Here is a 72,089-nt window from a genome sequence, read left to right on the forward strand (position 1 = left end):
CCTAGTCACAAAGGAGGCTCATCACCAATCCCAAGTCTGACCAGTCAGCTTACAGTCCTTTTACCATGGGACATTGGTGAAGGGAGTTGAGGGAAGAAGGAGGTCTATTTGTTTGACTTACAAGATCCTCCCCAATCCAGGCAAGCAGCCACAAAGAAATGTCTGATAGCAGAGCAGAGGTTTTAATGGAGGATCACAGAAGGAAATTCACAAACAAAAGATTATTGACATATCCCTGTCTCTGGTTTCCATGAGACTAAACCTTAAAGGGAAGAGGACATTGGGCATCATAGATATATAGATTTACAATCAGAAGTGACAGAAGTCAGGTGTAGCTATCATGTAGACAGATGAAAAAAAATTAAATAAGTGAAGTGATTGGTCCAGAATCAAACAGCCAGCAAATATCTAAAGCAGTATTTGAATGCAGATCTTCCAAAATTCAACTATAAAAGTACTTCTTGCCTAAAGTTGTTGTTTCAAGGCTTAAATTAGAAAGTAAAAGATCATTGTAAACATAAAATGTTATAAAAAATATAAGTTGATTTTTAATCATTTAACACTTTCCAATCAGTGATATTTATTCTGGGTACATTGGAAAGTCTCATTTTCCACTAAGCCCACACTTTTGGGGGAAAAGAAAATAGAACTCTGAGTTTTCTAGGTTACTCATAGAAGTATATGAAATACAAGACAGTCTTTACTTCTCCTCTCTATTCTTTCATGCAGTTATTTTTATTTCTCACTGCCAGACAAAAAGAATTCTCAGCTACCATCTTCTTCCTAATTTTTCTTTCCAAATGGGCAGCATTCCAGTTGGATCATTGACTTATAACCATTCAACCAAGGCTAGTGTTGCCATGATAACATGACCAGTCCTGTTTTTGAACCCTAGAATTGTTTTTCTTTCTGGTTGTAGAATTTGAAAATAACAACAAGAAAAACAAAAGTTTTTATCCAATTGATACTTTATAACTACAAAATATTTTATAGACATTATTTCACTGCATCCTCACAATAAGCCATTGAGCTGGGTAACATAAGTATTATTAAGCTCAACCTGCAAATAAGAAAATTGAGTCTCAGAGAAGGAAGTGAATTGTCTCAGATCACACAGCTAAGTGTGTGGGAGAGTTGAATCCAGTTTTGTCTCTAAATGCTCTGAATATCTCTTTTAACAAATGGCTTATTCCTATATATAGTAATTAATTCATTTCTAAAGGATATTTTCCTCTTATATAAAATAATGAATATAAAACAACAATAATAGCCACAATAATAATAGTTAAAATTCATATAGCATTTTACAATAGGCCAGGAATTGTGTTAAACAATTTTTTAGGGAATTGAAGCTAAGTGACTTTGCTCAGAGTCACACAGCTAATGTCTGAGGCCAGATTTGAATTCGGGTCCTCTTAACTTCAAGGCTGGTGCTCTCTCCACTGCATTACCTAGCTATCCCTGTGCTAACCATTTCATAATTATTATTTCATTTGATCTTCACAAACAAATCATGGAAGACTGGTAGTATTATCATTCCCATTTTACAGGTAATAAAATTGAGGTAGACAGTGATTACCTTGCTCAGAGTCACATAGGTAGCAAGTGTAAGAAGCTAAATTTGAACTCAAGTGATCTTAACTACTATTACAGTGCTTTATCCACAACATGGGTTCATCACTGCCCAAGACCCTCCTTTATAGGAAATGAGTTGGGGGCACAAAAGTGAGGCAAATAATGAAATAATTCTATAAAACTTCTTCTTAAAGAACAAATCTTTTAATAAGGTATTTGGCTCTGCAATTTTCTAGCTGTGTTATGGGCAAGTAGCAACTTGTCTGATCCTTTATTTTCTCAATTGTATTAAGCATAATAATACTTGCACAATTTACCTCACAGGGATGTTATAAATTAAATGCTTGTTAACTATTAAGTATTATAAAATATTGAAACACCATTTTCTTTATTATTATCCATTACCTGTTCTTATTCAATGTTTGTTTGAAAAAGCACTCTAAATCATCCTTAGGGAGTCTTTGGCACTAAAACTCTTCCAGGTTTTTGAATCCTCCCCAGAACAAGATGACTTCAGCTGTCAAAGCATAGATCTCTAGAGTGTCTGCTGGTCATTGTGATTTTATGTCATCATTGACCTAATTAATCTCTAATTTTCAAGGGAAAGTATCTGCCTATATCTATGTCATTGAGAACAGTAAGACTGCAGCAGGTGGAAAACTTGAAACCAGAGAAGATACCCTATGTCCTGAAGAATGCTGCTACAATAAGATCAACTTTTTAACTAGTAAGTGAAGAGAATATAAAAGAAAGGGTGAGAAGGGAAAAATGTTGATTTAGTATCCTAAAGTGAAGGAAAGAAGGGCACTGAAATAGATTTCCAGAAACTCTTTCCCCCTTTAATCTTTTTAAATTCCATATAAATTTTCTCTAATTTTTTCTATGGTAGGTCTAGTTTACCTTTAATATTATGTCTGGATCTCTTTATATTTGACATAGAATTGAATCAACAACTTTTTGTCAGTTATTGTGACACTCTGTATTTGTTTGTCATCTGTGTGAATGGATTGGCCCTTGTAAAGAAAAAAAGAACCTATAATATTGATTACTATCACGAAAATGACTAGTATCATCATAGAATCATGGAGTTTTAGAGGTGAAAGGGACCTTGGAGATCATCATATCCAAACCTTTTATTATATAGTAGAAGAAATAATTGCAGTTTACAGAGGTGAAAGAACTTTCTGAAGGTCACCTAGTGGTTTAATCATGGCAGACTGAAGGTTTGCTGATTATCAACCCAATGGTTTGGGTTTTTGCTTTTGTTGTTGTTATTTGGGAGGTTTCATTATTAGAAAAATTTCTTTAACTATTTCTCTCTGTCTTCAACTTAATAAAAAAGATACATAAATGTAATAGGAATTTATCTGCATGATAATTCAAATATAGTCGATGACAAGGTCAAATGATAGATGCAAATGCCATTTGTTTAGCATTTGCTGTGAGCACACTGTGTCCCTGCATGAATTCTGATTTTGAGAGCCTTACAATATTTTTTCAATTTTTTGTAATTTAACAAAAATATTTTATTTTCAAATTGTGGCACAAATGAACATTTTCGTAACATAGTACAATAAATGAGATGGTTGCATAGGAAACTGCAAATCTACTATGTAAAACTTGCTATTTCCATTGAATATACAACAAATTTATCCTGAAAATTTCTTTTTTTCCCCTCCATCTCCCAACTAAAGGATACCATTAGAAACAAATAGGTACATGTAAAATAATCTTATGCATATTTATATTTATCATTTCTTTCTCTGGATACAGATAGTTTCTACTTTCACATGTCCTTCATTTGTATATTTCTAAAATCAAAATGTCTTAGTCATTTAACAAGCAAAAACCAAAGAAAATACATCTTCTATCTTCCAAATTCATTCAGCTGATGTTTTTACTATGAGAATTCAATATTCTCAATTCCCTACAAGGAAATCTATTAAAACCCACAAAATTAATATGCATTTAATAAAAGGAACTGTACTTCACCTGAAAATTAGAGGTGTTTTTTTTTTTTTTTTTTTTTTTTTTTTTTTTTTGTGGTGATTGCTATTCTGAATTCTGGAAGTTCTCCTTTGCAGACAAACTGCTGGGTTTCTTACGTTCACATTATTTGTTTTTAAATTTTTTATTGAGATCTTTGTTTCTATATTATCTTAATTACTTAAATCTATCTTCTCTCATCCAGCAAGCAATCTATTGTAACAATGAATAAAAAAGAAAAACAGTCCACCAAAACTAACACATTAACTCTGTGAAACAGTTTATGATATATTCCACATTCAGTAATGTATACATAAAAAAGGGCTTTAACCTTCTATTGTGTCATGGACCCCTTTGTCATTCTGATGATGCATATGAACCCCTTCCCAAAATCATGTTTTAAATAATTAGGGAAATTTAAAATTTCAGTTATAAGTTAGTCAAAAATATATTTTTCCCATCTAAATTTAAGGATGCTTTGAAATTTATCCATTGTTAGTCCATAAAACTGCAGCTAAGAAACTCTGTTCAAAAGCACCCTAGAAGCTGCCTCTTTGCCACAACTATGAGAATGAATGTGCAGACACTATCAAGTTAAATCGGGGCTGGAGGAACAGCTGCTTAAAACACCCCCATTATCTTGCTATTTGGGATGGTGGCCAGAGATTTGGTCTGGTAGCCATTGTGTTTTGTTACTGAAAATGACATATAGACATGTTCAGAGACCACAAATTGAAAAAAGTAACTCTTAGACAAAATTGTGAAGTATGTTGTCTTCACTATCTTTTCCACTATGTATCCTATACCTTCCAAATTTTCCTCTTTCAGAGTTTTCTCCAAGTACTCCCTTCAAAATTTCCTGGGACTCCATTTTCCTGGGACATCCTATTTAGCCTAGTTTCCCCCATTTTATTATCAATTCATGCTATCTTTTTTTCCCTTGTCCTTAAAGCTAGTTACTTCCACATTATTCTCCTTCTTATCAAACTTTATTGTCATTTATTGCATCCATTAAGGTTACGTTCTTTGTGCCTTATAAGGTGATGATTGATTACTCTAAGTAAAAGAGTACTTGTTAAAGTGCCAGTTACCGAATTTAAGTGACTTATCCATGATCACATAGGTAGGAAACACATCAGAATCAATAAGGAAAAAGATGATTAAACATTTTAAGTGAATTCCTAAGGTCCCATGACTATTTAAAAGGCAGAAGTGGGAATAAAAGTATTACAATACATTGTTTTGGTTAATATTCTCAAATCCAACATTTTATTTTTAAATTGGTAACCCATCATAAGGAAAAAGCTTTAATGTTGTGGAAGTCCCTATTAATCAAGCAATTTTCAAATCCCTGGAGTGGAATAAGGGAATCATTAACATTCCATCAGTACTATTGTCTAGAGGAAGATCATCTTCAAGAGGAAAATTCTGTCCCATAAGTGTTATCATCAAGCAAAACAGAGATCAGTATAGGTATCTCAAAATCCATTTTGTATTTGGAAGGAAGAATAGGAACTAGGATGGACATATTAAAGAAGATTAATCCTATTTTAGTCATGGGAAACTGGGGAACCATACCACATATAGTATGAGAAGTTTAATAAGGAAATTATTCCATGATGTATAGAGAAAAAGGGAAGACAGTCACAAAATCATAATATCACAAAAAGGAATTCAAAGATCAGAACGGGAATCTCCCTATATAATATCTCCATTAGAACTTTACTTGTAATTCTTTATTATTAAGAATTGACTACTGCTGCAAACAGCCTACTCCATTTTTAAATAACTATTTCTTCTTTTTGCATTGAGCTAAAATATTTCTCCTGATGTCTCTACAACTTTCATGCACTTTTCCTAATTTTGGCTTCTGATATCAAAAGAGAGTAAAAGAGAAAGAGTAACCTTCAATCAATATTCAGACACAATCAGTTTCTTTTTTGGGTATGGATAGGATTTTTCATCATAAGTCTTTCAGATAAGTCATGGATAATTGTAGTGATGAGAACAGTATAGTCATTTACAGCTGGTCATCCCAGAACATTACTATTACTTTGTAGACGCATACTTCACTTTGCTTGAATTCATGGAGGATTTTCCAGGTTTTTTTCCTAATCACATCTTACTTATCAAGATAATAATTTCTTTAAAAATAGAATTGAGGATGGAAACTAATGTATTTTGACAAGAAGCAATAAAATGAATCAAAGAGAAAGAAAAATTAGAAGAGAAAGAAAACTCACTCACTGTGAAAATTACTGACCTGAAAAAATGATATAGGAGATATAATTTAAAAATCATTGGATTATCTGAAATCTATGATAAAAAACAAACAAACGAAAACAAACAAACAAAAAAGAGCCTAGAAATTATCTTTCAATAAATTATCAAGAAAAATTGCCTTGATATTTGAGAAGCACAGGGCAAAATAGTAATCACCTCTGGAAAGAGATCTCAAAATTAAAACTCCCAGGAATATTTTAGCCAAATTCCAGAATCCACACGTCAAGGATAAAATATTGCAAATAGTCAAAAGGAAACAATCCAAGTATTTTGGAGCCACAGTCAGGATAACACTAGATTTAATAGCTTCTACCTTAAAGGATTGAAGGGCTCAGACTATGGCATACTGGAGGGTAAAGGAGCTAGGATTACAAGAGTCACTTGCCTACTAAAATGGAGTATTAGCCTTCAAGACAAAAACAAAACAAAACAAACAAAACAAAACAAACAAAACAAAACAGTGAAATAGAGGAATTTTAAATGTTCCTCTGATGAAAAGACTTTCAAACAAGGACTGAAGAGTAGTATAAAGGAGTCAAACAGGAAAAAAGTTATTAAAGGGAGTTAATAGTGTTAAATGATTTACATTCCTACATGGGAAGGTGATATTTGTAACTCATAAAATCTTTCTCATTATTAGGTCAATTAGAAGGAGTATATAGACAGGGGGCACATATTTGAGTTGAATATAAAGAGATGATAATTAAAAAATAAAATTATGGGGATGACAAAGGAATGTACCGGGAGAAAAGGAAAGAGAAAAGTAGTATGGGATAAATCATCTCACATAAAAGAAGCAAGAAAAAGCTTCTTCAGTGTAGGAGAAGAGGGGCAAAATGAGAAGGGATGAATCTTGTTCCATCAAAATTGGTTGAAAGAGAGAATTATGTATATTTTCAATTGGATATAGACATCTATTTTACCCTACAGGAAAGTAGGAGAGGAAAGGAATAAGAGAAGAGTAGTAATAGAAGTTCAGAGGAAGGAATAGTCAAAAGCACAACACTTTTGCGGAGGGACAGGATAAAAGAAGATTGAAAATTGAATAAATGGAGAAAACATGATGGAGGAAAGTACAAATAACAATTATTACTATGAAAAAAAATTGAAATGAATTTCTTTGATAAAAGTCTCGTTTCTCAAACATATAACAATTTAGTCAAATTCACAAAAAAGAACAACTATTTCCCAATTGATAAATGATTAAAGGATATGATTCAGGTTAAATATTCAAATCTATCTATAGCTATATAAAAATACTCTGTATCACTATTTGAGAATTGCCAATTAAAACAGTTAGAAGGTACTACTTCATACCTATTAGATTGTGTGATAGGACAGAAAAGGAAAATGAAAAATGTTAAAGGGGATGTGGGAAAAATAAGAGGTTACTGCACTGTTGATAGTATTGTGACTTGATTCAGCCATACTGTATAGAAAATTGCAACTGTACCTAAAGGGCTATAACATTATGTATATCTTATGACCAAGAAATATCATTACTAAGTATGTATGGTCAACTAGATAAGAACAAAAACAAAAAAGAAAAAGGGGCTTATATGCACAAAAATATTGATCTTTCCTACTGGCAAAAAAATTGGAAATTAGGGAGAATACATCAACTGGGTAATGGCTGAACAAATTGTGGTATGTGTATGATGGAATATTATTGTGGGATAAGAAATGATGAGTAGAAAAAAGACTCTCAGAAAAAAAAAGATCTTGAAAGATTTAAAGAAGCTGATGAAAAGTGGCATGCACTTTTTGTAAAATTATAACAATATTATTACATGATCACCTATGAATGATAAAATTATTCTCAGCAATGATCCAAAATGACTCTGAAGGACTTCTGAGGAAAAATTACTATTCATCCCCAGAGAAAGAACTGATAGGTCTAACTGATAGTTAGCAAACATATAATATTGCTGAAGCAATTGGGGTTAAGTGACTTGTCCAGGGTAACACAGCCAGAAAGTGTTAAGTGTCTGAGATCAGATTTGAATTCAGGTCCTCCTGACTTCAGGGCTGTTGCTCTAGCTACTGTGCCACCTAGCTGCCCAACAGCAATACTGTAAAGAGACTCAACTATGAAATGTTTAATGAAATAAAAATGCATTTAAAAATATTTTCTTTTATAGAAGACTGATGGCTATCACAGTGAGGTTATGTGGTAAATTTCCTAATTCTATGACATTTATGAAGAAGTTTTGCTATTATATTTGGGTCTTGGTTGTCAGCTCAGGCTTTGAACTCTGCTTAGGTGCAGGCTAAGGTAACCCTTAGGGTTGTTCAGTCTTCTCCATGAAGACCACGATGGGAATAAATGTACTTTGTTTGAATAATAAGAAGCAGAGTTTCAGGATTTCTCAGCAGTAACATAAATTTTAAAACCTTGCAACAATCCATTTCCATTCATTGATCTCTGCTATTTTCCTTCCAGATAACTGAAAACCATTTCTTTCAATCCAAGTCAATGAACAAGACGAATCACTCTCGAGTATCTGAATTCATCTTGTTGGGACTCTCTGAATCCCCAGAGCTCCAACCTCTCTTTTTTGTTGTGTTTTCAGTGCTCTATCTTGCTATTGTGATGGGGAATTTCCTTATCATCCTCACTGTGAAGTCAGATCCACGTCTTCACTCCCCCATGTACTTTTTACTTGCAAACCTCTCTTTTATAGATGTCTGTGTGGCCTCTTTTGCCACCCCTAAAATGATTGCAGACTTCCTTGTGGAGCAGAAGACTATCTCCTTTGAGGCTTGTCTGGCTCAGATTTTCTTTGTTCACCTTTTCACTGGGAGTGAAATGGTACTTCTTGTGTCCATGGCCTATGATCGCTATGTTGCCATATGTAAACCTCTCCACTATATGACCATCATGAGTCGGCGTGTCTGTATCATTCTAGTCATCATTTCCTGGTGTGTTGGCTTCATACACACAACTAGCCAGTTGGCATTTACAGTCAACTTGCCCTTCTGTGGTCCTAACAAAGTGGACAGCTTTTTCTGTGACCTCCCTCTGGTGACCAAACTTGCTTGTATAGACACATATGTTGTCAGCTTACTTATTGTTGCAGACAGTGGCTTTCTCTCCATGAGCTCCTTTCTCCTCCTGGTTATTTCTTATACAGTCATACTCATCACAGTACGCAATCGCTCATCAGCTAGTATGGCAAAGGCACGTTCTACACTGACTGCCCATATTACTGTGGTCACACTATTCTTTGGGCCATGCATTTTCATCTATGTGTGGCCTTTCAGCAGCTACTCAGTGGACAAAGTTCTTGCAGTATTTTATACCATCTTCACTCCCATATTAAATCCAGTTATTTATACCCTGAGGAACAAAGAAGTGAAGGCAGCCATGTCCAAATTAAAGAGCCGATACCTAAAGCCTGGTCAAGTATCTGCTATAATAAGAAATGTCTTGTCCTTGTAACCCAAGTAGTTTCCCACTAATCTATGCCCTTTCTAAGCTATTTTCTATATACTGTGATTAAAGACAACTTTATTTTTAATGCCAAAATGTTTCCTTGTGTCAAAAGTCAAGAATAGAGAAATCATTGCGAGACTTATTCAAACAGGTTTACATGGTGATGACAAACCAAAAAAGTATAATGTAATAGTTGACATTTTCTTCCCTTTCCCTTGAATCTTGTCAATTTTTATGATGGATACTAAATAAAATGAAAAGTTATAAAATTTAAGTAAGGGCAAAATAAGTCTCTTTAGAAGGTATCTACATTACAATAAGTATATGTAGCTAATAGGTAGATTCACAGTGTAGTGGGGGAAGAAGGGTATAAAGGATTTGTGTTCAAGAGGCTATTTGATGTAGTGGAAAACTCTGGCTTTTACAACACTATAAAGTCAAGGTTTGAGTTATGGGTCTCCTATTTAGTAGCTTTTTCAGATTGGACAAGTTTTCTTTTTTCCCCATGTCTCTTGGTATGAATTTCCTCATATGCAAAGGGAGGACATTAAACTAGGCAATCTCTACTTTTCATCTCTTAATCCTGTAGAAAAATTTCTATTTTATTTCAGCTATTTACTAGCTGTTTAACTTAACTTCTGTTATCTTGGCTTCAACAACTATAGAAAAAGAGTTAATAATACATTCTGTTGGGTGGCCTGAATGTGTATGGCCCTACTTGAAATTTCCCTGAAATGCTACACTGAATAAATATGTGCATGATAAAAGAGACCAAAAATAGAGAGTACATAATTTATACTTTTCCAAACTACCTACTTATGTCTATCTCTGATTATATCAGAGTTCTATATCAGGAAGGAAAAACAAATTTGTGAGCTATTGTCTGGAGAATAAAATATAAAGTGTTTCACTTCAGAGCTGGGTGTATGGACCATATAATCATATGATCCTTGCACAGAGCAATCACTTAACAAATGCTTGTTGAACTGAAATTAATTAAAATCTTCCATACAACAATTAAAAATAATGAATAGAGTACAGATGCTATGCCCCAAGAAAGGTTAAATATTGGTCCAAAATCTTCTTGTTAAATTATAAATCAGAGTCTTTCTTAGGGCAATTATGATTTTAAAAAAAGATGGTGGAAGAGGTAATGATTTCCTAAATGGTGATAGAGAAATTAAATCAGAAGGAAGGAAGAAGTATAGAAAGGAGGCAGTGGGTCAGGAGATGACAAATGTCATTTTCTTCAGTTTAACTCTGAGCTAGCCCTGACTTTGGGAGTTTTCAACAACTGAAGTACAGAGCTGAAATTAGTTTTGGTAATTCATTATACTAATAATTATTTCCACTTTATTTAGATAACCAATTGTCAAATTTCCAGAGCAACTTTTTTGTTAAAATGACATACACATACACACACACACACACACACACACACACACACACACACACACACACACAAAATGCTGAGTTACCTTGGAATACCTTGGTCACCCAGGAATTGTTTAGATGTTTCCAGTAATTAAAAAAAAAAAAAAAAAGAAAGAAAGAAACTCTGTATGTGTGTGTGTATGTGTGTGTTATTTGCATATGAATGTGCACATACCCCTACGTGTGCATGTATTCATGGGGAGAATTTTATTGGTATGCCAGAGAGAGAATGAGCATAATGAATTTATCTTCAAGAGATATGGGATTTTAGGAGATTTGAAATTAATGAACTGCATATCTATTTTAGAAATTTCTCAATTCTTAGATTTTACTACTGAAATAAAGCCTGGCATTGAGATTAATCTATTTTATACCTCATATACACTAAAGAATGAAAAAAACTTGCTGATGATGGTTTTCATCAAGGAATGCCACTTGCATACCTATTAAAATGGTGCCCATGGAATCCCCATAAAAACACTCTTCCCAAAGAGAATATGAATCAAGTTAACTTTATTTACTCAACCCATTTTTGCTATTCATTCTTCATTTCAAAGAGGACTATGATATTATAAGGGGATACTCAAGTGAATTGGATTAATTGAAGAAAAGTTCCACAAAACTTCATCTTCTCTTCTAGAATCATTGAAGGTCAGTAGTAAGGCATAAGTCAAGGTAATTGGTGATGACCTGAGTTTCAGGTGATGAATTTTGTATCTTTGATGTCTGACCAAGCTCTAAACAGTTCATAGCAGCTGCTTCAGACCCTTCCATGACCTTTGGAACAAATTGTTCTTTTGCATCTATTCTACCAGACAAAAGTTTTCACATATTTGGGATAGACATCCTCTTTACTCACCAATAGTTTTGAGGCCTGTTTGTTACTCTCATCCTGGTTTATCTTGTCTGCAGAGGTGGTTTTATCAAGGCACGACCACTTCCTACTGCTTTTTGGACCTGCAGAGAAAGTTGAGTACCAGGTGGCCACCAAAGGTAAATGAACATCTCTGATAAGGACATCTTAGAATGCCCTCAAAAAAGAAATGCTTGTCTTCCTTGAACCCCTCATGCAGCAGTAGAAAAAAGGAAATTTAGAGAAAAGAATGACATTCCAACAAAATATTCTGTTTCAGTATCTCTTTAGGAATATGCCTGTGTGGTTCTTTATAGGAAAGAATTCATCAAAGAAAAAATGAGAAAGAACACATTGTTATATAATCTAGCCTACATTTTACCATTTTTTCCACAAGTACAGTTTTAGAGACCTTAGCAAATTATTTTAGATAGCTAAATTATTGTTGTAGCCAACCAAATTAGTAACACTAGAAGAAAAGGAATTAAACATGATGCTTGATAAAGATAGAGAAGGTTCTTGGGTTTATTTCACCCAAATGCACTTCATTTTGAAGGCATTCACTAACTATCTTGGTGACTGAAAAAAGATCAAGCTCTGGTCCCAGCATCCTCTCCCTATTATTTCTTGAAATCAAAGAATGTTGAAATGGAGACCTAACATGTCTAATAAGGAGTTAGAATGGCATACTGCAACACTTTTCAACCTGTGGCCTTTCATTTCAGGGTGAAAGTAGCAGCATCTTATTGCAGGAAATCTCTATTTGCACAACAAACTCCACAGTTTTATCTTTATTTGGACATTACAGAATGTGATCCAAATGACATATAAACTGATTAAAGAACTCCTATCATACACATGCTTATTACTATTCAAATGTATGCAGGTGCTGTTGATTTATAAAATAAAATTCATTTAAATGTTAAATCAAAATAAATAGCATAAATATACAAAGGTATTTAAATAGATAAATAAGGCACATATATAAATAATTGTTATTAATACATACTGATAATAAATTAACAAAAATTAAATGATATACATTATTCAGTTTATGAAAGATTTTTTTGTTATCCTATGCTTTCTCCATCAGTGGATATAAATAGTACAACTATTAAACAGTCTTTAATAAGGTTTTTATGGTAAAAATGTGGTTTTTATACTAATAAAAGGTTGGGAACAGTTATGTTGCAGTACATTTGTAGTCAGGTGTCTTGAATTATAATTCTGGCCATGATATATGTGACTGTGGGAAGGCACAGAGTCTCTAGGTCTCAGTGACCTTATTTGTACACTGACATATTAATTGATCTCTAAGGTAATTTCATTTCTCAAATACTACCTTTTAAGTTTAGTAAATTGTTTGTATATACAGCCATCTTGCATAAATGGGCCTAGAACTGTGTATAAAACTGTCTCAGAAAAGTAACTTAGCTTCTTTAAAGCTTTCTAGTAAAAAATACATCAATTGACTTATTTTGGGTCACCTAGACTAGCTCAGTGATAGAACCTAGATTCGAGAATGACTGCTAACATTGATATAACAGTATAAGGGATACAAAGCACTCTCCAAACTACACCAGGATGTGGAAAGTGCAATATCATTACCCCCATTTTATTCAATAGAGGACAGAGGTTTGGAGAGATTAGTTGGCTTATTCTCATTGCTTATGATTTTTGTATCCTCAATTTGAACTCAGCCTTATGACTCCAAACTTCGTGTTCTAATATCACATCAACTTCCTTAACTTTATTTTTTATTGTTCCTTGTGTTATTTTTGCTTTCTTAATTGTACTTTGATTATTTATATTTTTTAGTATTTTATTTTTAAAATAGTTTTTTTATTTTCAAAATATATGGAAAGATAGTCTTCAACATCCCCCTTGCAAAATCCTGCATTCCAAATCTTTTTTCCTTCTCTTCCCAAACTCCCTCCCCTAGACAGCAAGCAATCCAATAAATTTTAAACATGTGAAACTCTTCTACAAATATCTCTACCTCTATCATGCTGCAAAAGAAAAAAACAGATCAAAAAGGAAAAAAAAGATGGAGAAACAAAAGGAAACTACAAAAAAAGGTGAAAATACTGTGCTGTGATCCACATTCATTCCCCACAGTCCTCACTCAGGATGCATATGGCTATTCATAAGTCTGCTGGAATTAGCCTGATTCACCTCATGAATTATCATTATCATAAAATTATCCAGGTTCTTGAAGCTATAGTACACAAGGGACTTCCATGGTGTCAAACATGTCAGTTATTAGTAAATTATAATTGAATTAAATTTTGTTGGACATAAGGGATTAGGATTTATGTGAATTACTGGTCTCAGAATTAAATTCAAACATATTAAGCATTTACTGTGTGCTCCATTTTGTTACCTTAGATGGGATACTAGTCATGTCTTCATATAGCCTATAGTCTAATGGGGGGAGGGGAGATAACACACACTAACAACTCTATTATATAATATTTCATAACAAATATGTCATCTAGGATTGGAATGAAATACTATATGAGTTCAGGATGGTGGAGGAAATTTCAGCTGACTTCAAGGCTATGTGGAAATTAAGGAAAGTGTAAACGAAAACCTGAAAGTAGTAAACAAAAGAGTAAACATAAACAGGATATAGCTCTGAGTCACATAGTATGTGTCAAAGATGGAACTTGAAACCAGTTCTTCCTGGCTTTGAAGCCAATTATAGCCATTATACCATGTCACATTGCATTGACTCTCTTTCTTATATCATTCTTTAAATGGCAGAAAGGAAACAACAGAGCTGGCCTAAAAGTCATAAAACTTGAGGTCTATATATATCACTGAGATATACTAGCTAGATGATCATGTACAAGCCATATTGCAAAGGTCCAGGCTAGTTACTCTGAAGGGCTCAGAATAAGTTCTTGTCAGGATAAGCAAAAGTCCTTGCCCCATGTTGTGGGTGCCAAAATGTGAAGTTCTTGAAAATGTAAAGGTCCAGAATTGTGAAGGTCCTGTCATCTCTAAGTTATCCTTCCAGGCCGCCATCTCAACTCACTCTCCCAGCCAGACTCTTCTTCCTCCAGAGTAGACTACTTCTCGGGGCCCAAGGTTGTCTCTTTTATCCTCCCAGAGAATAGGCGTGTGAGAACTCAGGGGCTTGTGGGAAAATTACTTCAACCAATGAACTTGCTCCTTTCAAAGGTTGTGTAAACGCCTTTTCATTTGCAAACTCCTCCTCAGAAGTTTAAAGGGGCAAACTCCTCTTAAAGGTCAGAACCAAAGGTGTGAACTAGAGAATTGTTAAGTACCTAATTTAATACTTAGTAAGAACCTAACACCATATAGAGAACTTTCTAAGAATATTGAGTAGATGGCCTTTGTCATCTCTGCTAATCCCACAATCCAAGTTTAATATTGGTTCAAGAAATTACTTCATTGGGAATTCCCACTATTAGTAAAATTACAAGCCCAGTGCTATTTTATTTTATTTTTTTTTTTAATTTTTTTTATTATATATATATATATATATGTTTTATAATATTATCCCTTGTATTCATTTTTCCAAATTACCCCCCCTCCCTTATTCCCTCCCCCCGACGACAGGCAATACCATACATTTTACATGTGTTACAATATAGTCTAAGTACAATACATGTGTGTGAATATCATTTTCTTGTTGCACAATAAACATTAGAATCCGAAGGTACATGCAACCTGGGCAGACAGATATTAGTGCTAACAATTTACATTCCCCTCCCAGTGTTTCTTCTCTGGGTGTATCTACCTCTGTCCATCATTGATCAACTGGAAGTGAGTTGGATCTTCTTTATGTTGAAGATTTCCACTTCCATCAGAATACATCCTCATACAGTATCGTTGTTGAAGTATACAGTGATCTTCTGGTTCTGCTCATTTCACTCAGCATCAGTTGATTTAAGTCTCTCCAACCCTCTCTGTATTCCTCCTGCTGGTCATTTCTTACAGAGCAATAATATTCCATAACCTTCATATACCACAATTTACCCAACCATTCTCCAACTGATGGACATCCATTCATCTTCCAGTTTGTAGCTACAACAAAAAGAGCTGCCACAAACATTTTGGCACATATATGTCTCTTTCCGCTCTTTAGTATTTCTTTGGGATATAATCCCAGTAGTAGCGCTGCTGGGTCAAAGGGTATGCACAGTTTGATAACTTTTTGGGCATAATTCCAGATTGCTCTCCAGAATGGCTGGATTCTTTCACAACTCCACCAGCAATGTATTAGTGTCCCAATTTCCCCACATCCCCTCCAACATTTGTCATTATTTGTTCCTGTCATCTTAGCCAATCTGACAGGTGTGTAGTGGTATCTCAGAGTGGTCTTAATTTGCATTTCTCTGATCAGTAGTGATTTGGAACACTCTTTCATGTGAGTGGATATAGTTTCAATTTCTTCCTCTGAGAATTGTCTGTTCATATCCTTTGACCATTTATCAATTGGAGAATGGTTTGGTTTCTTATAAATTATGGTCAGTTCTCTATATATTTTGGAAATGAGACCTTTGTCAGAACCTTTGTTTTTAAAAATATTTTCCCAATTTGTTACTTCCCTTCTAATCTTGTTTGCATTAGTATTATTTGTACAGAAACTTTTTAGTTTGATGTAATCAAAATCTTCTATTTTGTGATCAATAATGATCTCTAGTTCTCCTCTGGTCATAAATTCCTTCCTCCTCCACAAGTCTGAGAGGTAGATTATCCTCTGTTCCTCTAATCTATTTATTATCTCCCTCTTTATGCCTAAATCATGGACCCATTTTGATCTTATCTTGGTATATGGTGTTAAGTGTGGATCCATATCTAATTTCTGCCATACTAATTTCCAGTTTTCCCAACAGTTTTTTCCGAATAATGAATTTTTATCCCTAATGTTGGAATCTTTGGGTTTGTCAAAGATTAGATTGCTATAGATGTACCCTTTTTTGTCCTTTGTATCTAATCTGTTCCACTGATCTACCGGTCTATTTCTTAGCCAATACCAAATGGTTTTGGTGACTGCTGCTATATAATATAGCTTTAGATCAGGTACACTTAGACCACCTTCCTCTGAGTTTTTTTTCATTAGTTCCCTTGCAATTCTTGACCTTTTATTCTTCCATATGAATTTTGTTGTTATTTTTTCTAGGTCATTAAAATAGTTTCTTGGGAGTCTGATTGGTATAGCACTAAATAAATAGATTAGTTTGGGGAGTATTGTCATCTTTATTATATTCGCTCGGCCTATCCAAGAGCACTGAATGTCTTTCCAATTATTTAAATCTGATTTTATTTTTGTGGCAAGTGTTTTGTAATTTTTCTCATATAATTCCTGACTTTTCTTTGGTAGATGGATTCCCAAATATTTTATACTATCAACATTTGTTTGGAATGGAATTTCTCTTTGTATCTCTTGCTGTTGCATTTTGTTAGTGATATATAAAACTGCCGAGGATTTATGTGGATTTATTTTGTATCCTGCCACTTTGCTGAAATTTTGAATTATTTCTAGTAGCTTTTTAGCAGAGTCTTTGGGGTTCTCTAAGTATACCATCATGTCATCTGCAAAAAGTGATAGTTTAATTTCCTCATTTCCTACTCTAATTCCTTGAATCTCTTTCTCGGCTCTTATTGCCGAGGCTAGCGTTTCTAGTACTATATTGAATAGTAATGGTGATAGTGGGCAACCTTGTTTCACTCCTGATCTTACTGGGAAAGGTTGCAGTTTATTTCTATTGCATATTATGCTTACTGACGGTCTTAAATATATACTCCTGATTATTCTAAGGAATAATCCATTTATTCCTATACTCTCAAGAGTTTTTAGTAGGAAGGGATGTTGGATTTTGTCAAATGCTTTTTCTGCATCTATTGAGATGATCATATGGTTCTTATTAATTTGATTATTAATATGGTCAATTATATTAATAGTTTTCCTAATATTAAACCAGCCCTGCATTCCTGGAATAAATCCTACTTGATCATAGTGTATTATCTTGGAGATGATTTTCTGAAGTCTTTTTGCTAATATCTTATTTAAGATTTTAGCATCAATATTCATTAAGGAGATTGGTCTATAATTTTCTTTCTCAGTTTTCGATCTACCAGGTTTAGGTATCAGTACCATGTCTGTGTCATAAAAGGAATTTGGTAGGACTCCTTCATCCCCTATTTTTTCAAATAATTTATATAACATTGGGGCTAATTGTTCTTTAAATGTTTGGTAGAATTCACATGTGAATCCATCTGGCCCTGGGGATTTTTTCCTGGGGAGTTGATTAATAGCTTGTTCTATTTCTTTTTCTGAAATGGGACTATTTAAGCAATTTATCTCCTCCTCTGTTAATCTAGGGAGCCTATATTTTTGGAGGAAGTCATCCATTTCACTTAAGTTATCAAATTTATTGGCATAAAGTTGGGCAAAGTAACTCCTTATTATTTCTCTAATTTCCTCTTCATTGGTGGAAAGATCCCCCTTTTCATTTGTAAGACTATCAATTTGATTTTCCTCTTTCTTTTTTTTTGATCAAATTTACCAAAGGTTTATCTATTTTATTGGCTTTTTCATAAAACCAACTCTTGGTTTTATTTATTAATTCAATAGTTTTTTTACTTTCAATTTTATTGATTTCTCCTTTTAATTTTTGTATTTCGAGTTTAATTTTTGGTTGGGGGTTTATAATTTGGTCTTTTTCTAGCCTTTTAAGTTGTAAGCCCAATTCGTTAATCTTCTCTTTCTCAATTTTCTTCAAATAAGCCTCTAAAGATATAAAATTTCCCCTTATTACCGCTTTAGCTGCATCCCAAAGATTTTGATATGATGTCTCATCATTATCATTATCTTGGGTGAAATTGTTAATTGTTTCTATAATTTGCTCTTTCACCCAGTCATTCTTTAAGATGAGATTATTCAGTTTCCAATTACTTTTTGGTCTATTTACCCCTAACTTTTTACTGAATGTAGCTTTTATTGCATTGTGATCTGAGAAGAAGGCATTTATTATTTCTGCCTTCCTACATTTAATTTTGAGATCTTTATGTCCTAGTATATGGTCAATTTTTGTATAGGATCCATGAACTGCTGAGAAGAAAGTATATTCCTTCCTATTGCCATTCAGTTTTCTCCAAAGGTCTATCATACCTAGTTTTTCTAATGTTCTATTTACTTTTTTAATTTCTTTCTTGTTTGTTTTGTGGTTTGATTTGTCTAAATCTGAGAGTGCAAGGTTGAGATCTCCCACTATTATAGTTTTACTGTCTATTTCTTCTTGCAGTTCTCTTAACTTTTCCTTTAGAAAGTTAGATGCTATACCACTTGGTGCATATATGTTTAGTATTGATATGGCTTCATTATTTATGCTACCTTTCAGCAGGATATAGTTTCCTTCCTTATCTTTTTTAACGAGATCTACTTCTGCTTTTGCTTGATCTGAGATAAGGATAGCTACCCCTGCTTTTTTGGCTTTACCTGAAGCATAATAGGCTCTGTTCCAACCTTTTACCTTTACTCTGTATGTATCTCCCTGCTTTAAGTGTGTTTCCTGTAGGCAACATATTGTAGGGTTCTGCTTTTTGATCCAATCTACTATCCGTCTCCGTTTGATGGGATCGTTCATCCCATTTACATTTACAGTTAAAATTACTAATTCTGTATTTCCTGCCATCGTATTATCCCCAGATTATGCTTTTTTCCCTTGACCCCCCTGATCCCCCTCCCCGATATTTAATTTACAGACCCCCCTTGTGACGCGCAACCCTCCCTCTTTTTTTTTTTTTTTTTTTTTAGGATCCCTCCCCCCTCCCTCCAAGTCCCTTCACTTATTCCCCTTTTCCTTTTCCCTTTTCCTCTCCCCCCTTTTAATGAGGTGAGAGAAAATTCTCTGAAAAACAAATATGTTAATTATTTACTCTTTGAGCCTCTTCTGATGAGAGTAAGATTCACACAATGATTCTCCCCCTCACTAAGTTCCCTCAGATATGGTGTATTTTCTATGTCTCTTCCTGGGATGTAGTTTCCCTCTTTTTATCACTCCTTCCCCTTTTTCTGAACCGACCTCCTTCCCTTTACTACACCCCCCTTTTTTTCTTTTATATCAGTAAAATCAAATTATCCTTGAGTATTTTTTATATACCCACAACAGAGTTACAGTTCTCAAGGGTTCTGTGTACCTTTTTCTGTTTCTCTTCAGTCTTGTGGATGTAGATCAAATTTTTTGTTTAAGTCTGGTTTTTTTCTTAGAAACATATAGAATTCCTCTGTTTCATTGAATGACCATCTTCTTCCGTGGAAAAAGATGCTAAACTTAGCTGGGTAGTTCATTCTTGGTTGCAGTCCTTGATCTTTTGCCTTACGGAATATCAGGTTCCAGGCCCTTCTATCTTTTAATGTGGAGGCAGCCAGATCTTGGGTGACCCTTATTGTGGCACCTTGGTATTTAAATTGTTTTTTTCTAGCTGCTTGCAGGATTTTCTCCTTTGTGTGGTAATTCTGCAGCTTAGCCACAATATTCCGTGGTGTTCTTTTTTTAGGGTCTATTTCAGAAGGAGTTCGATGAATTCTTTCCACATCTACTTTCCCTTCTGTTTCTATTATCTCTGGACAGTTCTCTTTGATAATTTCCTGTAAAATAGAATCTAGGCTCTTTTTTTGGTCATAGTTTTCTGGAAGTCCAATAATCCGCAGATTATCTCTCCTAGATCTATTTTCCAGGTCTATAGATTTTCCCAGTAAGTATTTGACGTTGTTCTCCAGCTTCTCATTTTTTTTGTTTTGTTTGACTGATTCTTGGGTTCTCTGTGAATCATTCATTTCTATTTGTTCCATCCTGACTTTTAAGGAGTTATTTTCTTCTTTCACAGTTTTTAGTTCTTTTTGTAAATGCCCAATTTCGTTTTTAAATGAATTATTTTGCTCTATTGAGTTTTTTTCCATTTCCCTAATTTTTTTTTTTGAGAATTATTTTCTTTTTCCAATTCAGAAATTCTATTTTCTTGAGACTTTTTTATCTTTTCCAATTCAGAAATCCTACTTTCCTGTGTTTTTTTAACCTTTTCTAATTCACTAATTTTGTTTCCCTGCATCTCCTGTGAATTCTTTATTTTTTCCAACTCCAATTTCAGGACGTTGTTACTCTCTATCATAACTTCTCTTTCCTTTCCCCATTTTTCTTCGATCTCCCTCAATTTCTTAAGAGCTTCTTCTAGGAGAGAGTTATGTGATGGGGGGCAGGAATTGTTCCCCTTTAGGTTGTTATCTTCTGAATCTTTGCTGTTAACTTCCTCGGGGTTGGGTACCCGCTCTTTCTCTGTATAGAAGGAATCTATAGTTTTTCTAGCTTTTTTGCTCATACTTAAAAAATATTTTGGGGTCTGTCCCTGGGGTAGGAAATTATTTACTTCTTTACCAGCTTCCTCCCAGACCGGATGGATGCAGCGGCCCCTGCGCCCGCGCTAAGAGAGAGCTCTGGGAGAGAGTTCCCCACCCCCTCCCTGGAAGCGCCTCAGAGGTGATTAGCACTGCTGTGCTTTGAGGGCGTAGAATAGTGAAGACAGCAAGAAGCTCAGCCTATGTGTCCGGGTGGGGAGTGGATGTCTGCAGCAGGTGAAGTGAGAAGCCCCTGCGCTCAAACTGGAAGTGTCTGCCAGAAACCGCGGTCCCTAGTTCAAAGGTTCCGCTTCTCTGGGACTTCCTGGAGCTGAGTTCCACTCCCTCCAGCTAAGCTAGGCCGTGTGTGTTGCCTTGGGCCGTATCCACCCACTTGTCAGTCTCTTAACTATTCTCAGGAGGTAGCTGAGGCCACACCCCCTGGTGCCGAGTCTGCCGAGTCACCCCCAGGGTGGGGGGTGGGGGGGAAATCTAATCTGAGTTTTAAAATATTTTGGCTTTCTCTTCTGAACTGCTAAATAATTAGCAGAGAAGAGCGGACAGCCTGTGCCAGATTCCTTTACCTCAGTGGCTTCTCTGATCCCAGAGCCCCTCCCAGCGCAATGGGCGCAGTGTGCCCCTACCCCACTGTCTGTGCTGGTCTTTCTTATTCCTCCCCTGAGAACTGACCTTTCCTGTTGAAACTCCAGATTCTCTTCAGCTGGTAAGTCGTGCTTCCAGTCCTTGTGGTATCTATCAGTCCTGAGCTAATTTTGAGACTTAATTTATCTAATTGGTTGTGAGGGAGTGAGGACGTTCACTGAGTAGTGTGTTTCTTCTCCGCCATCTTGGCTCCGCCCCGCCCAGTGCTATTTTAATATAAACAATAACTAGATTAGTTTAACAATGAAAATTCAATCATAGATTTTGCTAAAAAAGAAAATGTACTTAGAATTATGCTAATAGAGTTGTGCTCAGGATTTATTTTGTGAAACTGCTTAATAGCAGATGCCATTTTATAAAAGGTTTGTTCACTTCTTCCTTAGAGTCCACAAGTCACCTTTTTTAGAAATAATACATTAATTATTTTAAAGTTTACTTTAATATTATTTTATTTTTACAAATACATATGTTGTTTTTAAATAACAGCTTTTTATTTTCAAAATACATGCAGTTTTCAATATTCACCCTTTCAAAATCTTGTATTCCGATTCCTCCCTTCCTTTCTCCTATCCTTTAATCTAGAGAGCAAGTAATGAAATATAAATTAAACTATGCAATTGTTCTATACATATTTCTACATTTATTGCACTGTACAAGAAAAATCAAGTAAAAAAGAAAAAAAACTGGGGGAAAATGCAAGCAAACAACAAAAAATGAAAAATCTATGTTGTGATTGACATTTAGTCCTCACAGTATTCTTTCTGAATGGAAATGGCTCTCTTCATCACAAGTTTATTGGAATTGGCCTGAATCATTTCATTCTTGAGAAGAGCCAAGTTCATCACAGTTGATCATTACAAAATTTTGTTGTTACTGTGTACAATGTTCTCTTGGTTCTGATCACTTCACTTAGCATCATTTCACCAGGTCTCTCCAAAATTAGCTTTCTCATTATTTCTTATAGAACAATAATATTCCATAACATTCATGTATCATAGTTTATTCAACCATTACCCAACTGATGGGTATCCATTCAGTTGGCAGTGCCTTACACTACAAAAAGGGTTGCCACAAACATTTTGCATACATGGATCCTTTTGCCTCTTTTATAATCTTTTTGGGATTTAGACCCAGATATCACTGTCATTATTAATAGCTCATGTTTAAATAAAGCTTCTAGTTTTGCAAATCACTTTCTTAATGCAATCTTGAAAGAAGAAGTTAAGTGGCATGGAGCATAGAGTATGGATCTGGAGACAGGAAGATGTGAATATAAATCTGTCTGAGACACTAACCACTCATGTCAGTCTGGCCAAGTTATTTAATCTTTAATTAAGCTTCCATAATGGCTAACAAATGTGGCTAACAAAAGTATATGCCTCTCAGTAATGTTGTGAGAATGAAATAAGATATGTTATTTGTTAAGTACTTTCATTGCAAACTAGTTGCTTTGTGTGAATGGAAGCTATTATTATTGAGCCCACATATATTAAAAAAGCACTGCAATTATGAAAGGAGATAATATATGAAATGTACTTTGAAAAACTTAATGCACTTTAAAGAAACTTCTTGATATTATCATAATTGTTATCTCAAAAAGCAAAGAGACATTCACAAAGTTATGACTTTGCCAAAGTAACAGTAAGTGGCAGAGACTCATCCATGCCTTTTTATCCTAAATCTAGTTATCTTTCTCCTATATATTCACCTGAAGGATAAAGAAATTAGGAGATGTTAGTTCACTGAAATCATTCTTATTAATGATTTTTTTTCCAGTTAGCTTTTTAAAGGGTTAAAACTTCAAAAAAATGGAAATAAGTTTTAATGACACTATGCTTTTTCCTGTTTTCTTCAACATAATTTAACCTTTTCTTAAAACTATAGCTCACATTTATATAGTCCTCTGAGATTTTGTAAAGTACTTTCTTTTTTATATTAATAGGATTTATTTTATATGTGAAGATAGATTTCAACATTCACCTTTGCAAAACCCTCTTCTCCTCCATTTTCTCTTCCTCAAGACAGCAAGCAATACAAAATAGACATGTATAATTCTTCTAAACATATTTCCGTACTGGTCATGTTGTATAAAAACAATCAGATCAAGAGGGAAAAATTGAGAAAGAAAAAACAAAGAAACAAACAACAACAATGACTAAGATTAAAATACTATATTTTCATCCATATTCAGTCTCCATAGTTCTCTCTCTGGATGAGGATTGATCTTTCCATCACAAGTCTATTGGAATTAGCCTGAATCACCTCGTTGAAAAGAGCCAAGTACATCACAATTGATCATCACATAATCTTTTTGTTACTGAGTCCTAATCATTTCACTTCCAATCATTTCATTTAACTCTTTCCAGGTAAAGCACATTCTTTAAACAGAAGAAGAGAGAACTTTGGCTCTGGAAGTGACAGATGTGAGCCAAGTCAAAGATAATTGTAACAAGTAGTGAGTAACCTTTGAAATTCTCTAATACTCTCACTTTAGGATAATTAACCTGAAGCCCAGAGAAATGAAACAATTTCCCTGTGACTACATGGATAGTGAGAAACAGAGCTGATTCAAATTCAAGTCCTACCATTTCAGAATGAGTGTTGTTGGATGTTTTTGGTTATTTTTCCCCATACAAATATTTGTCACTGCCTAACTATCTAATGACTTTGAATATAACCTTAATTCCCTTATCTGGGAAATTAAAATTGTCAAACTGCATAACCTCTGAAGTCTCTTCAGACTTTAAATTTATAATTCCAAATAGATAATACCTACACTGTCATGCCCATTTCAGAGATCAAGAAACTTAGTCTGGAAATCATTATGCAAGGTTTTGATTCTAGATTTGAACCCAAAACTCCAGCCTTCAACTCCATTGCACTTTCTATCCTTCATATATTATTTCTAATTTTTATATTATTTTTATTGTGGAAATTTTGCCTATAATTCTGTTCTGCTTATGCCAATGTTAAAAGTTGACTGTATGCTTTGTGCAAAGCTACTTGATGACAATCTAAGGCAGTCTCTAAGAGACAGAATGGGGTTGAATGAGGATTTACCACAGAACTTCTGTGAGGCAGATTATAAACTCCTAATTTCTTATGTACTTTATTTCCATTCTTTTCCTCACTTAGATGAGTTCCAGAGAAATAATGCTTTCATTGCCCCAGCCTTTCCTTTGGGTAAGGAAGAGAGTGGACTCCTGGTTGTAATCTCTATCCAACTATACCAAAGCCTTAACCTGTCCACAGACATAGTAGCAGAGAGGAAAGCATTATATATCCTTTCTTAATAAGAATCAAGACTACTTCTACTGCCATAACCATTGTTCTTTTCCTCCATTTTCTCAGTTTCTTGCCTCCTCTTCTCCCTCAGCTGTTAGACAATATATTCAGATCTTGATGAGGAAAACATTTGGCTAAAAAGCAATTAAAAAAAAAAGTCCCTTTTTGATTTAAACTGCCAAGCGCTCAATGCCCAAATCACCTGAAACTAAATTCTGCATAATGGTAAGTAGAAATACAGGAGTCTCTTGACTTTGTCATCTTGACTGGCAAGAATTCTGCTACAACTATTAATACTGCCTATTCCCCATGACCATAATTTTTGAGGAGTCAAACTCTGAAACTTAAAGATAGATACTTTTTAACCTGAGAGATGAAATTACTAGTTGAAAGACACATAAATGAAACCCATGCTCCTCCCTAATGAATTCTTAGTCCACAGTACAATTCATATTACCATTTCTTCCAGTGTTGAATTAAGTGTTGAACTAAAAGTTAAATTCACTTCTTTTTAAAGTAGAACAATTTTAGTTTATAGAATCTACATTTTTCTAGGGAAAGGTTGTTTTGCTAAACATACTTCATAAATTTAGAGAACCAGATAGAAAAAAAATTACTGTTTTAAGAGTCAGTGAAAACATTTTCATGTAACTCCTCAGTAACTTATTTCATGTGAGATATTGGACAAATCATTTACCTTCTCTCAACTTCAGTTTCCTCATCAGTAAATAAAAATAAAATAAAATAAAAAACATTGAACTGCACAGTCTCTAAATTTCTTATAGCTCTATATCTGTGATTTTATGCTCACTTCTCAAGGATATTTGAAGAGGGAATATTTGTAAAGAAGTTGAAAAAATAATATTTAGGGTCACTGGATTATAATAGCATTGGCTCAGTGGTAGATAGCACCTTACAGTCCAACTGTTTTGGCTCCCCACAATTTACAAATGAGGAAACTTAATCCCAAATGGATGAAATGTTTCAATCTCTTCTAACCAAAGATATTATAGATACTTTCATGGCTACAAACTACAAATAGTATTAGAATGATGGAAGCTTAATCCCAGAGATACAGTGTTTCAGTCCCTTGTAATCAAAGATATGCTTTCATGACTACAAACTACAAAAAGCATTAGAATAGAAAGGCAAGTTATGGTATTTTTAATAACTTTATTTTACAGAGGAGGAAATTAAGGTTGAAAGGGTTATTTGACTTTTTTCATGATGATCTCAGTAGTAAAAGAGTTATGACTTCCTTGCTATAGTTACCTCCTCCAACATCAAGTTACATGCCTTTTGTGATTTATTAAATACTCTTCAAAATTGCTGCAGTAAACAAATAAGAAGCTATCAATGAAACATACAAATTTATTGCCTGGTGATTCATTAACTTTGTTGTTATAGGCTCTTCTAATTTATCTAGTAGTAGGATAATTGACACATAATCATTATAAGACTGGTTTTCTAAAGCTTTTAAAATTAGGTAATAAATGCCAAAGTTTGTGATAATTTTGTAGACTAGTATAGCCTTTACTTCATACCACAATATGATGAGCCACAATAATGGTATTGGAATTTTTTTAGTCCAAATTAAAAATGTCATGATTAAATAATTGAACAATAACATCTGTATTTTCTAGTTTTAAATAAATTTAAATCATTTTCTCTAAGCTGAAATATTCTATACTATTTGCTATTATTAAATGTGAATGTACAAGGGCAACTAGATATAGTGGATAGAGCACTGGCCCTAAAAAAAGGAGGGCCTGAGTTCAAATCTGGCTTCAGACTCTTAATATTTTCTAGACAAGTGACTCTGGGCAAGTCATTTAACCCCAATTGCCTCAGCAGAAAAAAAAAAAGTATGCCCATTATCATAGTTCATATAAAATAATATTTAAGAATTCAGTTAAATTTGTGATTTCATTAGTATTTGGAACTTGCAAGTGAGGAAACTCTACTAATGCAAGTCAGTATTTTCTATGTCTAGAGATGAGAGATCACATAAGAGATCATATCAAAGTCTTTCCTTGGTATTCTCTCCCATCATACTCTTTTCTCTTGATTGTCCTTTATCACAATCTGATAAAGATCTAATGAACTTAATATTCAAATTGGAGAACTTTTTTGTTTCTGAGTATTTAACTTGTAAACCCTTTGATCTTTCTGTAAATCCTTTCATGACACTGGGTACTAAAACTGAAGTCTAGTCTCCCATATTCAAAAATCGAGAGGGCAGAATAACAATAGAAACAAATAAGCAATACCAATAACAATAACTGTTAATATTTTATACAGTGCTTATTTTTAAAAGATGTTTTCCATATTTTTCTCATTTAGACCTTACAACAACTCTATGAAGTTGATATGGATATCATACAGTCAATTGAATTTTAGAGGGGTTATATCTACACATAGTCATATATAGATATTAAGAGTTGAGTTGGGATTTGAATTTTAAGTTCAAAAATCAGTCTATCCATCATAGCACACTGCTTCACCCACTTTTCTGCCCTGTCATATTCCAGTCTGAGCAGGAAAATGGATATATTAGGATAGGAACTATGTCATGACCATTCTTGCTCTTTCTAAGCACTTCTTTTTACTCTTTATATACAGTATTATGCAAATTAAGACAACCTAAAATAATTTTATGTGAGAAAAATTTTACAGAAAGGAAGTTTCTTTCTATCCTGGGGTTTGAGATAAATCAAATATTTGCTGCACTTTCATTGCAAATATGGTAGCTATATAAGGATCAGAAACCTAAATCTCTGGGCTTTGACAATTTTGATGCCTGATATATATGTGTATCAGAATAACTAAATCTCTAGAAAGGTAGGCCATTAATCTATCCTCATACCAAAAACTAACAGATGGGCTTTGAGAGGGTTATTAAGGCCAGTCAGTTGTACATTGACCTAACTGGACCTATAAAACACAGCATGTACTACAGTAAATACAATAGTTCTGCAATAAGAGAACCTGTTTGAAATACTGTCTTGAAAACTTAATTATCTGACTCATTGCAAAGGTGTCAGCTGAATAATGGGAATAAAAATACTTATACTTCTTTATACTTCTTACTTCCCAGGAATGTTTTATGAAAAATAAAACCTTAAATTCCTGTAGAAATCATATATATACATATATATATAGTATATAAACTCTTATAGAAATGGTTTTGATTAAAGAAATAATCTCAAAATAAGATATTTAAGTATTTTCTTAACTATGAAAGTATATACTCATGGAATAACTGAATTGCCCCCCTAAGATTCAATAACTCCAATCCATAAATTTATATTTCATCCTGTCTTTGGTCTTCATAATGTAGCAGAGAGTAAATGCTGTTTATAAAATTTTTCTGAGTAGTAATTGCTTTGGTTCTGGTACCATGTGTATAGATGTAATCTAAAAGACTGATTCTTTTCTCCAAAAACCCTAACAATGTCCTAAGTATCAAATTCAATAATTTTTTTCTTCCTGTTTCTCATCCTCATGACTTTTGATACTGCCCTCCCTTGTATCAAGAGAACATGCTTTCCTTCTCGTCTCATTTTATTCTCATCCTGTATGGCAAACATTATTAATATATCTATTTTAAACATTAGGATATTGCTATAGACAGAGGGGAAATAAGTCCAGGTTCAAACCCTTAAAAATGTCATGAATCTAGAATTGAACGTAGATATTTTTTTCTGAATCCAAGCTATGCTTTACTCTGGTTCATAAAAATGATAAGTATATAAGCCTGGTTTTGAACTCAGTTCTTCCTGAGTTCCAGCTCTTTATCTACAGTGTCACCAATGTACCTGTAAGCAGCATGTTGTAGGCATTTCTTCTTTGTCTCCTTCATGGCATTTTCTTCTTACTAATCCTTTAATATGGATGTTTCCTAACTCTCTGATTTTTTCTGTTATAGCTGTCTGATGTTTTCCCTTTAACATAGTCTTTTTTGAAAACCTGATTCTCTTTCAAGGTTTCAATAATCATATTTATACCAACAACACCTTTCTAGCTCTCCACCCTGAACTTCTAGGCTAGGGAGCCAGGTTAAAGAGCACCAGGTTAAAGAGAGCAACTGCTGTCTGCAGTGGGCTTATAAAGGGCCTGTGAGGTCACACACACAGCCAACCAGCGAGAGAGTTGTCACCCATTAGGAAGCTATCTCAATGTGGACAGGATCCCACCCACAGGGCAGTCCTATATCCACAGAAATTACTTCCAAGCCACTCAATCTCCTGTTGTACTGTGGTGCCACCCATTTAAAGGGCCCTTACAATTCCCTTCTCTTTTTTTGCAGGAACCACATCCTTACACACACACACACACACACACACACACACACACACACACACACACACACACATACCAGTGGATGTCCCACTGTTAACCCAGGCTCAACAAGTGTAAAATCTAGTTGCCAATCCTTGTTTCCGAACATATTCCTCAGTATGATTTTGTTATTTCTGTCAGTAGCATATATTGATGGGGATTTTTTTCAACTATAAAAGGAGTAAAAACTGTTGTTTTGCCTTCAAATATCCATCTCAAAGGGGTACCACTAACTTCATCTGCTATTGATTCTCCTATGCCAGACATGTAGGTGTCTGCCTTAATCTTTGGCTAGTGACTGGGCCAGTTGGTACCTCTAATGACTGTGTGATCTGCACCTGTGTCTACCAGTCCTTCTAATGGTATGCCATTTATATAGATGGTGAGCATAGGTCAGTCAGCTGTCACAGCTGCTGTCCAGTATATTCCTGGGTTTTGCTGCTTGGAATCAGAATGTGGGTGACTATCACCAGGTTGCTTATTAGAGGTCTGTATCAATAAACCTGATGCCACTACTTCTCCCAGTTGATAAGTCAAACATTGTCTATCTGTGTTAGTGACTAGAATATTATCTACAAATTCCCCAGTTTCCCACATCAGTGTATGGATGGACACTGTTTTGTAAGTACTCTCAGGAGGTGAAATGGTCAAGCCTACTGTGCCTGGAAGCCCAGTAGGGACACTTCTGAATCAAAGAATATTCATTATAGTTATGGAAATATGTATAGAATAATTGCACATGTTTAACATATATTACATTACTTTTCATCCAGGGGAAGGAGTGGGGGAAAGGCAGGGAAAAAAATGAAATACAAGGTTTTACAAGGGTGAATATTGAAAATTATTTATGTATATGTTATGAAAATAAAAAGCTTTAATTAAAAAAAACAACTCTCAGATTAGTTAAGATGACAGGAAAATATAATGATGAATGTAGGAGAGATTGTGGGAAAACTAGGACACTAATATATTATTGGTGGAGTTATGAACTCCTTCAACAATTCTGGAGAGCAATTTGGAACTATGCAGAAAGACTATCAAACTGTGCATACTCTTTGATTCAGAAATGTCCCTACTGGGCCTATATACCCAAAATATCATAAGGAGGGAAAGGGACCCACATATGCAAACATTTTTGTTGTAGATAAGATAAGATGCCCATCAGCTGAAGAATACTTGAATGAGTTTTGGTATATGAATGTTATGGAATATTATTGTTCTATAAGAAATAGTCAGTAGGATCATTTCAGAGAGTCCTGTAGAGACTTACATGAACTGATGTTAAGTGAAGTAAGTGTACTCTGGAGATCATTGTACATAGCAACATTAAGATTATACAATGATTGGGGCAGCTAGGTAGTGCAGTAGAGAGACCACCAGCCCTGAAGTCAGGAAAACCTGAGTTCAAATTTGATAGAAGATACTTAACACTGCCTATTATGTGACCCTGAGTAAGTCACTTAATCCCAATTGCCTCAGCAAAACAAAAATTAAAAAAATTAAAAAAAAATAAAAAAGATTATACAATGATCAATTTTGATGGATGCAGGTCTTTTCAGCAGTGAGGTGATTCAGGCCAGTTCCAATGGTCTTGTGATGAAGAGAGCCATGAACCCAGAGAAAGGAGGTCTGAATGTGGATCACAACATAGTATTTTAACTATTTCGGTTGTTGCTTTGCTTGCATTTTGTTTTCCTTATCATTATTTTCCCTTTTTGATCTGATTTTTCTTGTGTAGCATGATAATTATGGAAATATGTATAGAAGAATTGCACATATTTAACATATATTTGATTACTTTCCCCCTGAGAGGTGGTTGGGAGAGAGAGGGCAAAATTTGGAACACAAGGTTTTGCAAAAATGAATATTGAAAATTAAATTTTATGAAAATAAAAAGCTTTAATAAAATAAATTATATGCTATCATTAAAATAAAAAATATAGATATTGTTTTCCCATCTAAGGAGTTAAACAGTTTAATTTTTAAATAATATATATTTTGAACCTGTTTACCTTTCTATGTTTCTCTTGAGTTCTGTGTTTGTAAATTAAAATTTCTTTTTAGTTCTTTGTTTTTTTTTTTTCAATAAAAATGAAAGTATTTTACTTCATCATTTCTCATTAATTTTTGGTTTTCATCTGTCTTGTCACCATAGTAGCTTTCTATGGTCAAGGTTCTTTTCTGTTTCTAGCTCATACACATTTTCTTTCATTTTGGTATTTTTTTTCTTTTTTTAATTTTAAGGTAGTGGGAAGGAAGAAAGGAAAGAAAGGAGGGAGGAAGGAAGGAAGGAAAGGAGGAAGGAAGGCAGGCAGGAAGGAAGGAAGGAAGGAAGAAAGGAAGGAAGGAAAGGAGAAAGGAGGGGAAGAATAAAGGGAGGAAGCAGGAAAGAAAGAAGGAAGGAAGAAAAGATAGAAGGAAGGAAGGAATAGATAGACTGGTCCTCAGTGGGCCATCTTCTGCACAAAGTTCTTGTTTGTCTTTTTTTTTTTTTTTTTTTTTTCCCCTGGAAGACAATCATGACATCAGGGAGGAGATCACCTATAACCTATCAGATATTTGACTGTTTCTTTCATTTTTCAATCATTGGCTCTGTTTAATTATTTCTTGAATTTTAATAGATAGGTGTCTTGCATTACTCAATTCCCCACATTCTATCCTTCCCTACTCTAATTTGGTTTTTAAAATCAGGCCCTTTCTTTTATTCTATGTTCAAATGACACTGGCTTCCTTACTATTTCACACAGGACATTCTGGACATTTTTATTGGCTGGCTTCCATGTCTCCACTTCTCTCCTTCCTCATTTAAACCTCCTTGGCTTCCCTTCATTCTTTCACTATCAGCTAAAAAACCTCTACTGAAGACTTTCCTATTTCTTTATAGCTGTAATGCATTTTCTCTGAGATTATCTTTAATTTATACTCCATATTCTTTTTTTAATGGTTTGCATATTGTCTCAGCCATTAGACTGTGAACTCCTTGAAAGTAGGACCTTTTTTTGCTGTTGTTGTTGTGTTTGCTTTTTTGCTTTCTTTTAATTCCCAGTGCTTAACATAATGACTGGCATATGGTAGGCATTTAATAACAGTTTGTGAACTTGACTATGACTTCCTAGATCTAAATTTATAATATTTATTCCTTGTGGATGTATCATCTCTTGAAATCACAAAGCAAAATTTTTAAAAGTTACTGGAAAAATAAAAAAAATGTTTTAATAACTCCCACAGAAAGATGACTTTATTCCACAAAGATTTTCCCATTGGTCACTGACAACTGCTTAGCTCTCTGAGCTTCAATTTTAGCTAAACAGAATATAAATAGAGTGTTGTTGCTGGAAACTATGATTAATTTCAAAGTATGATGGTTTTGGAAGTCCTTTCTCTCTTTCTTGACTCTATTACTTTTGGATCTACTTCAGAACTGGTATGTAGAAATAGATAAGCTTTACCTACATCAAAAATACAAGTAGGCATTATGACACTAAATGTAAAAAGGGATAGAGGGAGAAGTTTTAGCTTAAAATTATATGAAAAGTCAATTATGAAATATATCTCAAACACCTAAGATGTATGTTTATATTATTTATCACTCCAATGAAGTCCAGTCTTGTTTTATAGACTTGGAATCTAAATTAGACTTAGGCTTTTGATTCCTCTACTCAAAAATAGGCAAAATAAAAATAGTTGAACTTTAATGCAAGCAGAACAGAAAAGAAACTAACAAATAGGAATAAACCTTAAGAGAATATTTTGGTGTCCAGGCAGAGTTTATTCATTTGACATACTTAGCATTCTCTTAAAATTTCAGCATTCATTCTAGATTTTGGGGGGGAACATGTAAGGAAAGATGCCTTTTCTGCTGTCACTTAGCAGACAATTATGATTGCCATTTGTTATTAGGACAGCAGAACAAAGAACTAGATTCTTGTTGTTCTTTAATAAATCATAGCCATCAGAACCCAGGAAATATTATTAATTTCTGATATTAACTTCAAGGAGAATATAAATACATTTTGATGATGAAATGGGGTTTATCTCTAGCTTCTGAACATTAGAAAGAATAAATGTTTTGAATAAAGATTTTTTTTAATTTTCTCAGCAGTAGAAACACCCATAAATGATTTCACTTTGACTTAACTTTTTCAAGAACATTAGAAGCAAACTTGTTTCGATGCTTTGAATTTATCAGTGAAGATATATTTATCAGTGAAGATATATAAAGCTTGTTTCATCCATTCTGCACTTCATCAATTGCTTCTTACTTTAAATCAGAGAGATAGTTTAGAAAAAAGTAATCTCATAAAGACTTAGATTAAATTACTGGCTATTCCACATACTGAGTGACTTCAGGCAAATCAGTAAGCCACTCTGAATCCAAATTTTCCCATTTGTAACAGGGATAAAAATGTTCTTTGCCTCATAAGGTGGTTTATGGAAAAAAAAAAAGATTCTGAAAACCGTTAAGTGCTAAAGAAAAAAGTGAGATATTGGCAATGTAAATCAGGAAGAGAATTTTAGAACATAATTAATAAACTAGGCTTTAATGATCCACCATTTTGGAGACAGAGAAAAGAACTCATTCAAAGTCTTAATATTATGCTTTCTGAGTACTATAAAGGTGGAAATGACATGAGAACGAGCCTCATAATAAAAAGCTTATTTAGTTGAAAGTGAATTTCCTGCCCGTTTAATAAAGGAAGTAAAAGTTATGTCCATATAATAGTAAACATCTAATTTTAAAAATAAATTTGTCTAACATCCATAATGTGCATATATGAAAACATCATATATACATATGCATATTGATACTCACATATCTGTACATGTAGACAAATAGATCTGTTTCTCTCTTTACGTAAACCTATATATATGATTCCATCTATTTATGCATATATATGGAACAGATACAACTACATGATTAATTTTGACATGATTTCTACCTCCTCATTTGCTTCATGTCTTTTCTTACTTCCCCATATACATGTACATTCTTCAACTGCCTGAAACTTTTAATTTCTGTCTTTCTCTCCAAGTCTTTACCTATTATACACTTTCTGTTCCTTCAGGACCCACTTCATATTTTATTATTACATTAAATATTCCTAAAATCCACATGATGTAATAATATAAAGCACACTGTTCTTTCAGACTTTAAAACCTATAATTATTCCACCCTATCTCATATGCTTCTCCAAATGCTATCAAAAATGCTCTTTATTTCCTTAAATTTTCTAAAAATTGTTCTCTGTGTCTCTCATTTGCCCTTATGGAATTATGCAATGTCATACTAATTTATGTACATCACATTTTTTTCTATTAGATTATAAGTTCCCTTTAGGCAAATACTATATTATGTTTCATCTTCATATCATCAGTTTATAATAGTTCTTTGTACATATTGAGGACCTAATGTTTCCTAATTGAATTTGATCAAACTGAATTGATCTTAGTGAAATATGACATGTCCTTTGTTCCCAGTTATTTTTTCCTAGCTTGCTTGTTTGCAGAATATGATAAGAAGGGGTCAATTTTTTTAGGGCTTATCTTGATAATTATCTTGACTTGATAGTTATATTGATAGCCAGACTAATTTCTTTTTGTTCTTCCTCTGAGTTGATTGCTTTCATGTAAAATTATCATGCTTAACCTATTCATCTTGCAGCACTGCCTCGTACCTCCAAATTTTCCTTCTCCATAATGGTATTTTCCATAGGATATTAGCTAGATGTCATTGCTGAGCCAAATCATTATGCAAGGTTAAGAGGGGGAAAAAAGACCTTCTCTATGACTGTCACTTCAGATTCCAGACACCTCTACTAGTAATTTTTTTCTTCCTAAGGTATATTAATGATATGTTCATGAAGTTTTTTTTTTGTTTTATTTTTTGTTTTGTTTTGTTTTGTTTTTAATTTTTATTCTGGCATACTGGGACTATCCAAAAACTTTTTCTTATCTATTAAACAACTAGAGTTTTTGGTCTGGTGCCATGATATCAAAGGTCAAGCAACTACTATTTAGCAACTACTATTTAATTATCATGTTGGAGCAAAGGGCTAGAAATAGGAAAGATATTTCAGAATGAAAAGTGTCAAGAAAAGATTTATTGTTTAATAATAAAAGACAGTATATAATAGTGGGAATATGAACAAATTAGGAGACAAAAGTTTAACTTCAAAATCTCAGCTCAGCCATTTATTACTAGGGTGAACTTGGATAAACCACTTGCACACTACATTAACCTCAGTTTCCTGAGAGTGTTGGGCTAGATGACCCCTATGATTCCTTTTAGAACTAAATCTATTATCCAATTAGGAAAATAAATGTGAACTTGTATATATGACAATTTCTTTAAAGTACAATGTGGAATTGGAAGAAGATGCAAATGTGTAAAAAGTAGCTAGATTCTATGAAATAGTGGTAAGTATTTATTCAGCAATGTTACTTATTTCCCTTAAAATTTATTTTCATTGTCTTCAGCACAAATACTTTCTCTGTTTGTATAAAGATGTCATATATGTGTGTACATATATAATCAGAGGCATGTCTTTATTCGTCCTCTCATCTCCAATAAAAATTAGAAAAATGAAACTCCTATAACAGAAGCATAGCCTAACAAAATTTACATAGGAAAAATTTTCTGCAAAATGTCACGTAATTATCAGAGGTAAATATATATGACAGAAATGATAACCAACAGATATTATATGAATTATTGCTGTTTTAAGTATTTACAAAATTCTTTAACAATATGAGTCTATGCTATACCCAAGATAGTGTATTTGCCAGAAGGAATTGGCAAAATGTGATAATTTTGAAGAAATTTATTGCTGGGATAGAAGTGAGATACAAGTGTTCCTAACTGTGTGATTCAAAAGAAAAAAAAAGAAAGGTTCTAAATTAAAAAAGATTGTGAAAGTCTTTGGACTTTTTTTTCCCCTATCAGGCAGGAAATAGGAAGTTTTGTTTTGTTATGTTTTGTTTTTCTTTTCTTTTAGCTTTTTACTCCTTCCTCATCCCTGAATTCATTTTTTAATTTAAATTTTTTTTATTGATTTTTTATATTAACATGATTTTTCCAGTATCTTCTCCTGCCCAGAGAGCTATCCTGTATAAAAATAGTAGTTATAAAAAATGAAAAGAGAATAAACTTTGCATAATTGATCAAAATGAAAAAGTCAGAAAATATTTCAATTTACAACACTCATGGACTTCCCACTTCTGAAAAATAGTTCAGTGAGTGAGTTCTCATATCTTTTCTTCTGAACCATGCTTTTTTTATTTTTACAAATTGTGTTATTTATTTTTAATTTTACTTTTTAAGAATGAATTCTGAATTATCTTCTTCCTTTACATCTTTTTTCCACCTATTGAGAGGGCAAGAAATGTGATATGAATTATACATGTAAAATCATACAAAGCATATTTCAAAATTAATCATGTTCCAAAAAAGACAGAGAAAATGAAAAAAAAAAATTATGCTTCATTAGATACTCAGATTCAATAGTTTTTTCTTTGAATATGTATGGTATTTTTCATAAGTCCTTCAGAATTGTCTTAGATTATTATACTGATTAGACCAGCTAAGTTGTTCCCTGCTGATAACTCTACAATATTGCTCTTATTGTGTACAATGCTCTCCTGTACCCTGAGGCAATTGGGATTAAGTGACTTGCCCAGGATCACACAGCTAGGAAGTGTTAAGTGTCTGAAACCAGATTTGAGCTCTGGTCATCCTGACTTCAGAGCTGGTGCTCTATCTACTGGGTCATCTAGCTGCCTCCAGACCAACTTTCTTTTTTAAGGAGTTTTCCTTTTCTGTGAATTTTTGTGCCTTTTTTTTTTTTTTAACCACGTGGCTAATTCTGGTATTTAAGGTATTACTTTCTTCAAAATATTTTGTGTCTCTTTTAACAAGCTGTTGACTCTCTTTTTATAATTTTTTTTGCATCACTCACATTTCTTTTCTAGTTTTTTTTTGCTACCTCTCTTATATGATTTTTAACAATCCTTTTTGATCTCTTCAAGAAATTCTTATTGAACTTGTGTCCAATTCACACTTTTTCTTTCTGAATTTGCCTTTAACTGTTTTGATATTGATGTCATCTGAGTTTGTCTTTATCTTCATTTCCTCCATACTTGTTATGCTCAGGTTCTTCTTCTAAACTCATTTTCCAGGCTAAGTCTTGACTTTAAATATTATATTAAGCTTGTGTTCTGCTCTCAGTGTGAAAGTGACACTGTTCTAATCTTCAGGTTTTTTTTTTCTGCTATTTTTAGAGTTGGTTCTGGGTGTTTAATGCTTCAAGATAATCTAAGGAGAGCTGTGATCACTGCTCTACTAGCCTATGTTCTGGATTTATTTGGGAAGGATTGTTCCCCTGCATTTACAAATGCTATTATCTAGTGTGCACATACACACTGTATATGATGTGTTTGAGAATATATATATATGTATACATAAACAGAAATGTATAAACATAAAGCATATGTTTATTTATATTTGTATATACAGACACATATGTAAATGTACTGTAAATTGTTTATTAGGAAAATTTGATGCATTTTTTTTTCAAATTTTACCTCTTTCCTTCTTATTATAGATGCCTTAATTTTGTTTATGCAGAAGCCTATTAGTTTCATGTAATCAAAGTTATCTCTTTTATCTTTGCGTCTATCCTTTTTTGACCAATAGTACACAGATACTTTTTTATATTTTTCTTAAAAAAAAAAAAAAAGCACTGTCTTTATATTATGATAACACATTTATTTAGAACAGAATGTAAAATGTGGCATAATATTTTGGTCTAAGCCTAATTTATCCCAGACTGTTATCAAGTTTTCTTGTCAGTTTTTAATCAAATAAAAATATTTTTTTAAGTACTTCATATTTATACCATATTTATTTAATGCATTGTATTGTTTTTGATTCTCCATTTTGTGTTCTACCCAATGATCTTTTCCTCTACTTTTTAACTAATATCCAATATTTTTGATGGCTGCTGCTTGTTGAGGTCTGGAAGTGTTTTACTTTTAAAGCAAAGGAATTGGAAAATTCTTGAGCCCATTTTTCCATCAAGAGTAAAAAAAAAATTATTTTTCTTTTCTTCTAACCCTTTTCTTTCTTCCCTTACATTGGGCTTATCTCATTGAGTCTTACACTTTCTTTACTTAGAACAGAATTTATAGGAGGGTGGGGAAAAAGGATGTTAAAAAATCAATTACATTGCTTTATCATCATATTGTATTTGCATCAGTTGCATTGGAGTATCATTGAAAAATAAGTATTTTTAAATCATTACTAATATATTGTGGATATTCCAAAAACCTTAATGGACTTTTAAATTATACACTTTATATAGGAAATTATACTAAACATTAGGATCACTACAAATGAAATCCCCAGGAAGTTATAATAGGAAACATTAACTGTATTTAATTTAATGCTTTCTTACTTACATTAAACAGAAAAAATACTTGGCTATTTTAATAGACTTCATTGGACATTGTCTTCATTGAAGACAAAATTCAAGTTAAAAATGACTTCAGCTTTAATACCTATTATCAGACAACTTTCCAAAACTTTACAGTGCAGTAAAACCCTTTGTTCAAAAAAGAGTCTAAATCTAAATATCATTTATTTATCCCTAGATTTGGAGGAAGGGATTGTCATTATCATGTACCGTAATGCTGAGAAAAAAATATTTTATAATTCTGCATTAAAACCATATTATCTTTTTAATTTATGGAATTTCCACAATATAGTACAATAACAACAATGATTGCATGCACATGAAACTTCAAATCTGCCATGCACAATTTGCTATTTCTTTCAAATATACAACAAAATTATCATACATTTTTTCCTTTTTTTTTCCTCTTCCAAAACCTTTTTCCAGTGAGATATGTCTAAAAGAAATCAGGCTATAAATGTGCTAGAATGTTAATAAGAAATCACAATAGGATACCTAGTATTAGCCATATATTTCTTTAATCTGCTTCACAGAACATAAAATCCGATAAAGCAAAATACTTTGAAAAACTGGGTGTCCTTAACTTCAATATCCTATTATAATTTATTATATATAAATATATATATATATATATTATATATATCATTTATTATTACAATAGCAAGTATTATAAAGAGCAAGTCTTGAGAAAACTGTAATTTGGATAAGGAAAATGATGAATATATTAAATATTCATTCTTCAGTGAAAATCAGGTTTTAGAGAATGCTTGTTTGAAAAGCCAGAGAGATGAGTTGGACCATCTAGTCATGTGGAGGAATTCTCTGAATTTGAAAGGAAGGAAGATGATGGAGAGAGAATAAGAGGAAAGGAGGGAGAAAAAGAGAAAAAAGGATAATTCAAAGTACTTATTTTGAAAAAAAAATTTTATTTGATTGTGTTAGTTGTTCCATTGTGACCTCATTTAGGGTTTTCTTGACAAAGATCTTGGAATAGTTTGTCATTTTCTTCTTAGTCTCCTTATACACATATGGAGACTGTGTTAAACAGGATTAAGTGACTTGCTCAGTGTCACACAGTCAGTAAATATCTAAGGCCAGATTTGAATGTTAGAAAGATGAGAGTCCCTGATTCTAGGCCCTGTGCACTATCCACTGTGTCACATAACTATTCCAATTAGATGACAACATGTAAAGAAAAATTATGACTGTTAAATTATCATATTTGCTTCTATGGGAACCAGACTATTTGAAATAAGGTGATATAAGGTAGAAAGCAATTTTAAAACTATGTTCATGAGCATAATCACAGTTTAAATTCAATTAAAAACATACTGAAGTGCCTGTTATATACACCAAATCTACCTTTCACTATCTTAAACAGAAATCACTAGACCTTATGATTTTTCATTAATTTAGGGACCCTTCAATATGGACATTTTTTTCCACTAATGCATATTAGCATCTAAACAAGATTAATTATCTTAATTAATTTAATAATTTTATTAATCTACATGCTGAGCATTGCACTAAATGCTAGGATACTAAAAAGGAAAAAATAGTTTTCACTCTTGAATGACTTGCCCATGGTCATGTAGCCAATTCATGTCAAAAATACAATTTAAATCCAGGACTTTCTAATCCTAAGGCAAATATTTTCCTTCTAAATATTTTTTAAAGTGTTGATTAGATAAAACATAAACTTCTATGTCTGATATTGAAAGACTTCCATAAACTGCCTCCAAGCAGCTGTGTTTTACATTATTTCCCTAAAAGGTCCTTAAATTTCTTTTTTATTTTATTTTTTCTGGTCTTTAAATTTCAGAAAAACTAGATAATACTGTTCCAGTCTTACCCTTTCCTCTCCTTCTATCATCTTCCCAGGCTATTCTCCATTTCTGGAAAATATTCTTTCATGCTCTCTATCTATCTTCAAGGTTTACTTCAGTTATTCCTAGGAAGCCTTTCCTGAATCTTGTCAGCTGAAAATGGAGAATTAATTTTCCTCTACTATTTTTCTTAGAGCACTCTGTCTGCATCCTTCTTTTCTCTCCAGCAATCTTATATCATATTTATTAGTGTTCTTTCTGTCTTACCTATTAGATTCTAAACTCCATAAAGTCAATGACTTGGTTATTTTTCGTATTTGTATTCCCAGTATTTTGTACATTTTTGTAGAGTATGGGCTAGCTCCCTGGAGGGCCTTGGGGTCAGCCAGAATCAGGATAAATTAAAATCCTTGGTTTTCAGGGGGAGAAGTGAAGGAGGCAGGCAAATAGCCATGAGGCTTGCCAAAGATGAATCCTGAATCCTGGAGTACAGAATCACCAGGCTCTCTCTTCCTCATCCTCCTGCCAAGTAATTCTGATCTCTCTCCCTCTGCCCTCCAATCCTTGCCTATGATTATCTTAACACCAAACATTCAGCAAGCATCAATGGAGTCATTGTCTCACATCAAATAAGTATTTAGCCTTAAGTACTTGGTTGTCTGATTCAAGCATACCTTCCTTTTTGCAGTTTCAGCCTTCTACACATTTTTAAGCATGCTAAATTGAAGAAGCAATGTGTTTTTGTGGCTATAGAGCTGATGTTGGAGCTAAGCAAAGATCTAAGTTTATGTTCTGCTTATGACATACGATGGTAATGTAATCTTATGCAAGTCACTTATGTGTCATAAATTCCATCTTTTCCTTTAGCATGCAACTCAGAAGCTTTCTTCTGAGTAAAGCTTTTTCAGATTTGCCTAATTGCTATTACCCTCCCTTCAAGACTACATTGTATATAACTGCTATATGTGTTTATATATCAACTTTTATTCATGGTCTATATTTTATATATACTTGTTTCTTTCATCCCCATTAAGATGTGAATTTATTGTGAGGAGAGATTTTTTTTTAATTTTATGTGTTTGTATCTCCCTTACATGACACAGGAAACTTGGTATATGTAAGCATTTTATAAATACTCATTGATTGATTAACTTTACAGGCCCTAGGACACTGTCTATGATTCCAACTTGCATGGAAGTTTTCAACAAATAGAAGAAATTTCACATTGGATATACTTACATACTAAATATATATATATATATATATATATATGTATATATATATATATAATTATATTTAATCACCATATTATATAGTATACAAAATCACACATGTATATGTGTGTGTGCATATATATATATATATATATATATATATATATATATATATATATATATGGTTGACTATATGAGTATATTCTATTTCCTATTCCTAATTGAATTGAATTTCATTTTTCAGTAAAGACATAGGGGGAGGGAAAAGTCATCTTTAATGTAATGAATAAACCCATGATATATTTCTTTATTCTAGCTAACTTCAAGCTCCTTGGTTTTATAAATGGAGTGGAGCAATAAGTCAGTGGTGACTGAATTCATTCTGTTGGGTCTGTCTAGTTCTTGGGGACTCCAGCTTTCCCTGTTCTTTGTTTTCTCTGTATTTTATGGAGCTGCTGTGCTGGGCAACCTGCTTATTATCCTCACAGTCATTACAGACTCTCGCCTGCATTCTCCCATGTACTTTCTCCTCAGCAATCTCTCCTTCATTGATGTGTGCCAGGCCACCTTTGCTACTCCCAAAATGATTGCTGATTTCCTCAATGAGCACAAGATCATCACTTTTGAGGGCTGCATGTCTCAAATCTTTTTTTTGCATGTATTTGGGGGCAGTGAAATGGTGCTTCTTGTGGCAATGGCCTATGACAGGTACATTGCTATTTGCAAACCTCTTCACTATATGACCATCATGAGCCAACGTGTGTGCACTGCTTTGGTGGGGGTTTCATGGACTATTGGTATCCTGCACTCAGCAAGCCACTTGGCTTTCACAGTGAACTTGCCTTTCTGTGGGCCCAACAAGGTAGATAATTTTTTCTGTGACCTTCCCCTAGTGATCAAGCTTGCCTGTTTAGACACTTACTTTCTGGAAATCATGGTACTGACAAACAGTGGGCTGCTATCCCTTATCTGCTTTATCCTTTTACTAATTTCTTATACAGTTATCCTTGTTACTGTCCGAAGTCGATCCTCTAAAGGGACCTCAAAAGCACTTTCTACCTTGTCTGCTCATGTTACTGTTGTGGTGCTTTTCTTTGGGCCATTGATCTTCATCTACATATGGCCTTTTGACAGTTTCCCCATTGACAAGTTTATCTCTGTATTTTTTACTGTCTTTACTCCATTCTTGAATCCAGTCATTTATACTCTGAGGAATGAAGAGGTAAAGGCAGCCATGAAGAAACTGAGGAATCGGCACATAGAGTCCAAACAGATGTCCTAGGAATATGATGAGGAAGTTCATTCCTGAGAAGTCCAAATTGCTTTTTGTACTGAATATATGATTTATGAATTATCATACTTCTGTTGTTATTATTGGCTTCTGGATATTATTGGATTCAGCTTTGTAGAATCCTGTAATAGTGCTCATTCTTTTGTGGTTTCAGATGTATAGAATGAGTCATTATGGTGGAGTAATATTGTAATAATACAATCACAGAGCCATAAGAGACTTTTAAGGTAATAATGTAGTTTAATCTCTTTGTTTGGCTGATAAGAGAAAAAGAATAAGCATTTATATAGTACCTGCTATGTGCTGGGCACTGTGGTCCATGCTTTACAAATATTAATTTAATTTATCCTCACAAAAATATGGAAAATAAGTGCTATTATTAACCCCATTTTTTGGTTGAAGTAAGTGAACAAACAAGTGTTTTGGCCAGTGTCACACATCTAGCAAGTGAGTGAGGTCTTATTGATTCCAAGTCCAATGCTCTATCTATTACAACTCCAAGCTAGGAGTTCCAAGGAGGAGATGGTAACTGTCAAAGAAAGGATTAAAACTCATGCTTTCTGTTCCCTTTCTACTATGCCATATCCCAGAGGAAAATAAAGAGGATAGTGTACAAAGATCAGATCTAGCCTTGAGCTAGTACCAGGTTCTTTCATGGACACTAGCTGAAGCTGTCTTTTATAGAATATATTTTCTTTTGTTGTTTTATCATTTTAAAATATAACATTCACATTTTACCCATGGGAAACTGTCAGTGTGTATTCTATTTGTTACCTAGTATTGAGTTTAAAGCATATAGATAGACATTGTATTTTTCTTAGAAGCTTGCTATCACACCATTCATTTGTTTTCTGCTCATTTCCCTAGCCTATTACTCAGTTTTTAATTGTTTGCTAAAGTAGGGCTCTGTTTCCGGGGGGAGGGGTTGCACTGTCCCAAGCTTTAGGGATTCTGTGCTGTAATGTCTGGATTGGCTCACTGTAGGATTTCAGTACCAGCCCAAGTCCTTGATCGGAGGTGAGGAGTGAAGAGGCAGGACTCACATAGATGGAGTTCATTTATTCCAAATTCTCTCTGCCTCATGTACCCTAATATCCATGACAACTATAGCACACTGAGCATGTACCGCAAATGATGGACCACATAAACAACTTGCTATTGTGTGCAGATATCTCTGCCACTTAGTATAACTCTGCTTTAATTGTAACACAGGTTGTCACACACCCTGACTTCTCAGGAAGTTGAGATGCCCTCAAGGTAATATAGATAGTTCAGCAGGGTTCCTTTTTCTGGACTAAAGGGTCTTATACTATTCCCACACTTCCCTACTATCTGTGGCCCTCTACACTGTGCAGCTGTTTTCAGAGATCCTTACAAAGACCAGACCACAAGTATTCTTTTCTGCCCTGAAGCTATTAGGTGTGTCCCACCCAACTGTAGCTCTAAGATTTAGTGTGCTGAATCATCAGAGTCCTGTTTTGCTGATGTTCAGGCCCCACATAGGGGCTGAGGCTAGGTTGACTCAGCCTGCACTAGGATTGCACATCAGACTTCCACCTCCACAGACCCTTTCCACTGACTTTCCAAGTCTTCTCTGGCGTTCCTAGACCAAGAAATCCAGAAGATTCTAGCTCTCCTGCTGATTTAGAAGTCCTGCCTTGATGATGCTGGGGCTGGGGTTGGGACTGATCCTGGTGCTGCGCTGTGCTCCCACCTGATTCCACAGACCTTTTCTTCTGACCTTCTAGGTCCTCTTTGTTTTATGTGGGCTGAGAGGTCTGGAAGCCACCAATACTGCTGCTAATTCAGGGATCTTGCTGAGGTTAGGCCTGAATCCAGTGCTGGGTCTGGGCTGAGTATTGGGCTGTGTCGGGACTGGGGCTGGGATTGGGGTGGCTTGGTGTTGGCTGGGATGTTGGACACCAGGACTGCATGCATGCTGGACTTCCACCCTGAAGTCACAGACCTTTCCTGCTGACCTTCTAAATTCTTTTCAGCTGGAAAATGTTTTACTTGTGTTCTCAAGCTCTAAAAATATTTAGAGTCATTATTAAAGGAGTCTAGAGCAATTTGGGAGAAAGGTTGGGCAAGTTCCTGACTTTACTCCACCATTTTGGCTCTGTCTCCCAGACTATTCATTTGTTAAAAAAACAAATCCAACAAATCATGGAACACAAAATATTTCTGCCAGGAGGGGGAGACATATAATAAGCACCATTGGTTTCCATGCAAATTGCTTCATTCTATGAAAATGAGGTTTAAGTAAAAAAGAAAGCAGTTTGAATACCAATCTTTTTTGAGCCTGCTTTGTCTAGGTGGCAGAAATTTATATAAATCTTATCCAATTTTCACTAAGTAAACTGGGTGATTTTGGTTTGAAGTTCTCAAGATTGAACTCAGAGATCATTTAATTGATTAACAGGAGAGAGATGAATTTTTCTCTGGCTTGTACAGAATGAATCCACAGCTTTTTTTTTTTTTCTTTCTTTTGTTGTTGTTGCTTTTGTTTATGTTGCAAATGACTGATAAAAGAAAAAAAAATAATCTGGTTTAGTAGTCCCAAAGAATCAAGATGGTCAGCAATTGAAAAGATGAAGCCCAAACTTTAGTAGCAGAGCAGTCCGTCAGCCACATGACCAGACCCAGTCAAAATTCACCTATGATGTTTTACCATGGGAAGATACACCTAACACAGAAATGATATGTTCAGTGCAAAGTAGAGATTAAGTGACCAACAGGGAGCAGTAGAGAATAATGTGATTATATCCATAGTGAAGATGGTATCTCTATATTATGTATGTTACCCAAACAATGCATGTATTTTGATAACTCATTTCCTTTTTTTGAGTGCCATCTACATCTGTGCCTTATGCCCTCCTTACTCATGCACTGGAAGCACTCGTTCCTGCATTTTGAATGATAATGAATCATATGTTTTTGACCTGGAAACATGAGCTCTCTGTATGTGTGCTCTCTCTACCTGTGCTTTAGTAACTCTTAGAAAAGTGGAACCTTTGTTTATTTGGGCAGAATCTTTTTGTTGACACTTTATTTGATATTTCTTTTTGATTATCTATTTTTTATTTTGAATTAATGTGTCCTCTGACAATCTCGTGAAAATAAAACCCATCATTTGGGCAAGGAAACTGACTCTGAGTGTTGTTAACAACCACTCAAGACTTTCAACCTGGAGGCTCCCCTTCAGGGTGAACTAGAACCCTTTTGTAAGAGAAAGTTCAATTTTTAATGTGAGCATTTAAAAGTTATCAAACTATAAATCAGTCTTTAAATTGTTTTTTTGATTGTCTAGACTTTAAAAAGTGATAGAAATATGTTAATCATTTAGATAAAACTTAAATGTGTGTCAGAAAATTGGTTGTTAAATATTGACCAGCACCTTGATGTAGAAGGTGCCCCACATTCTCTATAAATAAGTTAAAAATATAGTACCATTTAGTAGTGGATTTTGTAGAGATTAAACAAATTTTGAGGGTGATCACTTTAGCTAAAACTACATTACATTTTTGGATACTGATCAAAGTTCTCATGTTTACAGTCAATCTATAAATAGTCAGTAGAATAAAATTTGATGATTTTTAAATTATAGGATATATGAGGGAAGTGAAGAAATAAAGACAAAGAAGTCTTTTTTCCCCTTAACTTAGCCTAATCATTCAAAGAAATATGATTCATGTTGCCTAAATAATTTAAGTTATAACATTAACATCCCTCCTCACCTCAATAGTAGAAGTATGGCCTAGCTCTGTTGACAACAAAAATTAGAAATGATAAAAGAATCATCTTTAATTGTGCTTAATTAATCTGGATACTACAATTTAAAAAAATGTATCCTAGTACCTGACAGTGTCTTGAATATAATAGACTTTAAATTTTTAAAAATTCTTTTGATAATTTTTAAAAAAAATATTTATCATCATCATTATTAAAGTCTATAATAATCATAAAAAGCAAAGAAATTAACACTTTTACTAGTACTTATTCTAGACCTAATTGTTAGAGATGCACCAATAATAAGTTCAAAATTCCTAATCATTCAGGAGGAAAAAAAAACAACAGATACTTAATGAAATAGAATACTTTCCAGTATTCCTCATGAAAAGATCAGCACTGAAAAAAACAATTGACTTCAAAATAAAAAAAGCCCAAAAGAAGCATTAAAAGGTAAACAGGAAAGAAAAATCAAAAGGGGAGAGGGGAGGCAAAGCTAAAATGGCAAAGAGTACACACGTATCTTTCTGAGCTCTCCTGTACCCTGAAACTATTTTTATGAAACTCAGCCACTGAATTAGTGCTTGACTATCAGAACCCATGAATATTGGGAATACAACACATTACCAACAGAAGATAATCTCAAAATTTGTCAGGTCTGTTTTTGCTTGTACATAGAGACGGAATGGGGCTAGGCCAGGCACAGACTCAGGTAGATAGGCAATGAGAGCATGGAGAACAGCTCACATTGAGCAGATTTGAGGGAGGATGGGGTGTGGTATCTTCTGACAGAAAATCTGGCAGAAAACCACAGTGTCAGCTACTCTGTCCTGGCAGCAAGAGAATCATCAGAGGAGCTATAAACACAGAGGGCAAAGACTATAACCCCCAAATGCTCGAGTCTCTCAGGACCTGGCCACACCCAATTAGCACCAGGAGGGATTCAGCACTATTTTAGCATGCAATGGCTAATCCCAGCACAGCCACTGATCCCAGCACAGCTGCTGCCTTCCACTGCCTCTTTGTTGCCATTTCCTGTTGTCTGTTGAAGAAGCTTAGTAACCCCTCGTTGCCCCAAAAGAAGATTGCAGTTTTTGTTGTTGTTGTTGTTGTTGTTGTTGTTGTTGTTTTGGTAAAATGAGCAAAAAGGCAAAGTGGGCTCTAACTATAGATAACTTCTATACTGAAAGAGAACAGATTTCAAACATTGAGGAAACTAAAAACAGTTTGTCTCTAGATGAAAACCCAAAGGGAGATATGATCTGGTCCCCATCACACAAGGCTCTCATAGAAAAAATTTAAAAGTCTCTTAAAAGAGAGCTAGAAGAAAAATGGGAAAAGGAAAGGGAAGCTTTGCAAGGGTCTGGATAAGGCATATAACTCATCTGGATAAGGTATATAACTCACTAAAAGATAGAGTGGAAAAAGAAAATAATTCCCTGAAAAACATAATTTGTGAATTGGAAAAAGAAAATAATTTCTTAAAAAATAAAATTGGCAAAATGGGAAAAAATTCCATAGAACAAAACAACTCAATTAAAATCTCAATTGGACAATTACAAAAAGAAATAAAAAAGAAAATGATGAAAATAATTCATTAAAAATCAGAATTGAACAAATGGAAGTGAATGACTCAAGGAGACACCAAGAATCAGTCAAGCAAAACAAAAAAAAACATTTTTTTTAAATAGAAAAAAATGTTAAATACCTACTTGGGAAAACAACAGACCTGGAAAATAGATCTAGGAGAGATAATCTAAGGATTATTGAACTCCCTGAAAGTCATGATGAAAAAAAGACCCCAGACACTATTTTTGGGATGTCATCAAAGAGAATACCCAGATATCATAAAATCGAAGGTAAAATAGACATTGAAAAAATTCATTGATCACTTACTAAAGAGATCCCAAAATTAAAACTCCAAGAAATATTGTGGCTAAATTGCAGAGACAAGGAAAAAATACTACAAGCAACCGAAGGGGAAAAACAAACAAACAAACAAGCAACAACAACAACAACAACAACAACAACAACAACAACAAACAGTTCAAATACCGAGGAGCTACAATAAGGATTACTCAAGTTCTAGCAGCATCCACATTAAAGGATCAATGGGCTTGGAATCTGATATGCTGAAAGGAAAAGTAATGTGGTATGCGGCCAAGAAGAACTTACCCAGAGAAACTGAGCAATAGGTGAATTCCATTTATTTCTAATGTAAAAACCAAAGCTAAACAAAATGTTTGACCTCCAAATATTGGACTCAAAAGAAGCATGAAAAGGTAAAAAGAACTCTTGTGAATTGTATTTATGTTATGGGTATACATAAAGAGTATATATATAATTTGATTTTACTATTAAATATTTAAAATGATCTAGAGGTGGAAAAGAAATTGTACCAGAACAAGGGAAAAGTGGAGGTACTACATGTCACAAAGAGGCAAAGGAAACTTATTATATGTGAGGGAAAGAAGAGAGAGGAATGACATAGTGTGAATCTTACCCTCATCAGAATTGGCTCAAAGTGAAAATATTAGACATATTCGGTTTACATAGAAACTTCTCTCACCTCATTGAAAAGTGGAAGGGGAAAAGCGAAAAAAGGGAAGGGGTAGGATAAATAGAAGGGAATACAGAAATTGGAAGGGAAAGGTTTAAGAAAAGGGGAGAATCTCTAAGGGGGGGAGGGAGAGATCCTACAAAGAAAGCACTGTGTGAGGCAAGTGGTGCTCATAAGTTTAATAATGGGAAGGTGGTAAGGGTAAAATGAAAGAGGAAAGCATAATGTGGGGTTAAATAGATGGCATATAATACAGAATTAGTAATTTTAACCATAAATATGAATGGGGTAAACTTCCCCATAAAACTGAGGCAGATAGCAGAGTGGATTAAAAGTCAGAATCCTACAATATGTTGTTTACAGAAACACATTTGAAGCAGGGTGATACATACAGAGTAAAAGTAAAAGGCTGGAGCAGAATCTAATATGCTCCAGGTGAAGTAAAAAAATGCAGAGGTAGACATATTGATCTCAAATCAAGCAAACGCAAAAATTGATCTAATTAAAAGAGATAAGGAAGGACACTATATCTTGCTAAAGGGTAGCATAGATAAAGAAGCAATATCAGTACTAAACTTATATGAACCAAGTAGTATAGCATCTAAATTCCTAAAGGAGAAGTTAAGAGAGCTGCAAGAAGAAATAGACAGCAGAACTATAATAGTGGGAAATCTCAAACTTATACTCTCAGAACTAGATAAATCAAACCACAAAATAAATGAGAGAAGTTAAAAAGGTAAATAGAACACTAGAAAAGTTAGGTATGATAGAGCTTTGGAGAAAATTAAATGGTGACAGAAAGGAGTACACTTTCTTCTTGGCAATTTATGGAACCTATACAAAAATTGACCATATATTAAGACATAAAAGCCTCAAATTCAAATGCAGAAAGGCAGAAGTACTAAATGCATCCTTTTAAGATCATGATGCAATAAAAATTACATTCAATACAATGCCAGGGGAAAAGAGACCAAAAAGTAATTGGAAATCAAATAATCTCATCCTAGAGAATAAATGTGTGAAACAGCAAATCATAGACACAATAATTTCATCAAAGCAAATGACAATAATGAAATGACATACCAAAATGTGTGGGAAGCAGCCAAAGCAATAATAAGGGGAAATTTTATATCTTTAGAGGCCTACTTGCATAAAATAGAGAAAGAGAAAATCAATGAATTAGGCTTACAACTAAAAAAGCTAGAAAAAGAGCAAATTAAAAAACCCCAATAAAACACTAAACTTGAAATTCCAAAAATAAAAGGACAAATTAATAAAATTGAAAGTTAAAAAAATCTATTGAATTAATAAATAAAACTAAGAGTTGGTTCTATGAAAATATCAACAAAATAGAAAAACCCTTGATAAATTTGATTAGAAAAAGGAAAGAGGAAGATCAAATTGTTAGTATTAAAAGTTAAAAGGGAGAACTTTCCACTAATGAGAGAAAATGAGAGCAATAATTAGGAGTTACTTTGCCCAAATTTATGCCAATAAATTTGATAACCTAAGTGAAATGGATGACTATCTCCAAAAATATAGGCTTCCTAGATTAACAGAGGAGGAAGTAAATTGCTTAAATAATCTTATTTCAGATAAAGAAATGGAACAAGCTATTAATCAACTCCCTAAGAAAAAATCCCCAGGACCAAATTGATTTGCAAGTGAATTCTACCAAACATTTAAAGAACAATTAACTCCAATGCTATATAAACTATTTGAAAAAAATTAAGGATTGAAGAAATCCTACCAAATTCCTTTTATGACACAGACATGGTACTGATACCTAAACCAGGGAGGTTGAAAATGTTGAAAACAGAGAAAGAAAATTATAGACCAAGCTCCCTAATGAACATTGATGCAAAAATCTTAAATAAAATATTAGCAAAAAGATTACAGAAAATCATCCCCAGGATAATACACCATGCCCAAGTAGGATTTATAGCAGTAATGCAGGGCTGGTTCAATATTAGGAAAACTATTAACATAATTGAGTATCTCAATAACCAATTTAACAAAAAACATATGATCATCTCAATAGATGAAGAAAAACATTTGATAAAATCCAACACCCAGTTCTATTAAAAACACTAGAGAGTATAGGAATAAATAGACTTTTCCTTAAAATAGTCAGTAGCATCTATTTAAAACCATCAGTAACCATCATACGTAATGGGGATAAACTGGAAGCGTTGCCAATAAAATCAGGAGTGAAACAAGGTTGCCCACTATCACCATTACTGTAAAGGGCTAGAACTGAGCAATGCACTTGGATAATGAAGCATGTGAGACTAATTGCCAACTGGATAGTTCCCTATTAACTTGTTTGAAGGTTGACCCTCCCCAGTTGTTCTGTGCTGACTTGATTGGTGAGACAAAGAGGGGGGAGTGACCTGTGTGGGAGGAGTAGGAGGAGGAAGAGGAAGTGAGACACAGAAGCTGACTCAGTCTCTCCTGGTGTTTGAGGGAGGAAGGTGTGTGTGAGGTAGCTAGGCCTAACCCCCGACCTTGACTGTAAAAGATCAAGAATAAAGACGTTTAGTGATCCTGACTCCAGCTAATTTCTGGGAAGACAGAGTTCCAGCATTTGGCGTCCAAGTGTCGGGCCGGCATCCTACTTCCACTGAAGTCCTCAGGTGACCAGGAGATTAGGTGAGTATTCTAATAGAAATAAGGAACTTACCTTGTGAAGGACTAAACCAGCAATCTCTAGTAGCTGAGATGGGGCAGGTGTTAGCTAAAAACATTCCCTCGGCCTCAGCTGACCCAGATACAGCCCCTGCTCCTGCTCCAGCCTCCCCTAGTAGTAATCCTATAGAGGATATAATTAAAACAATTGACAAGAAAAGTTTACTTGTAACCAGCCCACAAATGGATAGTCTATTAGACTCATTGAATCACATGTCCCCTTGGTTCTAAAAGGAAGAAAAACTAAGCATAGATAACTGGAAGCTAGTAGCACTTGAAATGAAAGAATTTTACGCAAAAAATGGTCCTCATTCAATTACCACAGAGGTATTTTATCTATACAATGTGATTCAATTAGACTTAAGCTATCAGGCAAGTATAGGAGAAGGAAAAGTGAATCTAGGAGAAAGTGTGAGGAACAAAAGATAGGAAATAAGCAAACTCAAGGCTTTGCCAGAAGACAAGGGGATTTGAATGAGGAATTAGGGTATGTTGACTCTGATTATCCTGAAGAAATTTCAACCCCTCCTACAGAGTAGATTATTGATCAGCCTCCTTCAAGGAAGGAGGGAGGAGGAGTAGTGGGAGGGGCAGTGATATCATCGGGACCTCCCCCCCAGCAATCACCAACCCCCATAACTAGATTACAGAAAAGGCTTATGGAAGCTATCCAAAATGGAAAAGAAATAGATAATGATTTCAAACTTCAAATTTTTCCTGTGATTCAACAGCATAATTCTGCAGGTCAAAAAAGTAGAAAATATGCTCCTTTTAATATGGATGTCCTTAAAGACCTGAAAAAAGCTTGCACTCTCTTTGGGGCTACATCAAATTATGTTAAGATGTTAATACACAATTTGGCTTATGAAACTTTAACCCCTAGTGACTGGAAAATCATCGCAAAGTTGTGCTTAGAACCTGGACAAAACTTGTTGTGGTTTTCTGAATATAGTGAGCTCTGTAGGATTCAAGCCCAACAAAATAGTCAAAGTGGCATTAATACTTCAATCACCTGTGACATACTAAACAGGTGTAGGTTCTTATGTAGATGCTTCAGTACAGATTAATTACTCCACAACAGCATTTGAGCAAATTGCTGTTGCTGCTATCAAAGCATGGGCTTCTCTCCCCAGTAAAAACTACAAAAGGTGAGACCTACACAAAAATTGTACAAGGACCAAATGAACCCTTTGCTGATTTTGTGGCATGTTTGCAGACAGCTGTCACATGGACTAATGGTGAAAATGAAGTAACAGACACTTTGGTAAGGCAACTTGCTAGAGACAATGCCAATGAGGTTTGTAGAAGGATTATACTAGGACTAAATAGGGATGCTCCTTTAGAGGAGATCATAAGATGCTGTGTCACAGTAGGCACAACCTTTTATAGCCAGGCTATGGTGCAGACTTCCCAAGATCCCAACATAGGAAGACAGGGTCCCTTTTGGCAAGGGACTTCCAGAGAGACTTGTCAATGCTTTCAATGCGGTAAAGTAGGCCATCTGCAAGCTCAGTGTTGGCATAGAGACAGAGTGAGAAAACAGGCTGGGAGAACAAGACTCAAAACCCCATGTCCAAAATACAACAGAGGACTCCATTGGGCATCAGAGTGTAGACTGATTCAGGGAAACAGGATGAGGGGCCAGCTCCAGGGCCCCAGGCAAAAAACACTTGGGGCATGATGGCAGCTGATGCAACACCCAGAGAGTGCCTCCAACTCCAATACCCAGACATGACCAATCAGCCAGGAAGCCATCTGATGGGAGAAAGGAATTACACAATCAGTCAGCCAGGAAGCAACATGATGGGAGAAAGGGACTACAATTAGGGAGGATAGAGTTGTATGCAGCTGGGACAACTGAGATACCCTCCTAGAGAGGTGAAATCTGTTCCTCTCCAACCTATGGATCCCTTGCCTCCAGGGACAGTAGGCTTGACCATTTCACCCCCTGAGAGTACTTACAAGACAGTTTTCATTCATACACTGATGTGGGAAACTGGGGAATGTGTAGATAATATCCCAGTCACTAACACAGGTAGACAATATGTGACTTATCAACCAGGGGAAGTAGTAGCATTGGGTTTATTGATACAGACCCCTAATAAGCAAACTGGTGACAGTCACCCACGTTCTGACTCCAAGCAGAAAAACCCAGGATTATACTGGGACAACAGCTGTGACAGCTGACCGACCTATGCTCACCATCTATATAAATGGTATACCATTAGAAGGTCTGGTGGACACAGGTGCAGATCACACAGTCATTAGGGGTGCCAACTGGCCCAGTCACTGGCCAAAGACTAAGGTAGACACCTACATGTCTGGGGTAGGAGGATCAATAGTAGCTGAAGTTAGTGCTACTCCTTTAAGATGGATGTTTGAAGGTGAAACAGGAGTTTTTACTCATTTTATAGTTGAAAAAATCCCCATCAATCTATGGGGAAGAGACATTTTACAACAATTAGGGTTAAAAATGAGTACTTCGGTTTTTTAGGCAGGGCTGCTGTTGAAGGCCTGCCAACACTTTTACCTGTTCCTATCCAATGGAAAACTGATACACCAGTGTGGATAGAACAGTGGCCCTTAGATAGCGATAAAATTCAGGCCTTACTAGACATAGTACAGGAACAACTTGACCAAGGACACTTACAGCCTTGTCTAAGTCCTTGGAATTCCCCAGTATTTGTTGTAAAAAAGAAATCTGGAAAATGGAGGATGTTGACTGATTTAAGAAAGGTAAATGAACAGATGGAAACAATGGGAACTCTTCAACCTGGACTTCCATCTCCTACTCAGTTGCCTGGAGAATGGCCTCTGTGGGTTATAGACATTAAGAATTGTTTCTATTCTATCCCTCTAGATAAGGAGGATATGAAATGATTTGCCTTTTCAGTGCCCAGCATTAACTTAGCTGAGCCTTATAAAAGACATGAATGGGCAGTTTTGCCACAGGGAATGAAAAACAGCCCTACTATGTGTCAAATGTATGTTGCTGCTGTTCTTACTCCAGTAAGAAAAGCATTTCAAAAATAATGGTATTACATTACATGGATGATATATTGGGATGTGCACCTGAGGAACAAATGTTAGAAGCATGTCTACAAAAAACCATAGAAACACTAAGGAATTATAAATTGCACATAGCTTCAGAAAAGATTCAAAGACATGCCCCTTTTCAATATTTAGGATATGAAGTATATCCTAAGGTCTTATAATACAAAAACTCTCCTTAAGAACAGAGAAGCTAAACACCTAAATGACTTCCAGAAATTAATAGGAGATATCCAATGGATGTGTCCCATGCTAGGCTTGACTACCTGTCAATTGCAACCATTATATGACATTTTAAGGGGAGATAGTGCTTTAAATTCACCACACCAGCTTACAAAAGCTCAAGAGGCTTTGAGATAAGTTGAACTGACTTTATCCAATGTCAATGTGGTTGAAAGAGTCACTCAAAAACCCTTGGAAATATCAGTTTTTGCTATACAAGAGGCACCCACATCAGTCCTTCATTAAGGAGACAGTGTGATAGAGTGGGTGAACCTCCCAGCACAACCAGAACAAAGCCTTATTATGTACCCAGTGCTTGTGGCTAGAATTTTATTAAAGTCCATTAAACGAGCAGTACAATTATCTGGGATAAGACCTGAGAAGATATACACCTTTTATACTAATGCACAAGTTAATGTGTGCTGTGAAACCATCCCAGAGTGGCAAATTTTATTAGCCATGGGTCCAAATTTTACACACATGTCTCCATTAAAGATAACCAGACTGTCACATAATTGGCGATGGATTCTTGAAGAAAAGGTTTCTCAAGTTCCTCTTAAAGGACCAATTATCTTTACAGATGCATCCAAACATAACATTTGCGCTGTATATTCTCATGAATTAACTATAAAGAGAGTAATCAGAACTCCTTTTCAGTCCACTCAGCAGAATGAATTGTATGCAATCATTCTAGCTCTTGCTTATTATCTGGGAGACATAAATATAATATCTGATTCAGCCTATTCAGTAGGTGTGGTACAAAGAATTGCCACAGCCCAAATAAAATTTGTAGCCTCCAATATATATCAGCTCTTTAAGGAACTTCAAGAGCGAGTGAGAAAGCATCCAGGTTAAATTTATATTTTGCATGTCCACTCCCATAGTGGACTTCCAGGTCCTATTTTTGATGGTAATTCAAAGGCAGATAGCCTTCTAACCATGTTGGCCAGTACTCCTTTATTTCAAGAAGCACAAGAATCTCATTCTAAATATCATCAGGCTGCCCGAGCTTTACATTTGCAATTTGGAATAACAAGAGAAGAAGCTAGGAGCATAGTAAAAGCCTGTACAGCTTGCCTTCCTTTCCATGCTCCTACACTACCTCCAGGGAAGAACCCTCGTGGTTTGAGACCTAATGAAATTTGGCAAATGGATGTGACCCATTATAAATCTTTTGGTCGTCTATCTTTTATCCATGTAGTGGTAGACACCTTTTCAGGATTCACATTTGCAATGCCAGCAGCAAAAGAGACAGCCCAAATGGTCACTGAATTCCTTATACACGCATTTGCAATTATGGGTGTGCCACAAGCAATAAAAACAGACAATGGACCTGCATATACGTCTAAACATTTTACACACCTTTGTGCACAGTATAAGATTTTTACATACCATGGGCATACCCTTTAATCCTCAAGGGCAGGCAATAGTAGAGAGAAGAAACAGAGATATTAAGACACTCCTCCAAAAACAAAAGAAAGGGGGAACCACAGGCAACCCTAGAGAATTTCTAAATTTAATTCTCTATACCATTAATTTTTTAATTTTTGACAAAGATGCACTGGCTCCAACAGACAGGTTTTATAACCCACCGGAAGGGCAGTGTTCAGTGTGAGCAGCTCCTCTGTCTTTAGATAATCGCCAGGTGATGTGGAGAGACCCAGAAAGTGGTGAATGGAAGGGACCAGATAGGTTAACTGCTTGGGGGAGAGGGTTTGCTTGTATCTCCACAGATGGAGAAGGAATCAGATGGGTGCCAACAAGCCGTATTCACCTTGTCCATTGGAAAGAGACAGTGCAGACCCTGGAAACGAAGAAGAAGACCCAAGAAACATCAGGTGGTTCCATTGCTGACTGTGCCCACCACTGAAAGAACCTGGCAGTTATGGCATTTGACCCATGGAAATCAAAAACTGTTGGACTTGAAAGTCCTCAGGAAGCATTGGATTCTCTGAGGCATCATAAGACTATTGTAGGACTGAAAGTCCTCAGGAATCATTGGATTCTCTGAGGCATCATAAGACTGTTGTGGGACTGAAAGTCCTCAGGAATCATTGGATTCTCTGAGGCATCATAAGACTGTTGCGGGACTTCAAAACCTGTAGGGATCATTGGATTCCCTAACATATAAAAAGACTGATGTGGGACTTCAAAAACTTGTGGGGATCATTGGATTTCCTAACATGTGAAGCAATGGACAATAGATTGGTTTTGAACTATCTCTTGGTTGCTGAAGAAGGCATGTATGTGTGACTGATGTTTACATACCCTCATTCTAGGACTTCTGGAAATCTCTTACAATACCATGTTGATTTATATTGTTTGTTATATCACGACTTGCATGTACAATTCCTGTTTGTTACACCACATCGAGTCTGCACTGACTGTGGGAATTGTCATCACTAATAGCCTCTGCGTTATTGCTATGTGCTTGTGTAATAACTCCCATGCTGATGGGTTTGTGCATACTTGTCTCTAATAAGGCCCTTCAACCCAGAAACCCGCTAGCAAATCCCCACTTCTCTTTGGTGCTTTTCATCTCCCTTCCTGAGATGTCAGGGAGGGCGTGATTATCTCCTTTTTAGTGCTTTCATCTCTCCTCTTGAGAAGTCAGGGGGTGTGATCACTTCCTTTTTGGGGTTCTCACCTTCCTGAAAAGTCAGGGATGGCGCAACCACCTGTGGTCTAAAACAAAAGAAAGCGGAAGATGTAAAGGGCTAGAACTGAGCAATGCACTTTGATAATGAAGCATGTGAGATTAGTTGCCAATTGGACAGTTACCTATTAACTTGTTTGAAGGTTGACCCTCCCCAGTTGTTCTGTGCTGACTTGATTGGTGAGACAAAGAGGGGGGAGTGACCTGTGTGGGAGGAGTAGGAGGAGGAAGAGGAAGTGAGACACAGAAGCTGACTCAGTCTCTCCTGGTGTTTGAGGGAGGAAGGTGTGTGTGAGGTAGCTAGGCCTAACCCCCGACCTTCACTGTAAAAGATCAAGAATAAAGACGTTTAGTGATCCTGACTCCAGCTGATTTCTGGGAAGACAGAGTTCCAGCACATTACTATTCATTATTGTATTAGAAATGCTAGCTTTGGCAATAAGAGATGGAAAAGTGATTAAAGAAATTAGAATAGATAATGAGGAAAACAAATTATCACTCTTTGAAGATGATATGATGGCATACCTATAGAATCCCAGAGATTCTAATAAAAAGCTATTAGAAATAATTCACAACTTTAGCAAAGTTGCGGGATACAAAATAAATTCACATAAACCATCAGCATTTTTATACCTCACTAACAAAATCCAACAGCAAGAGATACAAAGAGAAATTCCATTTAAAATAACTGTTGATAGTACAAAATATTTAGGAATCTATGTGCCAAACGATAGTCAGGAACTCTATGAGCAAAACTACAAAACACTTTCCACAAAAATAAAGTCAGATCTAAACACTTGAGCAAATATTAAGCACTCTTGGATATGTTGAGTGAATATAATAAAGATGACAATACTTCCTAAACTAATCTATTAATTTAGCATTATACCAACCTGACTCCCAAGAAACTATCTTAATGACCTAGAAAAAATAACAACAAAATTCATATGGAAAAACAAAAGGTTCAAAATTTCAAGGGAACTAATGAAAACAAACAAAACAAACAAAAAAACAAAAACAAATGCTCTAAAAACTATATTATAAAACCATGTGGTATTGGCTAAGAAATAGACTAGTTGATCAGTGGAATAAGTTAGGTTCAATGGACAAAGCAATCAATAATGATAGCAATCTAGTTTTTGACAAACCCAAAGACCTCAATTTTGGCAATAAGAATTCACTATTTGACAAAATCTTCTGGAAAAATTGGAAATTAGCATGGCAGAAACTAGGCATTGACCCACACTTAACACTGTACACCAAGATAAGATCAAAATTGGTTCATGATCTAGGTATAAAGAATGAGATTATAAATAAATCAGAAGAATATAGCATAGTTTACCTCTCAGACCTGTGGAGGAGGAATGAATTTGTGACCAAAGGAGATCTGGAATTCACAATTGAACTCCAGACAGATAATTTTGTTTATATCAAATTAAAAAGCTTTTGTAGAAACAAAACTAATGCAGACAAGATTAGAAAGGAAATAATAAACTTGGAAAACATTTTTACAGTTAACGGTTCTTTTAAGGACCTCAGTTCCAAAATATAATAGAGAATTGACTCTAATTTATAAGAAATCAAGCCATTCTCCAGTTAGTAAATGGTCAAAGGATATGAACAGAAAATTTTCAGCTGATGAAATTGAAAATATTTCTACTTATATGAAAAGATGTTCCAAATCATTATTGATAAGAGAAATGCAAATTAAGACAACTCTGAGATACCCCTACACCCCTCTCAGATTGGCTAAGATGACAGGAAAATATAATGATGAATGTTGGAGGGGCTGTGGGAAAACTGGGACACTGATGCATTGTTGGTGGAGTTGCGAAAGAATCCAACCATTCTGGAGACCAGTTTGGAACTATGCCCAAAAAGTTATCAAACTGTGCATACCCCTTTAACCCAGTGATGTTACTACTGGGCTTATATCCCAAAGAGATATTAAAGAAGGGAAGAGGACCTGTATGTGCCAAAATGTTTGTGGCAGCCCTTTTTGTAGTGGCTAGAAACTGGAAATTGAATGGATGCCCATCAATTGGAGAATGGCTGGGTAAATTGTGGTGTCCAAATGTTATGGAATATTATTGTTGTGTAAGAGAAATAACCAGCAGGCTGAATACAGAGAGACTTGAAAAGACTTACATGAAATGATGCTAAGTGAAATGAGCAGAAACAGATCATTATACACTTTAACAATACTATATCAGAATCAATTGTGATAGAAGTGGCTATCTTCAACAATAAGAGGATCCAAATCAGTTCCAATTGATCAGTAATGAATAGAACCAGCTACACCCAGTGATAGATCACTGGGAAATGTGTGTGGACCACAACATAGCATTTACACTATGTGAAAATAGTGTAAGCTCAGGACAATCTCCCCTTTTCTCCAGGAAGAAACCTCAACCTTTAAAAGTGAGTAAAAAAACCTTTAGCTCTGACCATAAAAAGCTATTTTGGAGACAAGGAAGAACAGACTCAAAATCTGGCATACACTAATGGCAAAATGTCTCCAGATGAAGCCTCAAAATTCCAAGTCTCTGGAAAGAATTTTAAAATGATCTTAAAAGAAAATTAGAAAAAAAATAGAGGTAATTAAATGAGAGCTTTGAAAAATGAAACACAGGGGCGGAGCCAAGATGGCGGAGAAGATACACTCCACTGTGTAAGCTCCTTTCTTCCCTCACAACCAACTAGATTTAATCAGCCTCAGAAATAGCTTTGGACTGATAGAATCCACAAGGACTGGAAGCACGACTTACCAGCTGAAGAGAATCTGGAGTTTCAGCAGGAAAGGTCAGCTCCCAGGGGAGGAAGAAGAGAGGCCAGCGCAGACGGTGGGGTAGTGGCACACTACGCCGGTCGCGCTGGGGAGGGCTCTGGGATCAGAGAATCCACTGACATAAAAGATGTGGCACAGGCTGTTAACTCTTCTCTGCTTATAAAACAGCAGTTCAGAGGAGAAATATAAGCCACTTTAAAATTTAAAACTAGATTGGATCTTCCCGGATCCCAGGGGGTAACTCAGCAGATCTTGGCACCGGGGGTGTAGCCGACATAGGCAATCCAGGCTTTTACCTCGGGGTAGTTAAGAGATTGAAGAGTGGGCAGGGCAGTAACTCATAGTGCCTGGCTCGGCTGGAGGCTGTGGAACGGAAGTCCCAGAGAAGCTGAACCTTTGAACTAGGGACCGCAGTTTCTGGCAGACACTTCCAGCTTGAGTGCAGGGGCTTTTCCCGTCACCTGCTGCAGACATCCACACCCCACCTGGCCACATAGGCTAGGCTTTGAGTCGCCTTTACTGTTCAGTCTCAACCTCAGGGAAGCCACTAAAACACAGCGCCCTCAAAGCACAGCAGTGCTGATCACCTCTGAGGCACTTCCAGGGAGGGGGTGGGGAACTCTCTCCCAGAGGTCTCTCTTAGCTCAGGCGCAGGGGCTGCTGCATCCATCCGGTCTGGGAGGAAGCTGGTAAAGAAGTAAATAAATAATTTCCTACCCCAGGGACAGACCCCAAAAGATTTTTTAAGTATGAGCAAGAAGCCCAAAAAAACCATAGATTCCTTCTACACAGAGAAAGAGCGGGTATCCAACCCCAAGGAAGTTAACAGCAGAGAGTCAGCAGATAACAACCTAAAGGGGAACGATTCCTGCTCCCCATCACATAACTCTCTCCGTGAAGAGACTATTAAAAAGTTAAGAGAGTTTGAAGAAAAATGGGGAAAGGAAAGGGAAGCTATGATAGAGAATAACAACTTTCTAAAATTGGAGTTGGAAAAAATAAAGAATTCATAGGAGATGCAGGGAAACAAAATTAGTGAATTAGAAAAGGTAAAAAAATCACAGGAAAATAGGATTTCTGAATTGGAGAAGATAAAAAAGTCCCAAGAAAATAGGATTTCTGAATTGGAAAAAAAAATAATTCTCAAAAAAACAAATTAGGGAAATGGAAAAAAATTCAATAGAGCAAAATAATTCATTTAAAAATGAAATTGGGCATTTACAAAAAGAACTAAAAACTGTGAAAGAAGAAAATAACTCCTTAAAAGTCAGGATGGAACAAATAGAAATGAATGATTCACAGAGAACCCAAGAATCAGTCAAAGAAAACAAAAAAAAAAATGAGAAGTTGGAGAACAACGTCAAATACTTACTGGGAAAATCTATAGACCTGGAAAATAGATCTAGGAGAGATAATCTGCGGATCATTGGACTTCCCGAAAACTATGACCAAAAAAAGAGCCTAGATTCTATTTTACAGGAAATTATCAAAGAGAACTGTCCAGAGATAATAGAAACAGAGGGGAAAGTAGATGTTGAAAGAATTCATCGAACTCCTTCTGAAATAGAACCTAAAAAAAAGAACACCACGGAATATTGTGGCTAAGCTGCAGAATTACCACACAAAGGAGAAAATCCTGCAAGCAGCTAGAAAAAAAACAATTTAAATACCAAGGTGACACAATAAGGTAACACAAGATCTGGCTGCCTCCACATTAAAAGATAGAAGGGCCTGGAACCTGATATTCTGAAAGGCAAAAGATCAAGGATTGCAACCAAGAATAAACTACCCAGCTAAGTTTAGCATCTTTTTCCATGGAAGAAGATGGTCATTCAATGAAATAGAGGAATTCCATATGTTTCTAAGAAAAAAACCAGACTTAAACAAAAAATTTGATCTACATCCACAAGACTGAAGAGAAAAAGAAAAAGGTACACAGAACCCTTGAGAACTGTAACTCTGTTGTGGGTATATAGAAAGTACGCATGGATAATTTGATTTTACTGATATAAAAGAAAAAAAAAAGGAGGGGGTGTAGTAAAGGGAAGGGGGTAGTATCAGAAAAAGGGGAGGGTGTGATAAAAAGAGGGAAACTATATCCCAGGAAGAGGCATAGAAAATACACCATATCTGAGGGAATTTAGAGAGGGGGAGAATCATTGTGTAAATCTTACTCTCATCAGAAGAGGCTCAAAGAGTAAATAATTGTCATATTTGATTTTCAGAGAATTCTCTCTCACCTCATTAAAAGGGGGGAGAGGAAAAGGGAAAAGGAAAAGGAGAATAAGGGAAGGGACGTGGAGGGAGGGGGGAGGGATACTAAAAAAAAAAGGGAAGGCTGTGCGTCACAAGGGGGGTCTATAAATTAAATATTGGGGAAGGAGTTCAGGGGGTCAAGGGAAAAAGCATAATCTGGGGATAATATGATGGCAGGAAATACAGAATTAGTAATTTAACTGTAAATGTGAATGGGATGAACGCTCCCATCAAACGGAGACGGATAGCAGACTGGATCAAAAATCAGAACCCTACAATATGTTGTTTACAGGAAACACACTTAAAGCAGGGAGATACATATAGAGTAAAGGTAAAAGGTTGGAGCAGAATCTATTATGCTTCAGGTAAAGCCAAAAAAGCAGGGGTAACTATCCTTATCTCAGATCAAGCAAAAGCAGAAGTTGATCTAATTAAAAGAGATAAGGATAAATAATGAAGCCATATCAATACTAAACATATATGCACCAAGTGGTATAGCATCTAACTTTCTAAAGGAACAGTTAAGAGAGTTGCCAGAAAAAATAGACAGTAAAACTATAATAGTGGGAGATCTCAACCTTGCACTCTCAGATTTAGACAAATCAAACCACAAAACAAACAAGAAAGAAATTAAAAAAGTAAATAGAACATTAGAAAAACTAGGTATGATAGACCTTTGGAGTAAACTGAATGGCAATAGAAAGGAATATACTTTCTTCTCAGCAGTTCATGGAACCTATACAAAAATTGACCATATATTAGGACATAAAGATCTCAAAATTAAATGCAGGAAGGCAGAAATAATAAATGCCTTCTTCTCTGACCACAATGCAATAAAAGCTACATTCAGTAAAAAGTTAGGGATAAATAGACCAAAAAGTAATTGGAAACTGAATAATCTCAGCTTAAAGAATGACTGGGTGAAACAGCAAATTATAGAAACAATTAATAATTTCACCCAAGATAATGACAATGATGAGACATCATACCAAAATCTGTGGGATGCAGCTAAAGCAGTAATAAGGGGAAATTTTATATCTTTAGAGGCTTATTTGAACAAAATAGAGAAAGAGAAGATTAACGAATTGGGCTTGCAACTTAAAAGGCTAGAAAAAGACCAAATTAAAAACCCCCAACCAAAAATTAAACTTGAAATACAAAAATTAAAAGGAGAAATCAATAATATTGAAAGTAAAGAAACTATTGAATTAATAAATAAAACCAAGAGTTGGTTTTATGAAAAAGCCAATAAAATAGATTAACCTTTGGTAAATCTGATCAGAAAAAAGAAAGAGGAACATCAAATTGTTAGTCTTACAAATGAAAAGGGGGATCGTTCCACCAATGAAGAGGAAATTAGAGAAATAATAAGGAGTTACTTTGCCCAACTTTATGCCAATAAATTTGATAACTTAAGTGAAATGGATGACTTCCTCCAAAAATATAGGCTCCCTAGATTAACAGAGGAGGAGATAAATTGCTTAAATAGTCCCATTTCAGAAAAAAAAAAAATAGAACAAGCTGTTAATCAACTCCCCAGGAAAAAATCCCCAGGACCAGATGGATTTACATGTGAATTCTACCAAACATTTAAAGAACAATTAGCCCCAATGCTATATAAACTATTTGAAAAAATAGGGAATGAAGGAGGAGTCCTACCAAACTTCTTTTATGACACAGACATGGTACTGATACCTAAACCAGGTAGATTGAAAACTGAGAAAGAAAATTATAGACCAATTTCCTTAATGAATATTGATGCTAAAATCTTAAATAAGATATTAGCAAAAAGACTTCAGAAAATCATCTCCAGGATAATACACTATGACCAAGTAGGATTCATACCAGGAATGCAGGGCTGGTTTAATATTAGGAAAACTATTAGTATAATTGACCATATTAATAATCAAATTAATAAAAATCATATGATTATCTCAATAGATGCAGAAAAAGCATTTGACAAAATCCAACATCCATTCCTACTAAAAACTCTTGAGAGTATAGGAATAAATGGATTATTCCTTAGAATAATCAGGAGCATATATTTAAGACCTTCAGTAAACATAATATGCAATAGAAATAAACTGCAACCTTTCCCAGTAAGATCAGGAGTGAAACAAGGTTGCCCACTATCACCATTACTATTCAATATAGTACTAGAATCTCTAGCCTCAGCAATAAGAGCCAAGAAAGAGATTCAAGGAATTAGAGTAGGAAATGAGGAAATCAAACTATCACTCTTTGCAGATGACATGATGGTATACTTAGAGAACCCCAAAGACTCTGCTAAAAAGCTATTAGAAATAATTCAGAATTTTAGCAAAGTTTCAGGATGCAAAATAAATCCACATAAATCCTCATCATTTTTATATATCACCAACAAAATGCAACAGCAAGAGATACAAAGAGAAATTCCATTCCAAACAAATGTTGAGAGTATAAAGTATTTGGGAATCCATCTACCAAAGAATAGTCAGGAATTATATGAGAAAAATTACAAAACACTTGCCACAAAAATAAAGTCAGATTTAAATAATTGGAAAGACATTCAGTGCTCTTGGATAGGCCGAGCGAATATAATAAAGATGACAATAGTCCCCAAACTAATCTATTTATTTAGTGCTATACCAATCAGACTCCCAAGAAACTATTTCAATGACCTAGAAAAAATAACAACAAAATTCATATGGAAGAATAAAAGGTCGAGAATTGCAAGGGAACTAAGGAAAAAAAAGTCAAATGAAGGTGGTCTAGGTGTACCTGATCTAAAGCTATATTATATAGCAGCAGTCACCAAAACCATTTGGTACTGGCTAAGAAATAGACTGGTAGATCAGTGGAACAGATTAGATACAAAGGACAAAAAAGGGTACATCTATAGCAATCTAATCTTTGACAAACCCAAAGATACCAACATTAGAGACAAAAATTCATTATTCGGAAGAAACTGTTGGGAAAACTGGAAATTAGTATGGCAGAAATTAGATATGGACCCACACTTAACACCATATACCAAGATAAGATCAAAATGGGTCCATGATTTAGGCATAAAGAATGAGATCATAAATAGATTAGAGGAACAGAGAATAGTCTACCTCTCAGACCTGTGGAGGAAGAAGGAATTTATGACCAGAGGAGAATTAGAGATCATTATTGATTACAAAATAGAAGATTTTGTTTACATCAAAGTATAAAGTTTCTGTACAAACAATACTAATGCAAACAAGATTAGAAGGGAAGTAACAAATTGGGAAAATATTTTTAAAAGGAAAGGTTCTGACAAAGGTCTCATTTCCAAAATATATAGAGAACTGACCCTGATTTATAGGAAACCAAACCATTCTCCAACTGATAAATGGTCAAGGGATATGAACAGACAATTCTCAGATGATGAAATTGAAACTATTTCCACTCATATGAAAGAGTGTTCCAAATCACTACTGATCAGAGAAATGCAAATTAAGACAACTCTGAGATACCACTACACACCTGTCAGATTGGTTAAAATGACAGGAACAAACAATGATGAATGTTGGAGGGGATGTGGGAAAACTGGGACACTGATACATTGTTGTTGGAGTTGTGAAAGAATCCAACCATTCTGGAGAGCAATTTGGAACTATGCCCAAAAAGTTGTCAAACTGTGCATACCCTTTGACCCAGCATTGCTGTTATTGGGATTATATCCCAAAGAAATACTAAAGAGTGGAAAGGGACCTGTATGTGCCAAAATGTTTGTGGCAGCTCTTTTTGTTGTAGCTAGAGACTGGAAGTTGAATGGATGTTCATCAATTGGAGAATGGTTGGGTAAATTGTGGTATATGAAGGTTATGGAATATTATTGCTCTATAAGAAATGACCAGCAGGAGGAATACAGAGAGGCTTGGAGAGAGTTACATCAACTGTTGTTGAGTGAAATGAGCAGAACCAGAAGATCACTATACACTTCAACAACAATACTGTATGAGGATGTATTCTGATGGAAGTGGAAATCTTCAACATAAAGAAGATCCAACTCACTTCCAGTTGATCAATGATGGACAGAAATAACTATACCCGGAGAAGGAACACTGGGAAGCGAATGTAAAATGTTAGCACTACTGTCTCTCTACCCAGGTTACTTATACCTTCGGAAGCTAATAATTAATGTGCAACAAGAAAATGGTATTTACACACATATATTGTATCTAGGTTATATTGTAACACATGTACAATGTATGGGATTACCTGCCATCGGGGGGAGGGAGTGGAGGGAGGGAGGGGATAATTTGGAAAAATGAATAAAAAAATAAATAAAGAAAGAAAGAAATAGAGAAATAAAGAAAGAAAGAAAGAAAGAAAAAGAAAAAGAAAAATGAAACACAAAAATTGTCTGAAGAAAATACTCCTTAAAAAATAGTTGGAGTTAAGGTAGCAGAGTAAAGGCAGGAATTTGCCAAAACTCTTCCCCGCACTACCCCAAATTACTTTATAAATGACTCTAAACAAATTTTACTGCCTCAGAACACTTCAAAATACAGAGTAGAACTTTTTCTAACTGAGGACAACTTAGAAGCTTAGCAGAAAAGGAAGTCCAGCATGCAGCACTGGTTCTAGTGAATGATCAGAAGAAAAGGTCTCTGGAACCAGAATGGGAACCCAGTGCACATTTCTAGTGCAGGCTGTGTCCTGGCCTCAGCTTTGGCGTGCACCCCAGCATCTGTAAGGTGGGAACTATGAATCAGTAGCAGCGCTGGAAGTTTCTTGTGCCTCTTAGCCTGGAAACACCAGGGAACAATTTTAAGATCAGTGGAAAGGGTCTGTGGCAACAGGGTGAGAATCTGGTATGAAGTCCCAGTGCACAAGAAATGGAGTCCCAGTCTTCTTGAGCTACAGAGGGGCAGGGACACACCTAATAGCTCCAGGGCAAAAAAGAGTGCTTATAGTCAGATTCCTAGAAGCATTTCTGAAAACTGCTGCACAAAACCTCTGATGTTAGGGACAGTGCACCCTACACTGTGGAAACAGATCCCTACTTTAAAAAAAAAAAAGTTAAAAGCAGAGATTTGGGCAATGAAAATAAGCAGAAAACCAAAGAATTTCTGACTTTTGAAAATTATTATGATGACAAGGAGTATCAAAACACACATTCAGAAGGTGATAACAAAATAGAAGCTCTTATATCCAAAGCCTCCAAGAAAAATAAGAAAAATAAATTTGATGAAGTGGAAAAAGAAAGTAAGCCTTAGACAAAATTGTGAAGTAGGTAAAGTTTGTCTTCAATCTTTTTTTTTTTCATTGTGTATCCTATACATTCAAATTTGCCTCTTTTATACTTTCCTCCAGGTACCCACTCCAAAATGCTCAAACTCCCCATTGAAGAATCCTCTTCATCCTTGTTTTTTCCTTTTTTGTTATAAACTCATGCTATCCTTCTTTTCCCTTGTCCTTAAAACTAATTACTTCCATATTCTCCCTCTCATCTTTCTTGTCACTTATTGCATCCATTAAGGTCAGGCTCTTTGTGTTTTGCAAGGTGATGACTGATTACTCTAGTAAAAAGAATCATTTTTAAATTGCCAACTACTGGATTTAAGTGATTTACCTATGATCACAGAGGTAAGAAACACATCAGAAGCAATGAGGAAAAAGAGGACTAAACATTTTAAATGAATTAACTAAGGTCCCATGACTATTTAAAAAGCAAAAGTGGGAATAAAAGCATTAATACCCATAGTTCTGGCTAATATTCTTCTCCAATCCAACACTGATTCTATTTTTTTTAATTGATAAGTGATCATAAGGAAAAAAAAAAGCTTTGATGTTGTAGAAATGCCTATTAAATCAGGCAATTTCCAAATCCCTTGAGTTGAATAGGAATCATAAACATTTCATCAGTGCTAAAGACTAGAGGGAGATCACGTCAGAGATGAAAATTCTATCCCATAAATTTTATCATTGAGCAAAATAGAAATAAGTATGGGTATCTCATTTTGCACTTGGAAGAAAGGCTAGACAGTAAGGAAGATAAAGACAATTTTAGTTATGGAAAACTGTGGAGTCATAGCACAAATTCTATGAGGACATTAATAAGGAAATTATTTAATAATGTATAGAGAAAGGAGAAGACAGTCACAGAATCATAATATCATAAAAATGACTTCAGAGGTCATATGGTCCTCCTCTCTTGAACAGGAATCTTTCTAAATAATATCTCCACTAGATCTTTACTTGTACTTCTTTATGATTGGAACTGACTCTGCAAACAGCCCACTCAATTTTTAAATGATTATTTTTCCCCTTTGTATTGAGTAAAATATTTCTCCCTATATTTTAACAACTGTCATCCACTTTTCCTAATTGCAAATTATGGTATCAAACAAAACAAGTCAAAATCTCCTTTTGTATAATAGCTGTTTTTTGTAAAATAAATTAAAGACAGGGCTCATCAATACCCTTTCCACAATTATCTCATCAACTTATTGCCATTGAATCCTAGGTTAGGAGAAAAAATTACAAAAAGGGTGGAGAAACTCTGTCAGGGTCTGGAAGATCAGGAATTTTCTGGGAAGGTTAACCCCTGGTGAGGTGCCAGTGTTCTAGCACCTCTGGATAGAGGAGATTGACAGAAGCCCAATGAATCTCTTAGGTGAGAGTTTGATTAAAATGGCAAGAAAGACACAGGAATAAAGATTGGAGAATGTAGAGTATAGGCTAGCTCCCTAGAGAGTCTCAGGGTTAGCTGGAGTCAGGATAAATCAAAGTCCTTGGTTTTTAAGGGGAGAAGTGAAAGAGGCAGGCAAGTTGCCATGAGGCTTGCCAAAGAATCCTGGATTCTGTAATCCAGTCTCCAGTCTCTCTCTTCCTCCTCCTGCAGCCAAATGACTCTCCCTTCTCTCCCTTTGCCCTCCAATCCTTGCCTACAGTTTTCTTACTACCAAACATTCAGCAAGCACCAATGGTGAGGAGAGCCATCATGTAATATATGCTAATAGAACCATTGTTTCACATCGGAAAATTGCAGAAGGACACTAAAAAAGAAAGTTCATTCATTTCATATTTTGCGATTGAGTAGACAATCCCTAAAACCCAGAATATGATCTATTTTGAATTTGCTTTGACCAGACTACTGAGGCAAAACATTGCTGAGGCATGTTAAAGAATAAATATATGTTTATATGTTGGGGATGGCAGGGTAGAATGGTAAAGGAAGAGATTAAGAGAGAATGAAGGAAGTAAAAATAGTTCTTATCCTTTTAAAGGAGCCACTTGTCATTATCATTTTCATAGTGGACTTAGAAAGGTTTTCAACTCCATCTTGAAAGAAGGAATACATAGAACTTAGGCACAGCAAAGCTCAATTTTTAAAAAAAATTATTGATAATTTTTTTACAGTATATATGCATGAGTAATTTTTTATAACATTATCCCTTGTATTCATATTTCCAAATTATCCCCTCCCTCCCTCCACTCCTTCCCCTTGATGACAAGCAATCCCATACATTTTACATGTGTTACAATATAACATAGATAGAATATATGTGTGTATATCCCATTTTCTTGTTGCACATTAAGTATTAGATTCCGAAGGTATAAGTAACCTGGGTAGATAGACAGTAGTGCTAACAATTGACATTCACTTCCCAGTGTTCCTTCTCTGGGTGTAGCTGTTTCTGTCCATCATTGATCAACTGGAAGTGAGTTGGATCTTCTTTATGTTGAAGATTTCCACTTCCATCAGAATACATCCTCATACAGTATTGTTGTTGAAGTGTATAGTGATCTTCTGGTTCTGCTCATTTCACTCAGCAACAGTTGATGTAACTCTCTCCAAGCCTCTCTGTATTCCTCCTGCTGGTCATTTCTTACAGAGCAATAATATTCCATAACCTTCATATACCATAATTTACCCAACCATTCTCCAATTGATGGACATCCATTCATCTTCCAGTTTCTAGCCACTACGAAAAGAGCTGCCACAAACATTTTGGCACATACAGGTATCTTTCCCCTCCTCAGTATTTCTTTAGGATATAAGTCCAATAGCAAGCAATGCTGATCAAAGGGTATGTACAGTTTGATAACTTTGGGGGCATAGTTCCAAATTGCTCTCCAGAATGGTTGGATTCTTTCACAACTCCACCAACAATGTATTAGTGTCCCAGTTTTCCCACATCCCCTCCAAATTCCATAATTATTTGTTCCTGTCATCTTAGCCAATCTGACAGGTGATATTTCAGAGTTGTCTTAATTTGTATTTCTCTGATCAGTAGTGATTTGGAAAACTCTTTCATATGAGTGGAAATAGTTTCAATTTCATCATCTGAGAATTGTCTGTTCATATCCTTTGACCATTTATCAATTGGAGAATGGCTTGATTTCTTATAAATTAGGGTCAGTTCTCTATATATTTTGGAAATGAGACATTTATCAGAACCTTTAACTGTAAAAATGTTTTCCCAATTTGTTACTTCCCTTCTAATCTTGTTTGCATTAGTATTGTTTATACACAAACGTTTTAGTTCCATGTAATCAAAATCTTCTATTTTGTGATCAATAATGATCTCTAGTTCTCCTCTGGTCATAAATTCCTTCCTCCTCCACAGGTCTGAGAAGTAGACTATTCTCTGTTCCTCTAATCTATTTATGATATCATTCTTTATGCATAAATCATGGAACCTTTTTGATCTTATCTTGGTATATGGTGTTAAGTGTGGATCCATATCTAATTTCTGCCATACTAATTTCCAGTTTTCCCAACAGTTTTTTTTGAAATAATGAATTTGTATCCCTAATGTTGGTATCTTTGAGTTTATCAAAGACTAGATTGCTATAGATGTACCCTTTTTTGTCCTTTGTACCTAATCTGTTCCACTGATCGACTGGTCTATTTCTTAGCCAATACCAAATGGTTTTGGTGACTGCTGCTATATAATATAGCTTTAGATCAGGTACACCTAGACCACCTTCATTTGACTTTTTTTTCCTTAGTTCCCTTGCAATTCTCGACCTTTTATTCTTCCATATGAATTTTGTTGTTATTTTTTCTAGGTCATTAAAATAGTTTCTTGGGAGTCTGATTGGTATAGCACTAAATAAATAGATTAGTTTGGGGAATATTGTCATCTTTATT

At 35.0% G+C, this 72,089-nt stretch overlaps 2 protein-coding genes across 2 annotated transcripts; both read left to right on the forward strand.

The window, feature by feature from the left end:
- The first annotated feature begins 8,317 nt into the window (after positions 1–8,317).
- LOC141553417 (olfactory receptor 4K15) lies at positions 8,318–9,286 on the forward strand. Its single transcript, XM_074285083.1, has one exon. It carries the CDS (start codon positions 8,321–8,323, stop codon positions 9,284–9,286), a length of 966 nt encoding a protein of 321 aa, XP_074141184.1. The 5' UTR covers positions 8,318–8,320.
- A 32,793-nt stretch (positions 9,287–42,079) lies between these two features.
- LOC141553418 (olfactory receptor 4K1-like) lies at positions 42,080–43,018 on the forward strand. Its single transcript, XM_074285084.1, has one exon. It carries the CDS (start codon positions 42,080–42,082, stop codon positions 43,016–43,018), a length of 939 nt encoding a protein of 312 aa, XP_074141185.1.
- Positions 43,019–72,089: the final 29,071 nt, after the last annotated feature.

The sequence above is a fragment of the Sminthopsis crassicaudata genome, chromosome 2 (genome assembly GCF_048593235.1).
Source record: "Sminthopsis crassicaudata isolate SCR6 chromosome 2, ASM4859323v1, whole genome shotgun sequence".
Taxonomy (NCBI): Eukaryota; Metazoa; Chordata; class Mammalia; order Dasyuromorphia; family Dasyuridae; genus Sminthopsis; species Sminthopsis crassicaudata.

Bases quoted from the DNA above. Each gene is read 5' to 3' on its own strand.
- LOC141553418 (XM_074285084.1), top strand. From the start codon at position 42,080: ATGGAGTGGAGCAATAAGTCAGTGGTGACTGAATTCATTCTGTTGGGT.
- LOC141553417 (XM_074285083.1), top strand. From the start codon at position 8,321: ATGAACAAGACGAATCACTCTCGAGTATCTGAATTCATCTTGTTGGGA.